We start from the raw sequence: 72,089 nt of genomic DNA, 5'->3' as shown, positions 1-72,089 counted from the left end.
CACCACCGTATAATAAATACTCACGCATAGACTACTTCTTTTTCGACTCGACTGGACTGGACATGGTCAATAGTTGCACAATAGACACAATTACCTGGTCTGATCACGCTCCAATAGTTTGTAATATCCAATGGCCTGACCTACCCCCCACGTCTTACATTTGGAGACTAGATGATCATTTGCTAGAGAGACAGGATGTAAAAACCGAAATCCAAAAAACACTGACTGACTACTTGACTCACAATGACCCTACACATACGTCGATCACGAACTTCTGGGAGGCACATAAATGTGTGGTCCGAGGAGAGTTTCTTAAGCATAAGGCCCGTTTAATAAAGCAGCAGAGATTAAAACACACACAACTTTTGGAGAGAGTATCAGAATTAGAAAGTTCTCACAAAAAAACCCCATCAGACAAGACTACTAGGGCGCTCCTGATTGAGGCTAAATCCCTTCTTAACCAACACCAACTTGAGGTACTACACTATAAGACGTTTTCTATCAAACAACAATACTACGAGGGGGGAAATAAGCCTGGTAAACTTCTAGCCAGAAATATACGTAGACAACAGCTCAAATCACATATCCACTCCCTGCAAAGGGAAGACGGTACCACACTACGGGGAACTAAACAAATCGCAGATTCATTCCACTCTTATTACACGAACCTCTATAACATCTCACAGCACCGTGAGAGAGAGCCACAGGGAACTAGTGATCTAGAGAGGCATGACATAATAGATAGATACCTGTCCTCCCTGAACATCCCGCGACTCGACGCTGTCAGTAGAGATTCACTTGATGCCCCTATCACCTTGGAAGAACTAGCTCAGGCCCTAACAGACCTCCCGGGGGGAAAATGCCCTGGTCCTGATGGGCTGACTCCCAAGTACTATCGCACTTTCCTTGAAATGCTAGGCCCTCCAATGCTTCATCTATTTAATAGTTTAATCACTAAACCTATACTGCCCAGTGCGACCCTAGAGGCCCACATCTCAGTCATTCCAAAACAGGGTAAACCCCCCACTTCCCCAGCCAATTTCCGCCCAATCTCATTGTTAAATTCAGACATTAAAGCCTATGCCAAGGTGCTTGCAAAGAGACTCAATAAGTTTCTCCCTTCCTTAATTTCTTCTGACCAGGCAGGTTTCATTCCCGGCAGGGAAGCACGGGATAATACCAACAAGGTAATTCAGTTGATATCCCATGCCCAGGTCGAGGGGAGGCCTTTGGCTCTTTTCTCGACCGATGCAGAAAAAGCTTTTGACCGGGTAGATTGGCTTTTTCTCCGGCGGGTCATGAAGGCAATGAATTTCGGAGATCCTTTCATCAATATGGCTTTTGCCTTATACTCTGCACCGAACGCTAGAATTCGGATAAATAATACACTCTCCGATACCTTTTATATCACGAATGGTACCAGGCAGGGTTGTCCCCTGTCCCCCCTTCTTTTCGCCCTCTCTATCGAGGCGTTAGCACAAAAAGTGAGAGAGAATCCGGGTATCAGCGGGTTGCGGGTGGGTGACACGGAATTTAAACAAGCACTCTACACGGACGATATCCTTTATATCCTTACCAATATTGAAACCTCGGTCCCAGAGTTGCTTGCCGAGTTAAAACAATATGGAGCACTCTCCAACTTTCACTTAAACTTATCTAAGTCAGAACTACTGAACATCAACTCTCCTCAGGAGCACATCCAGGCCCTATCCCGAAAACACCAAATACCCATAGCCTCCTCTAAAATAAAATATTTAGGGGTCTATCTGTCTGCAAACTCTTCTGACCTTTACAAGAATAACTATCTTACTCTACGGAGGGAAATCATTATTGATTTGTCCTCCTGGAAAAATAAATTACTGTCCTGGCTAGGGAAAATAGGCCTAATTAAAATGAATATCTTACCTCGCATCTTGTACATCCTGCAAACTGTGCCTATTGCTCTGCCCAAAGATTTCCTCCCGCACTTACAGCGCACTATTGAACAGTTCATCTGGACGGGCGTAAAGCCGAGGGTCCCTAGAAGGACGCTATACCTCCCGCGGGAAAGGGGTGGGCTGGGGTTCCCAGATTTGGTAATGTACAGGCGGGCTATCCTACTGCAGAGGCTTGTTGAATGGTCGCGCAATGACACACAAAAGCAATGGGTCAGATTGGATGGAGATATTTTTAAGCTGCACAATATTGGCACCCTGGCCTGGATCCTTCCGTCCAAGCGCCCTACTTTAATAAATAGATACCATCTGACACTAACAACTCTGCAGGAATGGGACAGATTGCTAGCCACCACTTCCCATATCTCCTCTGTTCCCTCCCCTATGATTCCAATAATTGAAAATCCTGATATCCCATATCATGTCCTTGGGACCCGCCTGGGCACATATTACAGCTTACGTGACGGGATCTTACACTTTGCTATGCATGGGGGCAAACTTCGTGCACAGCTGGATATGTCAGAGCGATATGGGGCTCTTTTCTCTTCGTGGCTCCGGTATCACCAGCTGTCACATTTCCTTGTACACCACAGACATAGGGAAAGATTTATTAGGGACCTAACTCCATTTGAGCAGCTTTGTACAAACGATACACCCCCTAGGAAATTGATATCAAAACTATATAAACTATTACTTATACCCCCGGACACTCAGCTCCCCTCATACACGCTAGCATGGCATAAGGATCTCAATGACACTATTGAGGAGGATGATTGGCTTAGATCATTTATTCTTGCGAAGCGTTCCTCGGTCTCCGCAACTGTCCAGGAAATACACCTAAAATTGCTTACCAGATGGTACTACACTCCGGTAAGACTACACAAATACTTCCCATCAGCAAGCCCCTATTGCTGGAGGGGTTGTGGCGAACAGGGCTCTCTTATCCACATATGGTGGTCCTGTCCCCTACTGAGGACTTTTTGGCTGGCGGTGATCGAAACCATGTCCCGTAAATTGAAAATCACGATCCCTGATACCCCTGAAACACTACTTTTACTGCGGCTTCCTAAGATCAAAAATGACCAAGACAGGGCTCTTCTCCTGATTATGATCACAGGCGCTAAGCGACTTATTCCACGAAAGTGGAAATCTAACCAGATCCCTTCTCTGGACGAATGGTCTGCCTCAGTGGATGATCTACTGAAATTAGAAAGGCTTCATTTCTCCAAAATCAATCAACTGACGATTCATGAGATGATGCTTGCGACATGGAGGGATGCTCCGCTGTGAGACCTTCCTCAACCCCTGACTGCCCTTTATATGACACTTCCAAATGTAGACTTTGGTTTCGGTGGTTGCTGACCATGTAGACCCCCCACCCATTCTTTTTTTTTTTTTTTTTCTCTCCCCCCTCCCAGCCCTTGGATGAAACGTCCCCCTTTCTGTTTCCCTTTCCTTATCCTTCTCCGAACTATGTTTCTGTCTTCCTTTCTTTTCTTCTAGTGTGAATCTTTACATACTTATAATCATCAAGCTTTATTACACCGAGGGGATACTGTACTAAACGTGAACTTTTGTTTTGTAATTTCTCTCTCTCGGCTTTATTGATGTTTAGAAGTATAACTTTACAGTTTTGCTCAAGTTATGAATATCATCTATAAGTACCCAAGGACAATCTTTATTATGTTTATGGTTCTACACTTTATTTTATTATACTGTGACCTTTATTTATTGAGCGACAAGACATGTCATGTGATTCCCTATTATTTTTCTTTTTGTATACTTCTTATTGTTTCTTAATAAAGCTGGTTTGAAAAAAAAAAAAAAAAAAAAAAAGATTTTCTTAAAATAATGGATGGCTACTAAAGCCTTCCACAATAGTTAAACACTGTCTAATCAGAAGGTTTCTGTTTCGCTAAAAACATCAAATCTGTGTTAAAAATATAGTTCGATAAATAAACACAATGTTGCGAACCTACTATGTATACTCATAAAATACAAATTTTAAGAAAACAAGTTTCATTTGTTTCAAAACTTATAACAGGTAATCAGTCCTGCAGTTTTCATGTAAGTCTGTGCGGATACTTATTCAAACAGCTGAGTTTAAGATTCTGATAGTTTAAGAAGACTGTGAAGAGTGCAGAAATCTCCAATCAAAGTGGATAACAGTAGTTTTCAAAATACATCTCTTTGTTCTAACACTTAAAAATTTGGTGTCCAGCAGACAAGGTAGACCCTCTAAGCAATATGCCAAATCTTGTCTGAAAACAACAAGGAGCCAAATCCCCAACAGAAGATTGATCATTGGGATGATCTGTTGTTTGAATAGAGCAGGTCAGTAATCATTTGACATCGGAGACAGAATTTGCCACAGAATATTGACTGGTGCCGGGATTCCTGTTCAGAGTACAGATGGGCGATTGGCGGGGCAGACGTTGGGGATTTGGCTCCTAACACCTAGATAACAAGTGGAGCGGTAATTACCACTCCCACTTTAGCTTTGATAATGCTATCAGTAATTTTTTTGCGGACTTCGGGTAGCGCTGGTATTACAAACCTGACAAACGCAAAAAGTTAACCAGATGATATCACATTCATAATATCACAGTAACCCATTGAATGCAATGGAGCATCGATGTTCAAAAAACCTAACACCTACACTCAAGCATTAACCCCATCACAATAAACCTAATATACTAATAACACCTAAACAACCACACACCCGATCACAAACAACCCTGCTACACTATTAACCTCTATACGGCCATTACCCCATTGCAAACTACCCCTAAATTATTGACCCCTAAAATGTCAGCCCTCCCCACACTTTTAACCCCTAAACCACCATTAACCCATCACAAACTACCTTCATAAGCTATAAACCCCTAATGGCTTAGGTAATCACCCTAGAAATATACAAAACACGGAACGGAACTGCACTCTCAGACCAGGATCAGCCCAGGTATCACGTCAAGGTCTCTTTAGGGACTCAGGTACCACGCCAAAGACTCTTCCAAAACCTGAGTCCCTAAACAGGAACACAATGCAAGCTCTCAATCCAACAAACTGGGAACAAGTGAAGGGTGCACAGGCTTATGTAATCACCCTAGATATTTACAAAACACGGAAGGGAACTGCACTCTCAGACCTGACTGGGTACACATCCCATGACCCTGCAACATGCACAGCCCTGGGTGCACAATAGCACTCTCAGGAAGATGCACTGTCCCCAGAGTCACAGACAGTTAACCCCAAACAGGTCTGGGTGCAAGGCCCATAGGGAAAATTACAAAACAAATTAATACAGCACACAGAGAAAGTCTAGCACTCACTTACAAGCTCTCAGCTAAGATAAAAAGAAAAAATGGAAAAGTTAGTTACCACATCTGGCCAAATGGGATAAGCCCAGGTACCACATCAAGGTCTCTTCCAAAACCTGAGTCCCTAAACAGCCAAACAATGCAAGCTCTCAATCCAACAAACTGGGAAGGGTGCACAGGCTTATGTAATCACCCTAGACATATACAAAACACTGTCCCCAGAGTCACAGGCAATTAACCCCAGACAGGTCTGGGTGCAAGGCCCATAGGGAAAATTACAAAACAAATTAATACAGCACACAGAGAAAGTCTAGCACTCACTTACAAGCTCTCAGCTAAGATTAAAAGCAAAAATGGAAGAGTTAGTTACCGCATCTGGCCAAATGGGACAAGCCCAGGTACCACGTCAAGGTCTCTTCCAAAACCTAAGTCCCTAAACAGCCACACAATGCAAGCTCTCAATCCAACAAACTGGGAACAAGTGAAGGGTGCACAAGCTCATGTAATCACCCTAGACATATATAAAATACGGAAGGGGACTGCACTCTCAGACCGGACTGGGTACACATCCCATGACCCTGCAACATGCACAGCCCTGGGTGCACAATAGCACTCACAGGAAGCTGTGCTGTCCCCAGAGTCACAGGCAGTTAACCCCAGACAGGTCTGGGTGCAAGGCCCATAGGGAACATTACTAAACAAATTAATACAACACACAGAGAAAGTCTAGCACTCACTTACAAGCTCTCAGCTAAGATTAAAAGCAAAAATGGAAGAGTTAGTTACCGCATCCGGCCAAATGGGATAAGCCCAGGTACCACGTCAAGGTCTCTTCCAAAGGTCTCTTTAGGGACTCAGGTCACTGCCTAGAATATATAAAGAAGGTGGATTAGTTCATAAGACTGGCTACTTGTACAAAGAATCCAAGCAGTGACTGTTCTATGGAGGTTCTTGGGGTGCTATGCACCTCCAAATGCAGGTTTTGTGGAAATACATTATTCCTGGGCTGCTGCTGCTGTCACTGGCAGGGAAGAAACAGGGAAAGGCTGATGAAGACTTACGTGGCACCATGAACCTGGAGGCTGTGGGATTTTCTAAGACCCCACAGTTGAAAGATATGCTTTCTGAGTGTAATGCTCGTGGGATATTCCTCTATCAAACCAAACTTGGCCAGTAGTCTTCTTATCCCGGCGTCAAGTGGAGTTATAGGAAATGTCACAGAGCAGAGAAAGTTTGTAAAATGAGATAAGCAGTACTCACAGTGGGCAGGGCAGTCCTTAGCGGCAATAGGAAGGAAATCTAGCAGAATAGCAGTTCAGGGGTAAACCAATAGAAGGACCAGGAAAAGACAGGAATCAGCAACAAAAGCAAATCCAAGTCACCACCGTCGCATCTATGGCAACTGCCATATTGAGCAGCGGCGGCGGCGTGACACTGAGCTGGATTCTAATACACGAAAAGGATACACGTTTATATGGAACAGATCTTTGCTGCAATTTTGTAATAGTCTATTTTGAGTTCTTATCTGCCCTTTTCTTTGACTATGCACAGAAAGTAATGATCAGAAAAACTGGAATGGGTTAATGCACTGACCATTTTGTTTACGTTCACAATCATAACCACAGGAATATTTGAAGTTGACTTGTATGAAGTACAGTCCAGTTTTTAACCCCTTGTTTGTCCTTGATATGTAGTCCTGTTAGACTTTTGTAAGTTTTTAGAACCCATCTATATATTTTGATCTATTTTATTTTTTTTGCATGGTCCTTTTAGCTTATGACTTAGGGGCTGTAAATGTATATTTGGGTTATTAAAATTAGGGAAACTGTAGTATGAAATGTTTTTCCCTTTATGTGTTCCAAATGACTTGTCATACTTGCTGCAGAGTATTACATGTATAGGGAATTGTTCATTCATCTTTATTTTTGTATCTGAAATAGCCGGTCGTGCTCATTGAACCCCCACAGCCATAATAAGCACTTCAATACCTAACTATTAGACTATGGGGGTGATTAATCAAGCTGAGGCAGACAGGGGCGCACATACACGTCCCTGTCCCCTAGTGGAATTCAGCATTGCACACAAGCTCTATTTTGTGCTTGTGTGCGATCCCACACCCTGCCCATGCACAGCCAATCATGTGCTGGCAGGAGCTGTCAATCCCTGGTCGGATTAGACCAGGGAGATTGAAATTCGGCACCTCTTAGGGAAGCAGCGGTCTAATGACCGCTGCCTATTAAATACGGCGTGCAGGTTTTCTTGTGAGAACCTGCAGTCGTAGGCAGGTGAAAGCGTGCCGAAGAGCTTGATAAATTGCCCCCTATGTGTATAGAGAGAGATAACATAAGTTTTCCTGCCGATTCAGACTATTTTTTTGTGCATGGTCTTAAGAACAACAGGTGATGGTTTTAAAGGGATGTTAAGGTCAGAAATGTTCTATTAACATATTTAAAATGTTCTTCAAATACCTTGCGCTGTGCTTTTTCTTCCATTCACAAGCTATTGCAGCTAAAAAAATGCAGATTTCCAGACCCATCGTGAGGCTAATTTGCATTAGCCAACCACAGTGGGCAACCTGAGTTCTCCCTTCACTGCATTTCCGGGTACTTGAATGAAGCTAACGCATGCGCTCTTATGAGCAAAATTGTAACACATGCACATTTTATCATCGGATACCATCGCCAACGTCAGTGGTCATGTGACCGCAGTCATTCCCGACTTGGAGCATGTGAAAATTATTGCAAATGCGCATGCATTGGGTGTGTAAATATGTAAATGTAGCAAGATAATATATGCGTGTATTAGAGAATGCAAGACTGCCCGTTGTAGAGGGCTGGAAATTATGACGTCAGAAATAAAAATAAAATATAGATTCAAAACATGACAGAAGCTTCGTTTTCAAAAAATTGTAAGTTCATCACATTTACTTGTATTACTTAAATGTTTGCAGTTAAGAAAAGTGATGTCTTAATGAGCGAAAACAGCTATTTTACCTGTCCCTTATCACCGCTACATTATAATTAATAGAGCAGCATATACAGTATCTTGTAACTGTTCACTTCTCTCCATATAGAATGAGCTCCACTGTGAAGAACCTTATAAATATATAAAACATATAAAACAGTCCATGCTATGGATAAATGATGATGATGATAATAATAATAATAACATAACATATGCATGATATAAAATTAGAACATGATCTCAACTTTACAATGAGGCCTCTCAGCAACTAAACAGGGACCTATGAATCTATTCCTCTACCTTCTGGATGTAGTGCTAAATTTTACCAGCAGATGGAGCCCAAAACCTATGAATAACTATATAATTAAACAAAACAACACCAAGTTACATCATATACATTCAGCTTTGAGATTTCTTGAGTTACACTGCTGATTTACCCAAGATATTTGAATATATTATAACAGAAAAGTGTGCATGAAATAAAATAAGCTGAATATTTTGCTTCCATACGGGAATATCTGAAACAGATTACAAAGTCCTTGTAGTAAATCAGATTACAATAACATTTATTTGCAATATTTGGTGTTATATTGGTGTCTCTAAATATCTGTAAATCATGTAACTACAGATAACACTATCAGAGCATAATAATGCAGCAGCACCCAAACTACTCTAAAAAAACTGTCATGCAACTGAAAAGTACTGCCGGTCCATTTTAGGTTCAGCACCCAGAATAGCGCTTGCTTATTGGTGACTACATTTAGCCAACTAATCAGCAAGTGCTACCCAGGTACTGAACCAAAAAATCAGCTGACTTCTAAACGTTACATTCCTGCTCTTCAAATGCAGATAGCAAGAGAGCGAAGAAAAATGGACTATAGGCTAAAAATTGCATGCTCTATCTGAATCATGAAAGAAAAAAATATGGGTTTAGTGTCCCTTTAACAAATTGCAAGGACTAAAAACTAACAACTGGCAGTACTCATCAGTGCATGACAATTTTCATATCAGCAAGTGCCAGGAAAAAAAATATTTATTCCCCCAGAGTAGTTTGGGTGCTGCTGTGCTATGCGCTAGAGAAACCAATATAACAGCAAATATTGCAAATAAAGAGTGTTGTTTACTTGCCTCATTATGAGGTCTTAGAATGCAATGCAGACAACTCAATAACAGCACTGTCATATTATCTCTGTAACAATTAAAGAAATCATTCTTAACGGATGGGCCAGGCTACATTTATTTGATAGAAATCACTAGGTTAACGGTCAGCTTGTGGCTAGTGACACTTTTTGAGTTCAGTTGTACTTTTTGACCTTTACAATATATTTATTTTCATACAGACATTTTTTATTGCTTTAAACTTAATAGATTTGCTTTTATACTGGAAAGTTTAAGAACTAGCAAACTCAACATTTTTGTGTACAAATGCATAATTAATATTTTATGAGCAGGGGCATTGCTAGGTTCCAGAGAAGTATGGGACTAGAGCCAAAGAAAAACTGAATGCTTGGATTTTCCCCTCCGCTGGATTACGGACAGCGCCACTTAAGTACATTGTCTATAAGATTCACAAATACTGAAATCAATTAAATATCAAACACCACACAGCCCTCAGTTATAAAGCCTGTACCCAACATGTAAGTACATACGTATTCACCTGCACATATGGGCACACATACTGTCATATATATACTAATACACAACACTTTCACACTGACACAGCCATACTTGCCCTGTACACTAGTAAATCTCTTGGACACCTTGTACAGACGTAACTCGAAGATATTGCGGGTTTGTTTCCAGACCACCACAATAAAGCGAATACAGCAATAAAGTGAGTCTCACTCATTTTTTTTGTTTCCCAGTGCATATAAAAGTTATATTTATATTTCTAAGATATTGCGGGTTTGTTTCCAGACTACGGCAATAAAGCGAATACGGCAATAAAGTGAATCTCACTCATTTTTTTTGTTTCCCAGTGCATATAAAAGTTGTATTTACACTATACTGTAGTCTATTAAGTGTGCAATAGTATTATCTCTAAAAAAAACTATGTACATACCTTAATTAAAAAATACTTTATTGCTAAAAAATGCTAACCATCATCTGAGCCTTCAGTGAGTCATAATCTGTTTGCTGGTGGTGTGTATATATAGGTGTGTATATATAAGTGTATTCATGTGTATATATGTGTTTATATGTGTATATATAGGTGTGTATATATAAGTGTATTCATGTGTATATATGTGTTTATATGTGTATATATAGGGGTGTATATATAAGTGTATTCATGTGTATATATGTGTTTATATGTGTATATATAGGTGTGTATATATAAGTGTATTCATGTGTATATATGTGTTTATATGTGTATATATAGGTGTGTGTATATATAAGTGTATTCATGTGTATATATGTGTTTATATGTGTATATATAAGTGTGTATATATAAGTGTATTCATGTGTATATATGTGTTTATATGTGTATATATAGGTGTGTATATATAAGTGTATTCATGTGTATATATGTGTTTATATGTGTATATATAGGTGTGTATATATAAGTGTATTCATGTGTATATATAGGTGTGTATATATAAGTGTATTCATGTGTATATATGTGTTTATATGTGTATATATAGGTGTGTATATATAAGTGTATTCATGTGTATATATGTGTTTATATGTGTATATATAGGTGTGTATATATAAGTGTATTCATGTGTATATATGTGTTTATATGTGTATATATAGGTGTGTATATATAAGTGTATTCATGTGTATATATGTGTTTATATGTGTATATATAGGTGTGTATATATAAGTGTATTCATGTGTATATATGTGTTTATATGTGTATATATAGGTGTGTATATATAAGTGTATTCATGTGTATATATGTGTTTATATGTGTATATATAGGTGTGTATATATAAGTGTATTCATGTGTATATATGTGTTTATATGTGTATATATAGGTGTGTATATATGTGTATTCATGTGTATATATGTGTTTATATGTGTATATATAGGTGTGTATATATGTGTATTCATGTGTTTATATGTGTTTATATGTGTATATATAGGTGTGTATATATAAGTGTATTCATGTGTATATATGTGTTTATATGTGTATATATAGGTGTGTATATATAAGTTTATTCATGTGTATATATGTGTTTATATGTGTATATATAGGTGTGTATATATAAGTGTATTCATGTGTATATATGTGTTTATATGTGTATATATAGGTGTGTATATATAAGTGCATTCATGTGTATATATGTGTTTATATGTGTATATATAGGTGTGTATATATAAGTGTATTCATGTGTATATATGTGTTTATATGTGTATATATAGGTGTGTATATATAAGTGTATTCATGTGTATATATGTGTTTATATGTGTATATATAGGTGTATATATATATATATATAAGTGTAATCATGTGTATATATGTGTTTATATGTGTATATATAGGTGTGTATATATAAGTGTATTCATGTGTATATATGTGTTTATATGTGTATATATAGGTGTGTATATATAAGTGTATTCATGTGTATATATGTGTATATATAGGTGTATATATATATAAGTGTATTCATGTGTATATATGTGTTTATATGTGCATATATAAGTGTATTCATGTGTATATATGTTTAAAAAATGGTGTTGATAGACTTGCTCAACACAGGGTTGCCACAAACCTTCAATTTGTAAAATGAGCAATATCTGCAAAGCACAATAATGCAAAGCGCAATAAAACAAGGTACGCCTGTAAATATAATAGAACACTCTGGGCTTCAGCCCCGTGTAGAGGCAATTTGATTGACATTCCCTTGTATTTATTGGGGTATATTTAACATAGTGCGAGCGGACATGATAAGATGTAGCGTATCATGTCCGCTGCACATCGATAAATGCAGACGGCGTACGCTGTCGGCATTTATCATTGCACCAGCGGGCAAGTTATGAAGCATCGGTCTTTAGACAAGGGGCATCAAGCTCCGAATGGAGCTTCATAAATCGGCACCATTATGTAAGATATAGCAGCATCTGTTTTTTTCAGTCGCTATAAGACACTGAAATAGCAGCAGTGTAATGAAATATGGAAATAATCCTGTGGGTGTCAGAGTAAGATAAATACATTTGCTTGCAGTGATAATTGGCTGAACGAGCCCCATCTGTCATTGCAAATGTAAATAAGTAGGTAACAGTTTGTTCATATCCCAGTTATAAAATGATTTGTTCATTTGTACATAGTTTCAAAACTATAGTTTATCCACAAGTTGCTTATCACAAAAAGCAAACAAGATCCAGTTCTATGTCACCATCAAATAATGGGCTGCAGCTAAATACTACCTCTCCCATTATTGCAACGTTTTCTTTTCTAAATCTTTATATTTTTACTAAAAACTTTATACTATTTTAAATCAAAATCAAGCAATTGTAATACAAATAAATCTTTATAGCAACATTGTTATATTTTTTGTTAATTAAACTAAGGTGGAATAAATTTTGAGTTGTATGTCCCTTTAAAGTAAATATATATATTTATTTATTTTGCTTAATGTAAAAGAACTCTTGTTTTCAATTTAAAAAAAAAAAAAGAAAAATGAGTGTAAAGAGAAACAATACATAAATAAAGAGCATTACGTATCACTTCTTCAGGACCCTTCTATAGTAATGTAGTATTTAGCTGAGATGTAAGGAGCACAGATATTAGTAGACTTATCAGTGTGATTAGGAAGGTGTGGTGGCATGTTCACCATAGTATACATAGAACTGAATGTGAACCTTGACCAATGAAACTGGAAGAGGCGGAGTTCTCCACTGCTTTCTTCTCCACATTTCCCTGGAGTTCATTTAAATGGTTATTCTGTTTAAAGGGACAGTGAACCCTATTTTTTTCTCCCCTTTAATTTGTTCCCAATGATCCATTTTACCTGCTGGAGTGTATTACATTGTTTATAAATAGTTCCTTTACTTTATTTCACTTTTGAAATAGCTGATTTTACTTCCAGTATACTTACTTATACTGAAATGTTCTATATTTTAAGCCTTAAAGGGACATTGTACACTGGATTTTTATTTGCATAAATGTTTTGTAGATGATCCATTTATATAGCTCATCTGGTAGTATTTTTGCAACAATGTATAGTTTGCTTATTTTTTAATAACATTGTGCTGATTTTCAGACTCCTAACCAAGCCTCACAGTGTCAGATGTATACGTGCGTTTACAGACTTCTGACATGTTCTGTTTATCTTATATTTTCAAATGCAGGAAGGGGAGGAGGGGGGAGTGTCTGCTTATTGTTTCCCCAGCCCATTTCACTGGATGTCCCGTTATTAACGGTGCTACATTGGGAGCTTCTAAGTAAGTTTTTAAAAGGTTTTATACTGGATTTTAGATCAGTATCTGTGCATATTCTTCTTTATAGTAGTGTCTATTACATGCAGTTATATGAAAATTGGTTTATATTGTGCCTTTAATTATAGATTAACTGTGTAAATATAGCCTGAAAAAAAAATTACATTCCAAGTGGGGATTAGGAGCTATAAGTAATAAAATGTTAATTGTTCTCTCATTGATCAATTGCATTAGCATATACATTAAAGAGATACTATACAATACAGTTTGTTTCCCCTTAAAGGGACAGTATACACTCATTTTCATATAACTGCATGTAATAGACACTACTATAAAGAATAAGATGCACAGATACTGATATAAAAATCCAGTATAAAACTGTTTAAAAACTTACTTAGAAGCTGTCAGTTTGGCTCTGTTGAAAAGGTAGCTGGAAAGCCCACTGCGAGTGGCAAATGAGACCCTCCCCCGCTCCCCCTTCTTTTGCATATGAAAAGACCCTTTACACAAACAGGAGCAAGCCGGAGAAGGTAGCTGACAGTATTCACATAAAACTTTGGGGCTTGGTTAGGAGTCTGAAAATCAGAGCAATGTTATTTAAAAATAAGCAAAACTATACATTTATTTTAAAATAAAACTTTATGGGCTATATAAATAGATCATCTACAAAACATTTATGAAAAGAAAAAATGAGTGTATAATGTCCCTTTAATGTGTTTTAAATTACGTGTTGCAGAGTATTACATGTATGGGAAGTGTTTCCCTCCGGTTTAGCTTTGTTTTTGAGATATCTGGGTTTGATCATTATAATTGTCACAAATTCTTCTCAAGGACATGACATGTATGTATAAATGGGCTGAGCCTGCAGGTAAAGCAGTCCTGCTAATGTTATCTATGTCTAAACACAGCCTTATAATTATGTATTAAAATGCAATTTTTTGCTGGGATTTCAATATATAACATTTGTATCAATCTATTTCTGGGCGATCAGCCATAGTTGTAGAAGTAATAACTATTTTATCAGGAGGTATTTTGTTACATTTAATAATGCAACTTGGGCTAACAGCCTGATATTGCAATAAAATGCTGATTAACATTTAACAGTATTGATTTATACACTGCCAACGCAGCATATTATGGTACTGGGTAATATCCCTTGTTGTAAATTAGATTAATTTAATTCCAACTCTGCATGATTTATTGAAGCAGTTTACTCCTCTGATTAAAGGGTCAGTAAATTCAGACATTGTAAAAGCTAACGCTAACCTCCTCTATATCCTTACATTAGAACCGTATTGTTCATTTTGAAAAAAAAAAAAATTCTAACATGTTTCATGAACTAATAATTATTGCAGCCTAATCGTTACTCGACGTCCAATCTCCAACCCCTCCACGGCATCTCAAATGTGGGCAGTATAGACTAACTCTGTACTTCCCACATGCAAATGATGTGATGCCCATTATTCCTCCCACTGAAGCTCGCTCACGCTTGGAAGCATCGAACGCTTCCAGTGAATTTATGAATTTGGGCATGCGCATAACTAGGAATAGAGGAAACCAGGAGCAGATGATGTCATTGTGCATGCGTTCGCATAGCAGGTACATAGTGCGACAGATATCACCACTATAGGTTGATTGCTAATTCTTGAAATATATGAAAAAAAAGCGGTGGTCATGGAGGCGGACAGTGAATACACAAGGGGTAAAAGTTTGACGATAAAATATATAGGATAAAAACTTTTGTTTTACACTTTGATGAATTAAACTTATGTTAAATACATGTTGCACATGTAATTTTGACGGTTCAATTTCAGAGTATACTGTCCCTTTAAGGTATATTGCTATAGTACGTTTTGATATTGTATGAGATTTCCCAAGGGCAGTATATATGCTATTTAACAGGTAGTCAGCAATGTCTTTATTTTTGAATAATCTGTGTTAATACTCTCCAACTAGACAGGATATTTATCAACATTAACTTAAAGGGATAGTCAACTCAAAAATATGTAATGTTTAAAAAAGATAGATAATCCCTTTACTACCCATTCCCCAGTTTTACACAGCCAACATAGTTATTTTAATATACTTTTAACCTCTGTGATTACCTTGTATTTAAAGGGACACTGAACCCAATTTTTTTCTTTTGTGATTCAGAGCATGCAATTTTAAGCAACTTTCTAATTGACTCCTATTATCAAATTGTCTTCATTCTCTTGGTATCTTTATTTGAAATGCAAGAATGTAAGTTTAGATGCCGGCCCATTTATGGTGAACAAACTGGGTTGTTCTTGCTGATTGGTGGATAAATTCACCCACTAATAAAAAGGTGCTTTCCATGGTACTGAACCAAAAAAATAGCTTAGATGCCATTCTTTTCAAATAAAGAAAGCAAGAGAACAAAGAAAAATTGATAATAGGAGTAAATTAGAAAGTTGCTTAAAATTGCATGCTCTATCTGAATCACGAAATAAAAAAATTGGGTTCAGTGTCCCTTTAAGCCTCTTTTGACAGCCCCCTGATCACATGACTTTTTATTTATTATCTATTGACTTGCATTTTAGCAGTGTTGTGCAGAACCCACGGACGTGAGCACAATGTTATCTTTATGGCCCACATGAACTAGCAGTCTCCTGTTGTGAAAAGCAAATAAAAAAGCATGTGATTAAGAGTCTGTCTATAGTGGCTTAGAAACAGGCAGACATTCAGAGGTTTAAATGTTATAAAGTATATTAATATAAGAATGTTGGTTGTGCAAAGCTGGGGAATGGGTAGTGAAGGCGTTATCTAACTTTTTAAACAATAACAATTTTAGTGTTGACTGTCCCTTTAAGGCATAGAGACAAGCCCACAAGTGTGTACCCCTGATATCTATAAGGGACCTCACTTAATATAAGGCAACCCCCTGAATCTTTAAGGCAACCCCCTGAATCTATTTCCACACCCCTTATTCAGAGGTTTATTGCACAAACATTCAAGAGACTGCAATATCCTACTCTGATTTCTTGATGTATAAGTGGCTGTTTTTAGGATGTTTCCCATTTTTAACCCAGTGCTAATAAAGGTTGTTTTAAGTCAAACAAAACACCACACATTTTGGTTGAACACAATTTATTTTTATTTTTAACACTCTTTTGTAAAACCATGAGTTCTGTACAGATGTATACTTTCTAGTGTATATATATATATATATTCCATTTATTTTAGAGCCAGCAATCTATAAAAAATACAGGATTAGCGCCTTGCTAGGTAAAACATTAATAAAGTTACAGAAAGTATACAAAAAAGTTATGAATACATTCAAGTTTAACAGAAAAAGTAAGACAGGCATATATTTTGTAGTTTTACATCACATTGCTGGAGTTTTATACTTCATCTTAAAAAAGAAAACAAAAAAATAAATTTAAAAAAAATAGATAAATAGTAGTAATCAGATTCAAGAGACAATAAAAAAACAAAACAAAAAAACACTCTTTGTACACATCCAGTGAATTCTGTACATAAAACTAGAAAACATCTCTTGCTTGTTTGCCACGAGTCAGCAGAAATCTGGGAATGTAAAAGAGTGTCCCACCTCGTCAGATGTGGGGCAGTTTCAGGTGGTAGTGTTCCGTCAAGCAATCTATAGTGAGCTGATAATAGGTTAACAAGACTGCGTCCCCCTCGCCAGACGGACTCCCAAGGGGTGAGGTGTCGAGATGTAGAAGGGAGGAAACCCCAGCTTATTAAGAAGCTTTTAACCCTGAGTGCTTCAAAGAAAAGGAATGGAGGAATATCCGCGTGAGGCTCCCTGTGCGCTAAGTCTATGAATCCATTTGGCTGTGAGGCAAACCAGAAGTCCGAGACCTACTTAACCCCTAATCGGGCCCAGATGTTGGGATGAGTGTCCGCCAACCCCGTGAGGAGGCCAGCTACCAAAGTAATAGGAGAGGGATGAGGGGTAATTAGTTGACGATGCCGAACCTTGTCTTAGACGGACAAGCATTCTAAGATTACCATATTACTGATGCCGAAAGTTCTGCGACTATGTGGTGGAGTCCAGATTACATCTTTTATAAGGACATTATGTGGCAATGAGGCCTGCTTAATTTCCCGCCATCTGTCCTGAGACTGGAGTACTCCCCATTGGGAAGAGTACTCCCCATTGGGAAATATGTGTAAGTATAGCACCCTCGTAGTATTTTACCACTGAGGGAGATGCTAAGCCTCCCAAATGAATGGGGAATTGTAGGGATTTTTGGGCAATTCGGGGAGTTTTGCCCTTCCAGATAAACTTCGTTATCTCGCTCTGAAATTGTGAAAAGAGATGCATGGGAACTCTGATTGGAAGGCAGCGGAAAAGGCAAGTAAGTTTAGGGAGAAAAGACATTTTGAGAGAGGCAATACGTCCCATTCAAGAAATAGATTTGTGATCCCAGGTATTTTTTAGGTTACATAGTTCTGCCAACAAGGGGAAATAATTGTCTTTTACCATTTGCATAGCACTATTGGATATCTTTAATGAGTGACCTGCTCATGCGTCCATTTGAAATTAAATCTATCCTTTAGGTTAAGGATGTAGTCTTGTGGGTATCCCCACCAATAAATCTCTGTCTTTAGAACATTGAGTTTATAGAATGAGAGGTCCCCAAAGGTCTTCAAGACCTCCAATAGTCTAGGAATAGCTATACCTGGATCGGCAGTGAAAATGGTAATATCATCCGCAAATAGCGAGATTTTTTGCAAAGTACCTGAGAGTCTGATCCCCGGCATTAACGCGTCTGCCTAATGTGAGCGGCCAAAGGCTCGAACGCTAGAGCAAACAACAGGGGGGGCAGAGGGCACCCCTGCCTCGTGCCATTCCAAATGTGAAATGGATTCGACTGGAAGCCAAATCTCCGGACGACAGCAGTCGGGGCAGAATACAAAGCTTGGATAGCTTTGCAGATAGCATAGGGAAAATTGAAAGCTCTAAGGGTTTCCCATAAGTAGGACCAGCGGACCCGGTCGAACGCCTTCTCGGCATCCAAGGAGATAACCGAGAAAGGCTTGTTCACCCTAGTATATTCGCAGACGATGTTAATGAGATGCCTCGTGTTATCTGGTCCCTCGCGATTGTGGATAAAACCCACCTGGTCAGGGCCAATTAAACTCTGCAAAAGCTTACCAATGCGGTTGGTCAAAATTTTAGAATAAATTTTAATGTCCACATTAATCAAGGAAATTGGCCTGTAGCTCGCACAGAGAGAGGGATTTTTATCAGGTTTGGGCAAAGTGATTATGGCTGCTTTCAGAAATTCCTCCCCTAAGGTGCCATCGCTACTCGCCAAATCGAAGAACCTTAGCAGGTATGGCGAAAGTTCATGAATGTATATCTTGTAGAACTGGGTAGGAAATCCATCCGACCCGGGGGCCTTAAAGGGTTTGAGTTTTTTTATTGTGCGTTTGATTTCTATTAGGGACAGTGGGGCTGTAAGTGATTCTTGCTGTTCTGTTGTGAGTGTGGGAAGGTTTAGAGTGGACAAAAATAGTTTGATATCTTGGAGGGAGGTGGAGGATGGTTTCTCAGTTCTTTCTATATTATATAATTTAGAATAGAAATCAGCAAAACATTCTCCTATTAGGGAGGGCTTCTTGTGTATTTTGTCATTGTGCCGAATTTGGGATATGCGGGAAGTACTATATTTATACCTAAGTCTGTTCGCAAGCATGGTGTCAGCTCTGTTCCCTTTGTGATAAAAGAGTTGCTTTAGTTTGCTAAGATTCTGCTGGGTGCGGCGTAGTTCTAAGATATTAATGTGTTCCTTGACTGTAGAAATTTGCACCAAGGTATCCTCACTAATGGAGGAGCGATTAGTGGATTCTAAAGACCTAAGCTTGGTGTGTGCCTGCACTAGAGTAAGACCCGCTAGCTTTCTCAAGTGACTCTGTTTGCGAATAATAAGGCCCCTGACCGTCGCTTTGATAGCGCCCCAAAGGATGTCATCCGAGGTCTGCCCATTATCATTTCGACCAAGCAGTTCAGTCAAGTTTCGTCTCAATTCTTCCCTAAATGGGATGTCTGCTAGTATATACCTTGGGAGGCACCAGTTGTTTGTAGGTGGCGGATTGTCAGATGGGTATAATTCTGCCGTGACTAAGTCATGGTCAGACCAGGAACTGAGTGAAATATCAGCTCGGGAGATTGAGTGTAGAGTCCCTACTTGGCAGAAGATGTAGTCCAACCAGGAGTATGTTCTATGTGGGTGTGAATAGTGAGTATAATCTCTTTCTCTAGAGTGCAGTAGTCTCCAAATGTCAAAGTAACCATAGTGTATCATTGTGGCCCGGAATTGAGCGAAAGTGTGGGTCGCTTGAGAGCACCTATTACCTACACTCGAAGTTTTACGGTCCAGCTTTGAGTGCCATGTCATGTTAAAGTCACCTGCAATCAGAACCCTCCCTTGTTTGTATTTGTCAATTATTTGGAGGATTCTACGGAGACATGAAGACTGCCGGGAATTAGGTAAGTATATGGAGACCAGTGTATGGAGTACATGGTCTAATCTGCAGACCAAGATGGTGTATCTAGCCTGAGGATCTATGAAGGTTTGTATCTGTTCATATACAACTCTACTATGTAGCAATATGGCCGTGCCTCTAGCCTTCTTAGAAAAGGGGGAGTGTTCTAAAACCCCGTATGAGCGAGAGTGAAAATATTGAGGGGAGCCCATCTGCCAGTGGGTCTCCTGCAAGAATACTACATCTGGATTGTGGAATGTGAGTTCACAAGTCAGGAGGCTCCTCTTGAAAGGAGAGTTAAGGCCTCGTACATTATGGGTGAGAACTCTCAGGCGGTTTGCCATCTTTAAAGGTTGGCGGGGTATAAGGAGATGGAGGGCGAAAGGGGAGGTAGAGATAGGGAAAAAGGGCTAAATTAGGTTTTAACTTCTAAGGTGTTGTATTAGGGAATGAGGTGAAAGTAGTCCACCTGGTTGGAACCCTGGCGTGGGCTACCTGTATGTGGGGGTGGAGCTAAAAGAGAAGTGTAAGGAGAGAGGGCCGAAACCTCCGGCCCCTCCCAATGTGCAGAGAGGACAAACCATGAAATTTTCTATTCAGAATAATGGACCTGAGAACTAAGTTAAATAAGGCTAGTGGACATAAATAACAACAGTGAATATTAACGCAATATATTTGCCCAGAGGGTAGAGGAAACAGCAACAATAACAGAAAGTAACAATGCAATATAACTACCCTCTAGGCAGTAGAATTAGAATCCCACCTTTACAATTAAAGACAATTGACCTGTACCGGAATGGTCCCATAATCAACTTTAAGCAAACGTAATCTTTAACAGTGTAAATGTAAACATAGACAGAATTAACAAAGATAGTGGGGATCCTACACGGTCATTCTTAATTTGGGTATCTCTAATTCTGCAAAACCTCCTTCCAAGGTCAACAATGAAGAAGAGGTATAATTGTGGGAAATCCAGTTGCCAGCTGTTGTTGCCTCACTTTCACAGAGAGGGAGCATGAGGGCCCTGAGAGTCCTGTCTCTTGGGTCGTTGGTCTTTGACGGACCATTCAGGTGCTGTGGCTCTCAGTTTTGCCTTGCCAGGAGTAGGTTCCAATGGGTTGCCATTTGTGAGACCCCACTGAGCAAGTAACGCGGTACCCTGGGCCAGCGAGGACACTGTATTGTCTTCTATATTGTAATGTGTGGGCCGACAGATCCGGTAGTAGTTGAATAGCTTGGAATTTCTCTGCCACTTGAGGTTTGCAAAAGGCAGCCTGCATCAATTTGTCTTTAAAGAGAAAGCTATGAAAACAGACTATGACGTCTCTTGGCTTCTCCTGCGAGACCGATCTTGGGCGTAAAGTTCTATGTGCTCTTTCCATAGTAGTGGGTAAACCCTCGGTAGAGCCCAATAAAGCATCAAAGAGCTCCAAAAGAAAACCCTGTAGGTCTGGAGGTGTGATGTCTTCCGGTATCCCCCAAAATCTGATGTTCCTTCGGGCCCGGTCCTCAACATCAGCAAGTTTAAACTCAAGTTGACTCAACTGGTCCGATAAAGCTTCCGAGTATGCCAAGAGGTTCGACTGGTCTGTAGTGATGTCATCATGCTGTCTCTCCAGGGGCTCCACCCTGTCTTCTATTTCTCATATATCTTTTTTGAGCTCAGCATGGCTTCTTTGGATTTCTTTTGTAATGGAGCGTGTTTGGCGAGCAAACATTTTTTTGAGAGTGTCCTCCGTAATAAAATGTTGGGATCTGGAAGCTGAAGCAGCTTCAGGATGGGGGCCCTCTCCCAAGGATTCAGACTCGCTCAGCCCATCATTTGAATCTTCTTCTGGCTCTTTGTGAGATTGGGTGAAATGGTCTAGGACTGTTTTTTTCACTGGCCCAGGGGTTCTGGCATGCCGCCTGGAAGTATGAGGCATTTTTCAACTGCGACAAGGGAAGACCCAAGTGAATGAATAAACATGCAGGTCAAATGACACTATAGAGGCACCAGCTAGTTGTATCTCAGGTGATTACAGAAATAAAAAATAAGAAATACATTGGCAAGAAATAATGGTCGTCCGCACACAGAGCGGGGCCAAGAGGTCCTCCCCGACCCCTACCCCTCCATGGCGACAGTCACACTAAAGACCAAGATTCCTACCGCACCTTGTGCAGGAGAGGAAGCCGCCACCAAGGAGCAAGGGCCAGAGAGATCTCCCCCCAGCACAGGTCAATAAGCAAATTACCCTTGTGTCCTATGTTAAAATAGACTTCGTCATTGAGGTAGATCCCCAACCAGCCCAGGGACAGAGGATACAATCTTTACGGAAGGGAAAAGGGGAGGAGGAAGTGACCAACCCAGACAGGCTGGGTCGGAAAGGGGGGGCCAGCTAGAGATCCCCTGCCCGCAATGTGTAGGCAAGAGAACAGGCTAAGCAGTATGGGTACCACTAAAGTGAATTATCATATACTGTAGCTCTATATACTGATCAGGGAGGGAAAAAATAAAACAGGTAACAAAGAAGCTTACATTGAAAACTGAACCTATAGCATATAATGTAAAGGTAAATTCTACTAGCACACACCCTACTGGAGTAAAAGGTTGGGTTAGACAGCATATATCACTACAATTGGGATGTTACCCAAGATACAGATAGGCTGGCGCAGCAGCCAACTATACAGACTAAGCCTAGTCTTGGAGGCCTGTAAAAATAAAATGTTAAAGCAAATATGAAATAACACTTCACCTTGGGCTACTGACCCAAGGACAGCAACGCTGATGCAGCAGCTATAGATAGGTAAAAACGTAAATTAATACAACCCAAATAATAATTAGAAAGTCCAGGGCAGCTCTTATGGGGGCTGTTAACGGCAACTCTGTGAGGGGGACACGGCCCCACGTGTCTCAATATGGGTAAGAATGTATGCAGTCACTCCTTATTATATTGCAAAAAAGAAAGACAAGCATCCCCTTACTGGCGATAAAGGTTGGAATAGGCCAGGGGCTAAAATGGATAAAGATATAGGCAGAAATTGCCGCTTTTAAAGGAGGATCAGAGTGTGCAGATATGGCTAGGGGGTAGGAGTACGCCTAGGCCTGTAAGTCTCACAGTAATCCAAAGATGCATTATAAACCCCAAAGTTAAGGTACACTGTTACTCCACACAGTGTGTGGCCCAGCTCTGTATCAGATGCCTGCTTGTGGGCTATGTGTTTAAGTAAGGTGCTGCGCAGTTGCCGGATTATAATGGCATCCACCCCTTCACTGTGAGTCTCTCACCCCAGGTACTGGAACCCGCTCTTGCCCGCTCTTTACTTACAGGACGAGTCCAGGAGGCTGGTTGTCCTTTGAGAACGTGTGCCCGGTGTTGTTGTGCAGGCCGTCCACAAAGGGGTACTCCGCTGAGTAATCTGCAGGCTCTGTCTCCAATTTCTCCTGCTGGTCACTACACGGCAACTCCGGATCGGAGCCCTGACCCTCCGAAGTTCTAGAAGGAGCGTGTTCAGGTGGGGAGCTTGTAAGCTGAATGTAGTGTTGTTCGCAGTGCCCAAGGAGCCATAAGAATCCAGACCTCCTCTTCTAGTAGAACCACCTTTCTTTAGTAGCTACCGATTCCGGAGCGGAGCCCCGACCCTCCGGATCGGCCTACAGCAGGTGTGAAGATGTTGCGGGTTTGGATAACCCCACGCTGTTAGACCACACTACCTCTGTGTCGCAGTTCCACTGAGGGCAATAAATCAAGCAGCCTTCGTATGCCGGGTGTAACTCTGGTGTTCCCGACTTCAGTCAGGCGATCTTAGCTCAAAATTATTCTAGATATTTAGTAATTAAAGCTCTTTTAATGCATTTAAGCTAGGGAGCTCCTCTAGAATGCAACCTCTCTTGCTAGCGGTTAGCTCCCCCAGAGCCCCCAGAGAATACAATTTTAAACAACATTCCAATTTACTTCTATTATGTAATTTCCTTAATTCTTTAGATATTTTTTGTTGAAGAAATAGCAATGCACATTGGTGAGCCAATCACACGAGTCATCTATCTGCAGTTACCAATCAGCAGCTTCTGAGCCTATCTAGATATGCTTTTCAGCAAAGGATATCAAGATAATGAAGCAAATTAGCTAATAGAAGTAAATAAGAAAGTTGTTTTAAATTGCATGTTCTTTCTTAATCATGAAAGAAAAAATTTGGGTTTAATGTCCCTTTAAACGGAAGGATATTCAACTAACATCATACTATTTCGTACTATGTTAAATATATATAACCAACACATTAATAATTGTATAAACCATGACATTCTCTCACTGGATTTATCCATAATCTATAAATAAACACTGATTCACAACACCTTGAATCGCTGTCTCCCCTTTAATAAAATAGCGTCTCAAATAATAAAATGAGGTCCCTGCTAACCTCTCACTCCTCTTGTGTCAATTAGCCCACTGAATTGGGAGATACCCCTCAAGAATTAATGTATAAAAAGAGCCAGATTTACGTAGAGGATAAATAATCTGAAGCTGTATTGCGAGAGAAAATTAATTTTAACCATTTCTCAAACAAAACTTTGAATTGTTTCTCATTATTTGGCTCCACTTGATATTGTTCTACTATCATTTGTAAGTACATTTTTTGGACCACTTCAGCAGTACTAGGGGGTTTATCTGCCTTCCAGTGTAACAATATTACATTTCTTGCCACCATTATGGCAGTATTAATAAAAGATTGATCCTTTTTTAAATCTTGAATTTTTGCGTGATACAAGAAAATAATAATTTTGGGAGTGTTAAGTAATGATGAATACATTTATTTATCCAAAAATTAACTCTACTCCAAAACCTTCTAATTTTTGGGCAGAACCAGAAACAGTGCATCATATCTGCATTCGGATATGTACAGTGAAAACATCTACCTAAACATTTTTTGTCCCATTTAGCAAGAGTTACTGGGGTAATATAGGAAAAATGTATTAATTTGCTATGGGACTCTTTCCACAGCGTGTTCTTGTGACCTACTAGTTGGATACACGCAAGAGTCACTAGAGAGGGAGGGAAAAAATAAAGACAGCCAATTCCGCTGAAAAATTAATCCACTACCCAAATCAAAAGTTTCACAAGTTTTTACAAAGAAAAAAACTGAAATTATAAGCAGAAGAATCAAACTGAATCAGCTGCCCGAAGTACTATTCTACCAAAAACTGCTTCTGAGGAAGAGAAAACATCAAAATGGTAGAATTTAGTAAAAGTATGCAAAGAAGACCAAGTTATTGCTTTGCAAATCTGATCAACAGAAGCTTCATTCTTAAAAGTCCAGGAAGTAGAACCTGACCTAGTAGAATGAGCCGTAATCCTCGCGGGGATTAACCCGACTCCAAATAAGCAAGATGAATCAAAAGCTTAAACCAAGATGCCAAAGAAATGACAGAAGCCTTCTGACCTTTCGTAAAACCAGAAAAGATAATAAATAGACTAGAAGTCTGTCTAAAATCTGAGTAGCTTCAACATAATATTTCAAAACTCTTACCACATCCAAAAAATGTAAGAATCTTACCAAAGAATTCTTAGGATTAGGACACAAGGTAGGGACAATAATTCCTCTACCAATGTTGTTAGAATTCAAAACTTTAGGTAAAAAAATTGAAATGAGGACAGCAAAAAACACCTTATCCTGATGAAAAATCAGAAAAAGGAGATTCACAAGAAAGAACAGATAATTCAAAAACTGTTCTAGCTGAAGAGATGTCTAAAAAGAACAATACTTTCAATGAAAGTAATTAATGTCCAAAGAAAGCATATGCTCAAACAGAAGAGCCTGTAAAACCTTCAGAACCAAATTAAGACTCCAAGGAGGAGAAATTGGCTTAATGACAGGCTTGATACGAACCAAAGCCTGAAAAAAACAATGAATATCAGAAAGATTTAGCAATTCTTACTGTAAAACAGCACAGGAAAAGCAGAGATTTGTCCTTTCAAGGAACATGCAGACAAAACCTTATGAAGAAACTATAAAAACCTAGGAATTCTAAAATAATGCCAAGAGAATTCATAAGAAGAGCATCATAAGATGTAAATCTTCCAAACTCGATAATAAATCCTACTAGACACAGATTTACGAGCCTGCAACATAGTATTAATCACTGAGTCAGAGATACTTCTATGACTAAATACTAAGCGTTAAATTTTCATACCATCAAAATAAATAATTTGAATTCCTGATGAAAAAAACAAATGTTAAGACATAAGGTCTGGCCTTAATGGAAGTAGCCAAGATCGGCAACTGGACATCCGAGCAAGAACCATATACCAAAACCTGAGTGGCCATGCTGGAGCCACCAGCCACACCAAAGATTGCTCTCTGATAATTGAAAATCACTCTAAAAAGAAGAACCAGAGATGAAAAAATATAGGCAGATTGATAATTCCAAGGAAGTGTCAATGTGTACACTACTTCCGCCTGAGGATCCCCGGACCTGAATAGGCCCCTGGGAAATTCCTTGTTTAGATGAGATGCCATCAGATCTATTTCTGGAAGCCCTCACATCTGAAAAATTGAAAAACATATCTGGGTAAAGAGACCATTCTCCCGGATGTAAAGCTTGATTAACAGAGATAATCTGCTTCCCAATTGTCTATACCTGGGAAAAAGACCACAGAAATTAGATAGGAGCTGGATTTAGCCCAAGCAAATATCCAAGATACTTCTGTCACAGCCTAAGGACTGATAGTCCCACCCTGATGATTGACATACGCCACAGTTGTGACATTGTCTGTCTGAAAAAACAATAAACGTCTCTTCTTCAGAAAGAAACCAACTGAAGAACTCTGAGAATGCACGGAGTTCCAAAATATCAAATGGTAATCTCGCCTCCTGAGATTTCCAAACCCCTTGTGCTGACAGAGATCCTCAGACAGCCTCCCAACCTAAAAAGACTTGCATCTGTAGAGATCATGGTCCAGGTTGAAAGAACCGAAGAGACCTGTAGAACTAAATGATGGTGATCTTAACCACCGAATCAAAATAGATAAACATTAGGATTCAAAGATGTAAAAAGTGATATCCTAGAATCCCTGCACCATTATTCAGCATAAAAAACTGGAAAGGTTTCCTATGAAATGAGCAAAGGGAATAGAATCCAATGCTGCAGCCATGAAACCTAAAACTTCCAAGCATATATAGCAACTTGAAGGAAATAATAGAGACTGAAGGTTCCGACAAACGGAACCTAATAAACTTGTCACTTGTCTGTTAGAGACAAAAACATTGACACCATCTATCTGGAAACCTAAAAAAGGTGACCCTTGTGTGAGGAATCAAGGAGCTTTTGATAAAAAGAACCTCTAACCATGTCTTGAAGAAACAACAAAGTTGAATCGTATGAGATTCCGCAGAATGAAAAGACTGAGCCAATACCATGATACCGTCCAAATAAGGAACACTGAGAACCTTGAAAAGATTCTTAGAGCTGTCACTAGACCAGAAGGAAAAGCAACAATTGGTAATGCTTGTCAAAAAAAGAGAATCTCAGAAAATAAAAATAATCTGAATGAAAACAGAAAATGAAGATATGCATCTATTGTATCTAATGTAAACAAATAATGCCATCACTGACCAAAAAGGCAGAATAGACCATATAAACACCATTCTAAAAGATGGGACACTTATATGACAATTCAAAAAGATTTTTTATCTTTGGAACAATGAATAGTCTTGAATAAAACCCCAAAACCCAGTTCCTAAAATGAAACTGGAATAAATACCCCAGAAAACTCCAGGTCTAAGCAGCGCTTGAACCCCAATGGGTGACCAGCCGCACTTCACCAGTACCCAAAACATATAGGTCTGAAACGCACTTCAGGAAAGTGTTAGTCTTACTGGAATAGCTGGAATATGATAGAGAAAAAAGATTTCTCACAGACGGTTTTACTCTGAATCCTATTCTGTACCCAAAGTCTAAAAAGTTTGGACCGAATTGAACCAAACAAATTTAAAAAAAAGTCTTAACCTGCCCCTTACCAGCCAAGCTGGAATAAGAACCGCACCTACATGCAAATTAGGGGAGCTGACTTTGAACTTAGGCTTAAATGAAGAAAAAACTTCCAATTATAAACATGTTACTTGGGGAAGAATTCAGGATTCCATTCCTTAGTAAGAACAGAAAACTAATATAAGCTTAAAATTTTAGTCTTAGAACTCAATCTTGAAGCCTAGAGTAACAGTTAAAGAATTGAATCCAATTATGAACCAAATAATTGATTATCTTGGAAAAAAATAAATATGGAATTAAGAAATCAAATTAGCATTCCAAGAATAAAATCACAAAGTTCTTCTAGCTAAAATAGCTAAAGACATAGATTAAACCTCATTTGCGAAAATATTTAATAAAATGACAACACAAATGAAATTATTAGCATGTTAATCAAGTTAAAGGACCAGTCAACACACTGGACTTGCGCAAACAACAAATGCAAGATAGCAAGACAATGCAATAGCACTTAGTCTGAACTTCAAACGAGTAGTAGATTTTGTCCTTTTAACAATGCTAAACAAATCATAATCCGATACTTGATCTTAAAGTATCCAACCAGAAAGATGAAGCAATTGTAACATCAGCAAAATAAATTACAGGACTAATAAAAGTACCTGAAAATAATTTTCCTTAAATAAGATACAACCATCTGAAGGAAAAAAATAAATACTATTTGCTATAAGAATAATAGTATATTAGGAGTAGAGATAGCCCCCTTCACTTGAGGAATCTTTCCTCAAAACTAACTGCCGGCAAAGAATACAATTTAAAAACCGAAAGAAGGACTAAAAGAAAAAAAAAAAAAAAAGTATATCTTGTACATAAGATGTAAAAAGAATAGCAATATATAAAGCAAGAATACTAATGGATTCTGCATGTAAAAGTTTATCATGATAACTTATTACAAACATAGCTAAAGATAAACATTCATAACATTTAAAATAAATGAACTTAGCTTTGGTAGGACTGATCTCAGTCAACAGGAATCCCTCAGTATGTTCTAATCCGGGAACAATGTATGGAAAATCTTGCAATATGTAATAGAAAAAAACAACATATAAAGCAAAATTTATCAAATTCCTTAAATGACAGTTTCAGGAATGGAAAAAAAAATGCAAAACAAACAAGCGTCTAGCAACCAGAAGCAACAAAAAAGTGAGACTTAAATAATGTGAGAAAAAGTGGAACAAGTATGACGCCCACATTTTTGGCGCCAAGTATGACACCCACATTATTGGCGCCAAACATCCTCTGACGCTGAAAACGACGCCCACATTTTTTGGCGCAAAAAAACATCTGAACACGCATGAGTCAAAAAATGACGTAACAGAACAAACTTCCGGCGTCAACTACGGCGCCGGAAATGACAAAATTTTACGCCAAAAAAAGTTTGCGCCAAGAATGACGCAATAAATTGAAGCATTTTCTGCCCCCGCGAGCCTAACAGCCCGCAGGGAAAAAAGTAAATTGAAAAATTTTCAAGGTAAGAAAAAAATATTTATTCATATGCATTATCCCAAATAATGAAACTGACAGTCTGAATGAAGGAATACTGATTATCCTGAATCATGGCAAATATAAGTTTAAAGACATATATTTAGAACTTTACATATAAAGTGCCCAACCATAGCTTAGAGTGTCACAAAAAATAAGACTTACTTACCCCAGGACACTCATCTACATATAGTAGATAGCCAAACCAGTACTGAAACGAGAATCAGTAGAGGTAATGGTATATAAGAGTATATCATCGATCTGAAAAGGGAGGTAAGAGATGAATCTCTGCGACCGATGACAGAGAACCTATGAAATAGATCCCGTAGAAGAAGACCATTGAATTCAAATAGGCAATACTCTCTTCACATCCCTCTGACATTCACTGCACTCTGAGAGGAAAACCGGGCTCCAGCCTGCTGCGAAGCGCATATCAACGTAGAATCTAGCACAAACTTACTTCACCACCTCCATGAGAGGCAAAGTTTGTAAAACTGAATTGTGGGTGTGGTGAGGGGTGTATTTATAGGCATTTTAAGGTTTGGGAAACTTTGCCCCTCCTGGTAGGAATGTATATCCCATACATCACTAGCTCATGGACTCTTGCTAATTACATGAAAGAAATATATATATATATCTATATCTATATATATATATATATATATATATATATATATATATATATATATATATATATATATATATATATATATATATATATATATATACTGTATATATATATAGCTAAAAAAAATGTATTGACAAATTCTATTTAGCTAGATAGGTACAGTTTATCAATCACACTGGCAAAATGTATGTTTAACTGGCATGAAAAAAATCCTTGCACAGGCACTAGCAGTTATTAACCAATGCCAAAAAGGGCCCAAAAAGATTTGCACAGAATACAGTACAGAACATAATTTTGAGCAAGGGGGCATAGGAAAGTAAGGTGCAAGACTCTCTAGGCCAGGGCAGGCAGCACACAAACAAGAACAAAGCAAAGGTCAAGATCAGAGAGAAGCTGTTATCCAAAGTCCAAAGTCAAAGCCAGAAGTAAACAGCATAATCACGTGTCATTACTATTATTATTGTTGCTGCATTTGTTATATTTTTAGATTTTTTGAGTTCTATTTTAAGAAAAGGTGGTATAAAAAGATCTACTATATATGTGGTTATACCACCTTATGAAAGCTGCATAATATGTTCTTTGCTGTTCCATTCTAAGTTACAGCTTAGTTGTGTTTTGTGTATTCGTTACCTATATGATCATAATAAAATGCTGCCCTAATATCTTCTGTAGTCTTAGTATAGAAAATTAAAGGGACACTCAGGTTAAATAAAATTTTCATGATTCAGATACAGCATGTAATTTTAAGCACCTTTCCAATTTACTTCCATTAAAAAAATGTGCACAGTCTTTTTATATTAACACTTTTTGAGTCACCAGCTCCTACTGAGCATGTGCAAGAATTCAGACTATACGTATATGCATTTGTGATTGGCTGATTGCTATCACATGGTACAAGGGGAGTGGAAATATACATTACTTTGAAATTTGTTATAAAAAAATCTACTACTCATTTGAAGTTCAGACTAAGTGCTATTGCATTGTCTTGTTATCTTGCATTTGTTGATTATGCAAATCTAATGTGTTGACTGGTCCTTTAAGTACTTTCTTCTATTACAGAACTAATGGTGCAGTACATCACCAGATACACCCAAGGATTAACACACCCATCTACTGATGCATTAGGAAGCTACCTACCTGTATGACTGGTATGTGTCTAGTAATCTGAGCTCACCTATAACCAATAATCATTAAAATAAAGAGGAATGTATTCAACATATTAACAACAGGTATAGGCAGAAAGCTCATACACAGAAAACAGCTTTAAAAGCAGTATTCCCTATTCTACAGCTGGTTATTAATGCTTAACCATGCTACAGAGGCAACGTGACAAAAAAGCATCTCAGTAGAAGATAAGAAAAAGATAAGAAGGTGATAAAGGAAAAGGTAGCTGACAGCATATACAGAGAACAACAGATTGGTAAAGAGAATAGTAAAACACTAGGGGACAGATTACGAGTGGAGCGCTAACAGTTATGCGCAAGCGATAAGGGGTTAATTGCGGGTGTTTGCGCACGTTGGGTTTACCGCTGGTTTTACAAATTGAAAGTAAACGCGATCGCTTGAGCACAATGGCGATTTACGCTAGAATGATTACCGTGTCACAAAACACATCAAAAATACATTATGAGGTACACTTACACTTATAATAACACGATCTATTAAATATTTTTAATAAAAAATATTGCACAAAAAAAGTTATGAGGGCTCAGGTGTTAGAAAAAAAAATGCTGCAAAGGTATTTAACATAGACATACATAGATATACATGTCTACAGATGTATACATATATTTATAGGTGTATACATATGTATTTATATGTGTATATATGTATTTACAGACATATGTACACATATATAGACACAAGTGCATTGGAGCCCTTTGCAGTTAAGTAGATGAAAACATGTAGAATCATATTTATGCAATTTTCATATTTAATAAAGTGTTATACTGTGTATTTACTGTAAATATTTCACATTCCAATGTTCTGCACATAGCAGAATGTTCTATGTATTTTTAAAAATTGATATTCCTATATATATATATATATATATATATATATATACCTATATCTAATCATGTATATATATATATATATATATATATATATATATATATATATATATATAGGTATAGATATATATTGCACCAAAATACCATAAGATTTATGTAGAAATATGTATATATGAATAAATAGAACATATTCTTCTATGTCAAGAACATTGGTATGTGAACTATACATATTTTCATGTCGGGTTAGGGCACATGAGAATATATATTCTAACTTCGGCTTTTTGCACTCGTCGGGTAAGCAAAAAACATTTACTTTCAACTCATAATACGAGTGCAACTTGACAAGCGCAAAAACCTTACTTCTAGTGCAGTTAATGCTTGAGCGTGAGTGTTAATAAATAGCGATCCACTTGTAATCTGGTCCTAGAAGGGCTCAGTGAGGAATTAAGTAATGAGAGATAGTGTAGCTGAAAATATCAGGGGGTTCTTAGGGAGAAGATGAGGCATTGCAACTGGTTGCTATACACATCTCTCTGGGTTATGTTTTGCCATATGGAATTACTGACTATAAACCTGCAGTATGTACTGTATGTGATTACTGACTATGCACATGCTCTTTGTATGTGGGTTTGGGAACTACCTCCCTACCTGCTTATGTGACACTACCTGTTACATATATTTCTTCTATGTGGATTTTACTTTGTAACTTTATATTAGTTTCTTTGCTGTTCTCTGAATTTAGGTTTAATGAAATAAGAAAGGAAGATGGGATTAGATAATTAGGTAAATTAATATCTTTGAGGGCAGAGATTGACTGTCCATGTATTGGATATCAGGGTAGGAGGTCTTGCCCAGGAAAACAAATATCCATTTAAAAGTAAACGTTATTACTGCTCACTAACTTTAAATCACCTGACATATTTCACTTCAGTGGGTGGTTTCTCAAAGGTGAAAAAAGTAGGACAGATATTTAAATAAGAGAGAGAAGTTGGGAAATAATTAAGAAGAATTAAGAAGAGGGGGTAAAGAATTAAAATCAGGACTCTTTGTTTTTGATATTTAGGCTTTTAAATATTATTTCTCAACTAGCTGCATAGATACATTTATACACCGCTATTTAAAATCAACCATGATATCAAATCTGCATGAAATACACTGGAAATATGAGCACCCACTATTCAAGATCATCCAAAAGGAAAAAAATAAAAGGAGTGTGTCTTCACATATGTCACCTATCGCCTGCCGCACATATTGCTGCTGTAAACAATATGGCCAGATTACAAAATTTGCACTCCACTGAGTAATACCAGTGCACACAAATGTGCGCTGGTATTACAAGTTGAGCGCAATGAGACATGGCATGAAAACTAGTGCAGCAAAGGGGGTAAGTCGCGCAGCGATGGCAGCAAATTGCAAATATATATGTATATGAATATATACATATATTGTTATGTGTTAATATGTGTATATACACTTATTAACACACATATATATATATATATATATATAAAACAAAGAATATGAGATGGCGCAAGAAATCAGCTAGTATATATACATTAATATAATAATGGATACTGTATCATAAAAGTGCCAGAAAAGACCTCTGACGAAGAAGGGAAATATTGTCTGAAACGCGTAAGGATTATTTCAAGATAAACTGTATCCTCTTGTATATTTTGGATCGAGTGGTGCTGCATATCCCCCGGATTGAACCGGGTATATTGGGGTGTTGTTGCTCTACTATTTTGTATGCTGTGGATCAATTTTAAATGCTGCTCATATATTGAGGATTCTAAATGTGAGTTGGAAATCGTATGCTGTGCTTTTTAACTTTTTCATTATTAAACGGTATCACACTATGCTCTGTTTTTCTGGTTTTTTTCATTCTTATGGTTACCGGAGCTGAGAGTCTTCTGCCCAGACATTAAGCATTGGACCTTGGAGTATCCACACGGAGCTTGGTTATAATTTCTGTGACAAGATTCAGCATATGACCAGTGATCTACTACACACCTGATCCATACTACAGGAGGCGCCTAGCCCATTTGTGAATTTTGCTACATCCTTACCTCATTTGATTGAGGGTCTTAGAAGTAAGTGCACATCTAATAGGGGAAACATCGATGAAGATCTACTGATTTTGTACACATATATATGTGGAATCTCATATATATATATATATTTAATCTGACTTTTATACATCTGGAACTGTGACACTTACTTGTTTTATTATTTACCTATATTATTTTATTTTGAAAATATTTTTTAATCTGTGATATTGAATCTATTTTCTTTATATCTCAGTGCCTTGAGTTACACTGTTCGGGGATTATTCCTCTCTTTTCTGGCACTTTTATGATACAGTATCCATTATTATATTAATGTATATATACTAGCTGATTTCTTGCGCCATCTCATATTCTTTGTTTTATGTGCTAAGTATTGGAAGTGTATAGGGACGCTTCTTTTTTTCTGGGACTAGGCTGCTAGGAACCCTCAGCTAGTGTGGAGTATATAGGGGTCCTGTAGTAATTTCAGGGCGGTATTATCTGTATAATTGCGCTATAGGGTGAATTGGGGACTGCTGTCCTCAACTCATATCTCCTTTTTATATATATATATATATATATATATATAAGCATATACATATATATTTACTGGAAACACACAGTTCCCATAGACCGCAATGTAAAGGCAATTTTCTGATACGCCAATCTTTAAACCCTCATAACTGATTTTTGCAGTTATTTTATTAAAAAAATAAAGATGCCACTCTCTTTATTATTTTTTTTTAATTATTTTTTTTTATTGAGGTTGAAAATAAGGCTTACAAAAAGCATGTAATAATTACATACAGCACAAATAAGTTGCATATAATACAATCAATACAAATCAGATAAAAGTAATAAAATATATGCAAATGATAAGTTCAAACAACAACAAGATGGATATCATCTGCCAAATAACCTATATACCCTTCAAATGATCTTTGAGGTCACTTTTGTACCCCCTAGTAATATGAAGTTGTCTAGCAGAGGGTAATCATGACTAAAGGGAGACCACTTGTGGATCTCCAATATTTAACCTCATTTTTCTTTTTTTTTTCTTTTTTTTTTTATATAGGTATAAAAAAATATATTGTAAACTTATATACACAGTTTCTGAACAAGTAAGCATGAGTTATTTAATCCCCAATTGCAGCCTTTGGGCCTCACATGTGCCCTCTAGATAGAGTTTGACTAAAGCCTGGGGAATGGTAAACATATAAAAGAAAGCAAGGGCCACTCTTGTGCCCTTAGAGGGAAGATCTATGATCTATAATCCAAACAGAGCAGATACATATGTGTGAGTGGTAGTGAGCACCAACTAATCATAGGGGTTCTAAGTCTCCGTGAAAAACCTGTGAGAAAGCTATCCGCTTTAGTATCTGTGGCAGCTACCATTATTTGGAGAGTATGTATGGGTCGGTGCTAACTAAATGGCAAGGTGGGTATGGAAGAACTATGATATAGCGGTGTGGGGTAAGCCTATATATAGCAGCCATAATTAAATTAAACTATAGTGGACTTTTGCCTTTGTAGGGGTTTAGTCAGTATAAGAAAAACATTGCCTTGGATCAGTACCTTCATAATCCCAATAACTTAAATAAGTATATACCTTTTTTTTTTCTAACCTAGAATTTAAGCTTCTAGTAAAGTCAGGGGAGATTGTGACATACTGTAATGTATAATTAGGTGAAAAACTGTTCCCAGAATTGGCCAAGCAGGTCCAGATATTTTACCTAAGGAGTCTCCAGGGAAGGTGAACTATAGTTTGTTCCTAGATGTTATAACGTTGGTATCCATATATTAAGCTAAGTTAATTTGGAGGGTATCAGTGCTTATAGGAACTAAACTAAGTTAAATCTAGAAAGCCCTTGTAGCTCCTGCTGTGAGTACATTCAAAGTGTCGTGCTGTCTCGGCCGCAGACAGCTCGACTATACAGGGAGTGCAGAATTATTAGGCAAATGAGTATTTTGACCACATCATCCTCTTTATGCATGTTGTCTTACTCCAAGCTGTATAGGCTCGAAAGCCTACTACCAATTAAGCATATTAGGTGATGTGCATCTCTGTAATGAGAAGGGGTGTGGTCTAATGACATCAACACCCTATATCAGGTGTGCATAATTATTAGGCAACTTCCTTTCCTTTGGCAAAATGGGTCAAAAGAAGGACTTGACAGGCTCAGAAAAGTCAAAAATAGTGAGATATCTTGCAGAGGGATGCAGCACTCTTAAAATTGCAAAGCTTCTGAAGCGTGATCATCGAACAATCAAGCGTTTCATTCAAAATAGTCAACAGGGTCGCAAGAAGCGTGTGGAAAAACCAAGGTGCAAAATAACTGCCCATGAACTGAGAAAAGTCAAGCGTGCAGCTGCCAAGATGCCACTTGCCACCAGTTTGGCCATATTTCAGAGCTGCAACATCACTGGAGTGCCCAAAAGCACAAGGTGTGCAATACTCAGAGACATGGCCAAGGTAAGAAAGGCTGAAAGACGACCACCACTGAACAAGACACACAAGCTGAAACGTCAAGACTGGGCCAAGAAATATCTCAAGACTGATTTTTCTAAGGTTTTATGGACTGATGAAATGAGAGTGAGTCTTGATGGGCCGTGGCTGGATTGGTAAAGGGCAGAGAGTTCCAGTCCGACTCAGACGCCAGCAAGGTGGAGGTGGAGTACTGGTTTGGGCTGGTATCATCAAAGATGAGCTTGTGGGGCCTTTTCGGGTTGAGGATGGAGTCAAGCTCAACTCCTAGTCCTACTGCCAGTTTCTGGAAGACACCTTCTTCAAGCAGTGGTACAGGAAGAAGTCTGCATCCTTCAAGAAAAACATGATTTTCATGCAGGACAATGCTCCATCACACGCGTCCAAGTACTCCACAGCGTGGCTAGCAAGAAAGGGTATAAAAGAAGAAAATCTAATGACATGGCCTCCTTGTTCACCTGATCTGAACCCCATTGAGAACCTGTGGTCCATTATCAAATGTGAGATTTACAAGGAGGGAAAACAGTACACCTCTCTGAACAGTGTCTGGGAGGCTGTGGTTGCTGCTGCACGCAATGTTGATGGTGAACAGATCAAAACACTGACAGAATCCATGGATGGCAGGCTTTTGAGTTTCCTTGCAAAGAAAGGTGGCTATATTGGTCACTGATTTGTTTTTGTTTTGTTTTTGAATGTCAGAAATGTATATTTGTGAATGTTGAGATGTTATATTGGTTTCACTGGTAAAAATAAATAATTGAAATGGGTATATATTTGTTTTTTGTTAAGTTGCCTAATAATTATGCACAGTAATAGTCACCTGCACACACAGATATCCCCCTAAAATAGCTATAACTAAAAACAAACTAAAAACTACTTCCAAAACTATTCAGCTTTGATATTAATGAGTTTTTTGGGTTCATTGAGAACATGGTTGTTATTCAATAATAAAATTAATCCTCAAAAATACAACTTGCCTAATAATTCTGCACTCCCTGTAGACAAACCGATAAGGAGCATAAAACATGTGTTATATTGCTAACAAAGTAGAGCATCTATAGCTATTATCTTTAAGTTCCCTCTGAAATACTCAGCCAGCATGTGACCTAAGAAACAGTTTCAAGCAGTATACACCAATAAAGTTGTGATATCAGGGCTAGGGTGACTCTAAAAAGGCATAACAGATAAAGTGGAACATGTAAGCATATACAGTATTGTCACATGAATAGAATGCAGGCAAAGAGGGAATAAGATGGAACAAGATGCTTCTAATCATGTCATTTAAACCCCTCAGTACTATGTTATACAGAGTTAGGCATAGCTCTATAACAAAGCTGCTGAAATAGGCATATACTCAAATTTTAGATGATCCAGGTACCTATCCCACTAAATAGGTACAATATAATAAGTGTGGGAGAAACTGTTTCTAATCATCATAAGTACTGAGAATTACAATTTAGGGTTCAAAGAGTATGCCAGTTAATTACATAAGTGGTAAACAATATATGTTTTGAACATTTTGCACATAATACCAATAGTGTCTAGCGAACCCCTTTGAGTTGGAGTGAAAGCAGGAACGGCAGGGATTTCCAAGATCTAACAGTTAATGTTGTCATGTAGGAATCCCAAAAAATATCCATAAGCTACTCACATATGCATCAAATATTTAATTGTTCTGCTTAACCCACTCCATTTCTGCGGAAAGACCGTGGGATAGAGACTCTTCTCCTGAGTTGGGGGTATTTGAAGACTATAGGCTCCATTTGCTCAGGTACCAGATCTAGGGTCTCCACTATTACAGAATCACTGACAGTTTGAGTCCTCAGTCCAGCACTGGGGGACAGAGGACCCCCGATGCACAAGTTTCTCTCCATCTTCAGTTTCCACGAGGGGGGCAAGACCGTTTTTTTCTCAACTGTCTCAGCAATCCGACATCACCTACCCGCTCGCAAGCAGCGCTCCTCGTGACCAGTAAGTGGCTCCGGTAGGAACAGTGCGGTCACAGATTTACCTCTTGTGTGTACCTCTTGTGTTGCTGTCAATGTCGGGCTTTGGTTTGAATAGGTCCCAGGGACCGTGCCAACTAGCGATCCATTGTCAGTGTTAGGTTGTAGGCTAGAAAATGTAATAAAGCGTTTTTGTCTATTTAACACAATTAAAACACCTTTTACTAAGTCTCCATTTTCAGTTTCTAACCTCTTGAGTCTAGATTAGAAGACCACTCTTAGACCTTATCACACAACATTTAAATGATCGGACAGGAGGAAATGATATAACTGAGTGAATGTAAACTACCCGTTATCCCACTGAGTCTCAAAGGAATCCCGTTATGTAGAATAGCAGCCTCTTTTTGGCCATATATTGAACAATAATGCAATAAGGGGGTAATTACAAGGGCAGGAAAACACAGGATACTTGTGGGTACTAAAGGTAAACTAAAGAAGCATATTATAAACAATAAAATAAAGTGATAATGGTTCAGCGTCAATAGTATTACTCACAATATTAAAGGGACAGTCAACTCCAAAATTTGTATTGTTTAAAAAGGATAGATAATCGCTTTATTACCCATTCCCCAATTTTGCACAGCCAACATGGTTATATAAATATACTTTTAACCTCTGTGATCACCTTGTATCTAAGCCCGTTCTAACAGCCCCCTTATCACATGACTTTTTATTTATTATCTATTGACTTGCATTTTAGCCAATTAGTGCAGTGTCAGCCACAACTACACGGGCAGCACAATAAGAGGCTGACTGTAGTGGCTTAGAAACAGGCAGAATTTAGAGGTTACAATGTTATAAAGTATATTAATATAACAATGCGTTGTGCAAAGCGGGGTGATGAGTAGTAAAGGCATTACTTATCTTTGTAAACAATAACAATTTTGGTGTTGACTGTCCCTTTAAAGAAGTACAAAACCATTCAGGAACTGCAACAATAAGCAAAAAACATATTAAGATATATAGCTGGGATTACTATTGCTAGCAATATAGAGCATAATATATTGTATAAACTATATAGATATGGGCTTCTGTTTTGAGGTGTAGAAAAAGAGCCATAGCCACATGTTTCACATAACTGAAGTATAAGATTGATGAGGGTACTCATTTAGGGCCAGATATTCAAAACTTCAGACGAGATATTCTAAGCAGACTTGTCGGTACAGAAACGCAAATTGTATCTTGAGAAATATTTATGTTGCTATTTTATGTTTTCTTTATGTAAAACAGAGACTTCTACATTACAATACAAGGTCTAAAAACATCCCTACGATTTTGTCTGATTTTTTTTTTGCCGATGATGTTTTGATTATCAGACTCTTAGGGGCCTATCTATCAAGCTCCGAAAGGAGCTTGATGGCCCGTGTTTCTGGCGAGTCTTCAGACTCGCCAGAAACAGCAGTTATGAAGCAGCGGTCATAAAGAGTGCTGCTCCATAACCTGTGCGCCTGCTCAGACAGGCGGACAGACATCGCCGGAAATCAACCCGATCGAGTACAATCGGGTTGATTGACACCCCCCTACTGGCGGCCCATTGGCTGCGAGTCTGCAGGGGGCGGCGTTGCACCAGCAGCTCTTGTGAGCTGCTGGTGCAATGCTGAATAGGGGGAGCGTATTGCTCTCCGTATTCAGCGAGGTCTGGCGGACCAGATCCGCACTGTCGGATCAGGTCCGCCAGACCTTGTTAAATAGAGGCTTTAGTCTCAAAATAATAGCTAACAACCTCTATTGAGGCTATTACCTCCTGGGTAGGCTTTCAAAAACAATATATATGCACAATAAGATCTTACATCAACAGTCTAGAGAAATCCCTTAAAGGGATATGAAACACAAAATTTTATTTTGTGATTCAGACAGAGCATACCGTTTTAAAATAGTTTTCAATTTACTTACTATTATTAAATTTTCTTTGTTCCCATGATATTCTGTGTTGAAGAGATACCTAGGTAGGTATCTGTGTCACTACATGGCAGGAAATAGTGCTGCCATCTAGTGCTCTTGCAAATGGATAACAATTTTTCAAAACTGATGCCATATAGTGCTCCAGAAATAGTCCAGCTCCCAAGCATATGTCCCTGCTTTTCAGCAAAAGAGTAAACAAAGAAAAATTGAAAATAGAAGTAAATTAGAAAGTAGTTTAAAATCACATGTGACGTCACAAGTGATTGCCGCAGAAGGAAACGGAGAACCCGGCAACAGTAAACCTGTCCTGCAAAACTACCAGCCCTAGAGGGGGCAGAGCCAGCCAGCTAGAGTGATGGCCGCACATTGACTGAGCTCCATGAGCCAGATCCCTAAAAAGCACCTAACCAAATGATTGGGCATCAGATTGAAGACCTAGTGAGCCGACTTAGGTCTTCATAACATGTGAGCAACTAGATCGAGCCCTGGCAGACGGCAAGCTACTGGCTTGCGACTGTTACAACAGGGGGCCACATTGAAGCATGTGACGCTGATCACGGAGCAAACACACCCGCAAAATCAGGTCACCAGCAAAACTTGAGTACACAGTGAGACCCGGTACATCTCAGCTAGGGGAAACTCCACAAGTTACAAAAATGCCTCTTATACCTCCGGTATGGTAAGACCTCTCTACATCTTCAATACGATGTAAACTAATACCGCAATCAAGAGGGAGCTTTAAGGGGTATACCAATAAACCTCCTAAACATGCCGCAGGGCAAATAATAATAATAGTGATATCCTCAGCCTGACACACAGGGGAATCTTACAACTAGAAGCCTCCAAGATGGCTTAAGACATCACTCTGTCCATTTCTACCTAGCAAAGCATTAAGGCTCCATCTTGGGAGCTTTATGTGGTGCAGCTGATATTATCATATACTGTGGATAAGAAAGCAACCTATAACAGCTCCTATAACCTCTTCCTTTCTACATTAACCTGTTGGGTGATAATATATAAGATAGAAAGGATTCTTTTATTTAATAAAAAAGAACTTATATAACTACTTGTGAGAACAAAGAGGACATAGCAGTTTGTGTGGCATAGCTGATATTATCATACTCCTTGTATAAGAGGGCAACTTATAACAGCTCCAGTAACCTCTTCTTATCTCTATTAAACTGTTGGGTTTTAATATATAATACAAAATACCACTACCTATTAAAATAGAGAGAAAATAGTCCCACAGAGAACCTTTTTAAATAATTCACTGTAAACCTACAGATCATGTTAGATAACAACAGAAAATGTATCCTGTCAATCTCTTTAACATGTCTCCAAAGAAACTGACTAAGGCAGATAAATTACTGAAAGCACTACCAAACACCACACCAATAAGAGATTCATTTTTCAAACTTGCAGAAACCAAGACTTCTAACACTATAGCAATACCACTATCAACCTCAAGACCAACCTCACCCACATCAGATCTAGAGGGATATGAAGATGAAGATTCAATCCAAGTCTCAAAAACTTTGCTAGAATCCTTACCCTTTAAAAAAGACCTATCATCTTTGATAACACAATTATGATTATGTATAAAGGAGAAATGGCTGAATTTCGTAAAGAAGTCACAGAACTTGGTAATAAAGTAAACTTCATAGAAGAGGAAGTGGAAAGGAATAAAATATCCACTATGCAACAAATGATAAGAGGCCAAGAAACTGCAATCATCCAACTACACGACAAACTTGAAGATTTCGAAAACAGGGAACGCAGATGTAATTTAAGAATACGAGGAATACCGGAGATAGTTCTCACTGCTTCCCTGGAAACATATCTATCATATCTTTTCTTACATCTTAAAGGATCAGAGTTCAATCCACCAATCTCACTAGATAGAGCTCATAGGGCTTTAAGGCCTAGACCTCCAGACACCGAAAATCAGCGACATGTAATTATTTGCTTTAAAGACTACAAACAAAAAAGAAGAAATATTGCAGTTTTCACGGAAACACAAATCTAACAGATTCCAAGATAGATGTATCCAAATATTTCCTGACCAGGTGCTATGTACGCTAATGAGAAGAAAAGAATTTCAGTTCCTGACCACATATCTCAGATCGAAAAACATAGCATACAGATGGGGATTCCCATGCTCCATAACAGTGGTCTGAGATGGACAAAAAATAACATGCAAAGACTCTGAAGATGCAGAAGACTTCTGCAGCACTTTAGAGATTGATTCTCCTCCAAACAAGCCTCCTTCATCAGATCAAACAAAACTACTTCCAGACAACCACAAACCACAAAGAGAAAAATGGCAAGTCATACCATCAAAGAGACACAAATCGCTGCAAACTCTTCCAACTTAACTTTCCACATCACCACAATGCTGGGATACCACTAAACAAAGGAAATTTTGTTTTCATGACAAGGTAACAGGATAACCCTGGAACTTTGCTAACTAAAAGAGAGACGATAACAGACTGAACATATGTAGAAGCTGAATACCATTACACTGGACTACATCACAACCAGGTTCTATACAGGTTTTATTTTTTTCTTGAAGCAAAATTTCCACGCAGAAAGCAATAAACCAGGCAAACTTTTAGCAAGAGCCCTTAAAAAAAATGCCAATTACATATACCATCTAATCCAGTCAAATGGCCTACATATTGAAGATTATATGTCAATTGGAGAGACATTTAGAAAGTATTATACCAATCTATATCACCTCTTCCCCCATAGACCCATAATGAAACACAAAGAAAAATGCCAGAAATATCTTAATGCATTACAAACCCCACATTTTACTCCAGAAATGGAAGATACCCTTAATCAACCAATTATGTCAAATGAACTCAAAGCCTCAATCAAGTCACTACCTCCTGGGAAAAGTCCCGGCCCAGATGGCTTTAGTGAGTCATATTACAAGACATTTAAAGAAATACTCAGCCCACATCTAATAGAATTATTACAAAATACAGATTCAGACAACTCATTCCCATCAAACATGATTGTAGCACACATAAGTGTTCTCCCAAAGCCTGGAAAAAGCCCAGAAAAACCAGCACATTTCAGACCCATATCCCTACTCAATGTAGATCTTAAATTATATGCTAAAATACTGGCAAATAGATTTAACCCCATATTACCTCATATCATACACCAGGACCAGTCGGGATTTGTACAAGGGAGGGAAGCAAGGGATAATACGGTTAAAAGTCTCCATATAATCCATCATGTCACACAGAATCATACCCCTTCAGTCCTCCTGTCGATGGATGCCGAAAAGGTCTTCAACAGGTTGGACTGGACCTTTCTATTCCTCACACTACAAAAATTTGGGCTCCCAGGCAGTTTATCTCTAAAATGTTCACACTTTACTCCCAACCAACAGCTAGAGTATGAGTTAATGGAACTCACTCTGACCCTTTTCACATCTCGAATGGGACAAGACAAGGCTGCCCACTCTCTCCATTACTTTTTGTCTTGTCTATAGAGATCCTAGCTATTCAAATAAGACAACATCCCCAAGTAAAAGGCATTCCCCTAGAAACAAGAACACACAAATTGGCCTTATTTGCTGAAGACCTTCTTCTTTTTCTGTCAGCACCAAAGACATCTCTTTTACCTACTATGTCGATCTTGGAAATATATGGAAAACTATCCAACTATTCAATAAATTTTAATAAATCTGAACTCCTACCTTTACAGATGACCCAACAAGAAATATCACACATATTCCGAACTACCCCTTTTATAATAGCTACACAAGCATTAAAATACTAGGACTCCCAGACCTCTAAGCTTATAGATTTGCTACTATTCTAACTAGAATCATAGATCGGTGCCATATCGGCACTCCCATTATCAAAGAGTGGATCTCGATTGAACAAGATTTAATTAATTTCCTGCAATTTGGTAATCTATATCGGTTGCCCAAACACTTCAGACGCCAAACAATTGGTCTATTCCCGATCATTAAAGAAACTCTTGGCGTATGGGATGAAGTAATAAATACCAAAATATGTCAATATATCAAACATTCCCTCACCCCTTACCCCCATCTTACATAACCCAGAATTACCTATAGGAACAAGACATATGAATGCAGAAATCACTGATATAAACAAATTAATACCTATATATCTAACAACGGAAGCTACTAAGCTTCTATCATTGTTATTTCTATTTAATATATTTCCTAAACCACAATTAAAATGACACGCTAAATTATACTATATTATTTTAAACAGTACAAAACAACTCATACCAAGACTTTGGAAACAAGACAAAATCCCTAATAAACATAACTGGCATCAACAAATAACGACAAATCTCTCTCTTGAGAGATACTTTTACATGACTACTAACAGACTAAACGTTTTTCATGACAATTTTTCTGTGGAAAACAAAACCTCAGATACTCCCAATTATATCTTAAGGTTTAGCCAAACAAACCACTAGGAACCCAATGTAATAATGAGTCCTCATGTTAATTCAATCAATAACACTTGTGAAAGTTTAATAATGACAACATTACTGTTTTATATACTTTGTGTACCAGCAAATATTCTGTTAATTTCTGAAATATTGTAGTTTGCACAGTATTTTTTTCTTTCCTTTTTCTAAAGTAATGCAACTTTTTTATGAATAAAGAGTTAATTTTAAAAAAAATATACCAGCCCCAGACTGCAGTGCGGTGCGTCAGGTGAGTGGTGGGAACCAATCCACCAAAGAGCATAGAGAAACGAAATCCTGAGCACTGAGGGGAAGTAAAAAAAACTATCTTTATTAGGTAAAGATTAAAAATGCATAATACATGCCATATACATGCAGGGGTCAAGGAAAAGAGCTGTCCTTACGTGTTTTGCGCCTTTGGTGGTCATAGGATACACAGGAAACAAGCCAACTTATATTTAAGAGGGACCCAGCCAATCAGGTACCAAAAACCGGACCATAGTTGGATACACCATCCAAAACATAAGGTGGTATTGCAAGTAAAATAAAGGGTAAAAACATTAATAGTAAATAAAACCAATAGTACATTATCCTTGAAAGTTGCTTACAGGATTTGAAGAAAATATTAGATTAGATTTAAACTCATTATCCCGAACAATAATATTTTAAACAAGTGTTTTTCTAAGCTTAATTAATTTTTCATTTCAGTTCAAGACAAAGTGATAATAATAAAAAAAGACATGACACAGAAAAGTATATTTAAGGATATGGAATGCAACAATAGTTTCTATTGCATTTAAAAAGTTAATAAAATTGATTGAGGGACCAAGCAAGGGATCTAACTTTTGGAGATTAAAAAATGAGTGAATAGATTACAAGGTTAGTTTGTAAACTATGAGATATCCCATTCTAGGTTCACACTTTTAGGGTGTTTCATGTCTAACTGTGATGTCTCAGGCTATGTCTGTAAAGAGACAAAGTTTAAGTTGAACCACAGCTACTGATAGCAAAGATATATGTGTTTGTAGCAGAGTATGTAGCAGGAGGTTACATTGATATTACCCCTAAGTAATATGCAAGAGCCTAGCATACACACAGGGAGCAGTTGATATATGAAAATAAAGCACCAAGTATAACTATTGCTGGCGCAGCACGTAATTTGACATGGTTTCAGCAGTGTAACAAGAGAGCTTAGTTTCAGTTAAACTAATCAAAGTATATAATATAAAAGATGCGCATGAAATAAACAATGGCCAAAACAGCAGTATATAGCAAAGAAAAACCCCTTGTTAAAAGGTACCTGAGGCAGATTAGAAAGCTGAGTAGTCCGGTACACAGTTTACTCTGAGATTGAGCTGAGAGCGGTAGCGTTGCAGCGAGGTTTGGCGGCACTGCTGAGATGCGGCCGGTTTGAGTGTGTGACGTCACAGGGGCCGTAGATCCCTGAACAGGGAGGCAGGTTTGGTTTCAGACGTTAGAGTTGTGAGAGAGCTCTCTGAGGTAAGCAGGTCAGGGAGGAGCTTAGGACTGAACGTTAGGCAATACCAAGCACTGAATTGGAGCAAGATGCTGGTATTTATGGTTTGCTGAATAAAGCGTTTAAGGGCCAGTGAGAAGACAGATCATAGAGTTAGAGGTATAAAACATGACAGGACACCCCCTCCAAGGAGCAGCTCCGATGCTCAGGATCGAGGGCGATCTGGGTACCTTTGATGGAACTGGGATATAAGTCTGGGAGCTGAGATGTTAGAGGCAGGCTCCCAAGAGTTGTGTTCAACGGAGTAATCCTTCCATTTAATAAGATACTGAAGAACACGCCTTCTACGTCTAACCTCCAAGATGTCTTCAACCTCATACTCCATGTTGGGGTCTATAGAGATTGGGGGTAAAGTAGTACCAGTAGACTGGTCACGTACATGGGGATAGGGTTTAAGCAGTGAAACGTGGAATGTAGGGTGTATTCTCAGAGAGGAAGGTAGGGTGAGACGAACAGCGTTACAGTTGATAATTCATTGTATAGGAAATGGTCCTATGAAGAGAGGTGACAGTTTTCTTGATGGAGTGGATAACAGAAGATTTCTGGTGGAGAGCCAGACCAGATCTCCCACAGAGTAAGAGGGAGGAGGAGTACGCCTACGATCATAGTATCTTTTTTGTACTACCTTCGCGTCTTCAATGACTTGCTTGACAGTTGTGAAATTTGAGTTGATGGTGGTTGTTAGGTCTGAGATGTGGGGATGGTCCGGAACTAAATCAGGTAAGTATTGGAATGTAGGATGGAAACCATAGTTGACATAGAAGGGGGTCTGTTAAGTAGTAGAGTGAACTGTGTTATTAAAGACAAATTCAGCATAATGTAGCTGTTGAGACCAGGAATGTTGAGTGGTATGGCAATATGTTTGTAAGAACTGCTCTACCCATTGATTGCAGCGCTCCGTCTGTCCGTTGGTCTGCGGATGATAGGAGGATGATAAGGATTTATCAATGGAGAACTGTTTACAGAACGCGGACCATAGGGCACTGGTGAACTGGGATCCACGATCAGTTAGTATTCTTCTGGGTAACCCATGTAGCTTTATTACGTTGGTTAGTAAGAGTTGCATGGTTTCCGCAGCAGATGGAAGCTTGTGATAAGGTATCAAGTGGTGCATTTTACTAAATAGGTCAACTACTACAAGGATTGTGGTGTTGTTACCGGATTTTGGTAAATCAACAATGTAGTCTAAGGCGATCTCTTGCCAGGGTTTATCTGGGGTAGGAATGGAGAGTAACAATCCGAAGGGTGGTCTCTTATTCCTTTTGGATATAGTACAAATGGGGCAGGTGTTTACGAACTGTGTAACATCTGATGTCATGGTAGGCCACCAGTAGGATCTGTGCAATAGCTCCTTGGTTTTAGTTAAACCACAATGTCCACCGAGAGGTGAGTCATGAGCGGATTTAAGTAGTTGATCTCTTAGAGATGGAGGGACGTAGATTTTCCTTTGATGGCAATAGAGACCATCTGTATTCTTCTGTAATAAATCTAAAGGTTTTGTGGAATCCTTGATTTGTTCTGTACGTAATATCGGAAGAGAATCTATGAGAAAAAGGAGGAAATTTTCTTCTGGAATAACTTCTTGGGTGGCGGTTTGTGCTACAGATGGTTGTGGTAGTCGAGATAGAGCATCTGCCTTCCCATTCTTGCTTGCTGGTCTGTATGTAATGAGGAAATTGAATCTGGAGAAGAAGAGATTCCATCGGACTTGGCGTGCAGAGAGGGTTCTGGTGGACTTTAGAAATTGTAGGTTCCTATGATCTGTGTAGACTATAGTTGGTGTTGTAGCCCCTTCCAGTAGATGTCTCCATTGTTCGAATGCTGCCTTTATGGCCAGGAGTTCTTTTTCGCCAACAGGGTAATGTCTCTCGGCTGTGGTCAAAGTCCGGGAAAAGTAGGCTACTGGGTGTAGTGCATCTCTTTGGGAGAGGATGGCCCCAAGGGCAAAGTCAGAAGCGTCCACTTCCAGAGTGAAAGGCAGGTCTGTGTTAGGATATCTCAAAATAGGTGCTGAGGTAAAACTTCCTTTCAGCATATCAAAAGCTTTTTGGGTGGCTGTGGACCAGGTGAATTTTATGTTTTGTTTTGTAAGGTTAATGAGGGGTTTAGCAAAAAAAGAATAGTTTTTAATAAACTTTCTGTAAAAGTTGGCGAATCCTAAAAAACTCTGTACTTGTTTCCTAGAGGTGGGGATAGGCCAATCTAATACTGTTTTAATTTTATTGTCATCCATACGTATGCCCTTATTGGATATGATGTAACCAAGAAAAGGAATACTATTTGCGTGAAAAGTGCACTTTTCGGCTTTGACGTATAAGGAATTGCTTCTAAGTCGTGTAAGAACCTGTCTGACATGAGTTTTATGTTCGGTGAGGGTTTTCGAGAAAATGAGGATGTCGTCCAGATAAATTACCACATAGGAGTCAAGTATGTCTTTGAAAATATCATTTATCAGGTGCTGGAAAGTGGCAGGAGCATTGCAGAGACCGAATGGCATGATGACATATTCGTATAAACCGTAGCGAGTACGGAATGCCGTCAGCCATTTGTCTCCTGCCCGCATCCTGATCAAGTTAGAAGCCCCCCTAAGATCTAACTTAGTGAATACCTTAGATCCCACTAGGCGCTCAATTAATTCTGGGATAAGGGGTAGGGGGTAGTGTTTTTTTTATTGTTATTTTATTTAACTGCCTATAGTCCACTATAGGTCTTAGGGATCCCTCCTTATTTTTCACAAAGAAGATTCCTGCAGCTGCAGGAGAATTTGATGGCCTGATGAAGCCTTTTTTGAGATTTTCATCGATGTAGGATCTCAAGTGTAATAATTCTGGCTTAGACAGAGGAAAGATATGCCCACAGGGTATGACTGCTCCAGGTAATAGATCAATTGGGCAGTCATACGGTCTGTGTGGGGGAAGATTCTCGGATTCAGTTTTACTGAAGACATCGATAAAATCTTCATAATCATTAGGTATGTTTGACTCGAGGCTTTCTGCAGAAGGCTGAAGGAGTAAATGGGGAAAACAAGTTGTTTTGCAATACTCTGAACTGAATTGGAGAGAGAGAGAAGACCAGGAGATCAAAGGGTCATGTTGTCGAAGCCACTGTATCCCTAAGATTAAAGGGAACTCTGGTGAAGTAATAACATCAAATTTTATATACTCCCTATGGTGACACTCAGTTGACATCAGGATAGGAATGGTTTCAAACAGAACAGGACCTGTGGACAAAACATTACCATCAATTCCCCTCAAAGGAATAGGAGACAATTTCTTATGCAGGGGAATTTTATTAATTTCACAAAAGGTTACATCAATATAGGAAAGAGAGGCTCAGGAGTCAATAATCCCTTGGACGGTCACCCGTGATTGGTCCCACTGTAAGACAGGAGGAGTTTTGCAGTAATGAGTGCATTTGAGATCAGTTTTTATTGATGAAGAGGAAGTAATCAGCTTACCCTTTCTTTGGCGGGTGAGGATAGGACAGTCTTTGACCCCATGTTCTTCAGAGGCGCAGTACATGCACAAGTTACGAATGCAGCGTCTTATCTTTTCCTGAGAGCTTAGGGGTCCTCTTAGGAAAGCAATGTCCATAGGTTCTGGTGGGGTCTTTGAATGTGTAGTGGGTAAGTTAGATGTGATTTTCAGCCTAAGCCTCCTATCTATACAAATACTGAGATCTATAAGCTGTTCCATTGTAGGTGGTATTTGGGTGCGTGATAACTCATCCTTGATGGCTTCTGACAACCCTAAGCGAAATTGATTTCGGAGGGACAAGTTGTTCCATTGGGTGTCAGGAGCCCACCTTTTAAATTCAGCAATATATTCCTCAACCTCTCTTTTTCTCTGCTTTAAGGACCTCATAGCATTTTCGGCAGTTTGTTGTTTAAAGGGGTCCTCATAGATTTGTGCTAAGGCAGAGAAAAAGGAGTCCAAGGAATTAAGAATCTCATCATTATGCTCTAAAAATGTGTTTGCCCATGCCCTGGGCTCAGCTCTTAGGTAAGAAATAGTTGTCATGACTTTTACCCTGTCATTAGGATAGGTATACGGTTTGAGGGTAAATAATAAGTAGCATGAATTTTTAAATTCCCTAAAAAATCTTTCTATCACCAAAGAAAGGTTCAGGGGCACTAATCTGAGGTTCCTGTGGAGGGGGTTTCCTTTCCACTACATCTTTTATATAAGTTTTTAAGTTATCATTTTCTAACTTAAGTGCAGTAAGACCTTCAGTTAACATTTCTACTTTATTAGTTAGTGTTTGAATATGTGTTGCCATTTCAGTTGGGTCCATGTTTATAATAGGGCTTGGTATTTCTGTGATGTCTCAGGCTATGTCTGTAAAGAGACAAAGTTTAAGTTGAACCACAGCTACTGATAGCAAAGATATATGTGTTTGTAGCAGAGTATGTAGCAGGAGGTTACATTGATATTACCCCTAAGTAATATGCAAGAGCCTAGCATACACACAGGGAGCAGTTGATATATGAAAATAAAGCACCAAGTATAACTATTGCTGGCGCAGCACGTAATTTGACATGGTTTCAGCAGTGTAACAAGAGAGCTTAGTTTCAGTTAAACTAATCAAAGTATATAATATAAAAGATGCGCATGAAATAAACAATGGCCAAAACAGCAGTATATAGCAAAGAAAAACCCCTTGTTAAAAGGTACCTGAGGCAGATTAGAAAGCTGAGTAGTCCGGTACACAGTTTACTCTGAGATTGAGCTGAGAGCAGTAGCGTTGCAGCGAGGTTTGGCAGCACTGCTGAGATGCGGCCGGTTTGAGCGTGTGACGTCACAGGGGCCGTAGATCCGGGTAATGCAGCAGATCCCTGAACAGGGAGGCAGGTTTGGTTTCAGACGTTAGAGTTGCGAGAGAGCTCTCTGAGGTAAGCAGGTCAGGGAGGAGCTTAGGACTGAACGTTAGGCAATACCAAGCACTGAATTGGAGCAAGATGCTGGTATTTATGGTTTGCTGAATAAAGCCTTAAATGGCCAGTGAGAAGACAGATCATAGAGTTAGAGGTATAAAACATGACACTAACTTCAAGATCCAAAATAGCTCTCTTTTTGTTCGAAACTTGTCTGTCACCTGCTCCCCCCCCCGTGTCTTTTTTACTATTTCTATTATCTGCACTCCGAAGTCTAGAATACTCGTGAGGTGCAGGCTATTTAAATGTTTAGCTATGGCAGAGTCTTTGTTGAAGTTTTTAACATCCCTAATGTGCTCTCTGACTCTGTTCCGGAATTCACAAGAGGTTTAGCCAACATACTGTAATTTGCAATGGTTGCAGGTTATTAAGTATACAACCCATCTAGTTCTACGTGTTGCATAAAATTGATGTGAAATAATCTATTTGTGGCAAAGCAGAAAAAATTATTACCTACTATTACCGTTTGGCAAGACATACAATTAAAGTTGTTACATTTAAAATTCCCCATGCGGTGTATCCAAGTTGTAGTGGCGTTTTTTTTTGTCTGAACCATGCTTGGAGAAAGCTTTAAACCCAGAGTTTCTGGTTTTCTGTGAACAAATTTACATTTGTTGACAAATGGTGCCAAGGCATTATCATTCTTTAAAAGTTTAATATGATTTTTCAAAATGCCAACAACCTTATCTTAATGCAAAGAATATAGGGGACTAAAAACAATTGATCCTTGTGGAAATTAGTTCCTTGACTTTTTATTTGGTTGTTAGCCTTCTCTCGCTTCTTCCTGGGCAGAGCTGAGTGATTTATGATTATTGCCCCTATTAAGGAGCCTACTCTTTAATTCCTCAGATTGATAGTTATAAGTTTGATCACAATTAGTATTCCTTCTTATTCTGAGGAATTGACTCTTAGGTTAAGGGGCCGAATTATCAAGTTCCGAAGCTTGATGCCCTTGTTTCCGCGCAAGCCTTCAGGCTCGCCGGAAACAGTAGTTATGAAGCAGCGGTCTAAAGACCGCTGCTCCATAACTTGTCCGCTGCCTCTGAGGCTGCGGTCTTTAACCCCTTAACGACCGAGGACGTGCAGGGTACGTCCTCAAAAAAAAGGCAGTTAACGCCTGAGGACGTACCCTGCACGTCCTCGGTGTGGAAAGCAGCTGGAAGCGATCCTGCTCGCTTCCAGCTGCTTTCCGGTTATTGCAGTGATGCCTCGATATGGAGGCATCCTGCAATAACCTTAAATGGCCATCCGGTACAGAGAGGGCGGGAGCGACGGGGGCGCGCATGTGAGCGCGCGCGTGCACGGGGGGCGGCGGGTGGGCGCGTGCACGGGGCGGGAGCGGGAGGGAACCGCTGCACTACAGAAAAAAAAAATCTGAAATAGCTATAATAAATAAGAAAAGAATAATGTTTCTAAGTGATCTGCAACTGGTGGGAGGTTGGGGGTGGGACAGCTACACTACAGAAAAGGGGATTTTTAAAAAAAAAAAGATTTCTTTTTTTACTAAACTGGGTACTGGCAGACAGCTGCCAGTACCCAAGATGGCGCCCGCTAAGGCAGAGGGGGAGGGTTAGAGAGCTGTTTGGTGTGGGATCAGTGAGGTTGGGGGCTAAGGGGGATACTACAAAGCAGCATATGTAAATATGCTAAAAAAAAACCTAAAAACCCCCACAATTATACCTTTTATTTTAGTACTGGCAGAGTTTCTGCCAGTACTTAAGATGGCGGGGACAATTGTGAGGTGGGGGAGGGAAGAGAGCTGTTTGGGAGGGATCAGGGGGTCTGATGTTTCAGGTGGGAGGCTGAGCTCTACACTAAAGCTAAAATTAACCCTGCAAGCTCCCTACAAGCTACATAATTAACCCCTTCACTGCTAGCCATAATACACGTGTGATGCGCATCGGCATTTAGTGGCCTTCTAATTAACAAAAAGCAACGCCAAAGCCATATATGTCTGCTATTTCTGAACAAAGGGGATCCCAGAGAAGCATTTACAACCATTTGTGCCATAATTGCACAAGCTGTTTGTAAATGATTTCAGTGAGAAACCTAAAATTGTGAAAAATTTTACATTTTTTTTAATTTGATCGCATCTGGCGGTGAAATGGTGGCATGAAATATACCAAAATGGGCCTAGATCAATACTTTGGGTTGTCTACTAGACTACACTAAAGCTAAAATTAACCCTAGAAGCTCCCTACATGCTCCCTAATTAACCCCTTCACTGCGGGGCATAATACACGTGTGGTGCGCAGTGGCATTTAGCGCCCTTCTAATTACCAAAAAGCAACAACAAAAGCCATACATGTCTGCTATTTCTGAACAAAGGGGATCCCAGAGAAGAATTTACAACCATTTATGCCATAATTGCACAAGTTGTTTGTAAATAATTTCAGTGAGAAACCTAAAGTTTGTGAACAAAATTGTGAAAAAGTGAACAATTTTTTTTATTTGATTGCATTTGGCAGTGAAATGGTGGCATGAAATATACCAAAATGGGCCTAGATCAATACTTTGGGGTGTCTTCTAAAAAAAAATATATACATGTCAAGGGATATTCAGGGATTCCTGAAAGATATTAGTGTTCCAATGTAACTAGCGCTAATTTTGAAAAAAAGGGGTTTGGAAATAGCAAAGTGCTACTTGTACTTATGGCCCTATAACTTGCAAAAAAAGCAAAGAACATGTAAACATTGGGTATTTCTTAACTCAGGACAAAATTTAGAAACTATTTAGCATGGGTGTTTTTTGGTGGTTGTAGATGTGTAACAGATTTTGGGGGTCAAAGTTAGAAAAAGTGGGTTTTTTCCATTTTTTCCTCATATTATATAATTTTTTTTATAGTTAATTATAAGATATGATGAAAATAATGGTATCTTTAGAAAGTCCACTTAATGGCGAGAAAAACGGTATATAATATGTGTGGGTACAGTAAATGAGTAAGAGGAGAATTACAGCTAAACACAAACACTGCAGAAATGTAAAAATAGCCTTGGTCCCAAACGGACAGAAAATGGAAAAATGCTGCGGTCATTAAGGGGTTAATCCGGGCTGATTGATACCCAATGCAAGCGGCCGATTGGCCGTGAATCTGCAGGGGACGGCATTGCACAAGCAGTTCACCAGAACTGCTTGTGCAATGATAAATGCAGACAGCGTATGCTATCGGAATTTATCGATTTGTGGCGGACAAGATACACTACATTGTATCATGTCCGTTCGCACTTTAGTAAATCAACCCCATAGAATTCAATAAGTGTAGTGGATGTGCAGATTGAATATGCAGGATGGTATTGCCTGCTGGGGGTTTAGGATAAGTGCTGGAAATAATGTGATGAGAATCCACCACACTTTCAAGTGTGAGATCCAAAAAAATTAATTTTGATACAATTTGTTTCACCGGTAAATCGAAGTTTGTCATCATTATCATTAAGATAATTTAAAAATTCTGTGATGGTGAAACTTCCACCATCCTTGGTATCTATTATGAATATCATATCAATGATGAACCAGTTGTAGAAAACAATATCATCAATGTACAAATTGCTATGAGAGAAGATGTGATGGAGTTCCCACCACCCCACAAATTAGCATAGGAGGGGGCAAATTTCACCCCCATGGCTGTGCCACATAGTTGAAGTAAAAAGTGTGGTCAAACAGAAAATATTTGTGGGTTAGCAGGAATTCCAAACATTCACACAGTAAGATTTTCTCTTCTTCCGGATAGGAAGTATATCCCTGTCCAGGAACCACCTAACAGCTCTTATGCCTAAGTTGTGAGGGATACAGGAATAAAGGGACTCTATGTCAATGACGGCACAACAAAAAGTATCTTTCCATTTTATTTTCTTCAGATTTTCCAGTAGGTGACTGGAGTCTCTCAGATAACTATATAAGTTGGTAACTAGGGGCTGGAGGACAGAGTCCATCCACTTTGACACAGGCTCCAAAAGGGAGCCTATGCCCGAGACGATTGGCCTACCCAGGGGGGATTTCAGGTCTTTGTGGATCTTGGGTACATGGTGGAAGATGGGAGTTACTGGAGATTAGGGAACTAAAAGTTTGGCCTTTATTTTTTGTAGAATACCCAAGGCTATTCCATCATCCAGCAAGATCCTTTTTAAATGTATTAGTGTGGTTGGTTGGAAGGGTGCGATAGGTGACATTGTCTGATAGCTGTCTCTTGGCTTCTGCAACATAACTAGCTTTATCTAGAAGCACAATTGAGCCTCCCTATCTGCATTTATTATAACAAGGTTGTCATTACTTTTTAATCTAGTTAACGCAGTTAATTCCCTACATGATAGATTTCTTTTTTGCATGAGAATGTGGATTTCTTTTAATTTCTGGGGCTAGTTTAATTAGATCCCTTTCAACGCTGCTCTGAAAAGCATTAATATATGGCCCTCTAACTTGTATGGGATAAAAATCCCTGTTTTTTATTATAAGAGGAATGAAAGATTGCGTTCCGAGACCATTGTTTGGATCCCCACTGCCAGAAAGTTCTCTCATAACCTCCAGAGCACAATAGTCCTTGAAATCTTTCAGATCTTCTTGATCAATCCTTTGTGGGATGTGTGTCTTCATTGAGGTCCTGTTGTTCTGTAGATGGCTGGTCAGTGTCAAAAAACGTTTTCAGTGTAAGCTTGCGAACAAACTTATTCACATCTATTATGGTTTCAAACACCGAAAACTTGTTGGTTGGAGCAAAACCTAGTCCTCTAGATAGAAGTGAAATGTCTTCATTGGTCAAATTGTAATCAGAAAGATTTACAATGCTAAGACTTTTGTCCGTTATTTCTTGCTCTTCCTGTTGTGAAATGCGTCAGGACAATCCTTTTCTTTGACCTCTGCATGTATATGGCATATATTATGCATTTTTAATCTTTACTTAATAAAGATCGTTTTTTTACTTTCCCTCTAAGTGCTCAGGATTCAGTTTCTCTTTAAAATCGCATGCTCTATCTGAATCGTGAAAGAAAAATGTTGGGTTTCATATCCCTTTAAAACAAAGTAAATACAAGGTTTTTGAGATAGTGAGGAAGAGGGCCCGTTTTGGGATAAGTAAAAGTTGAGAACCACAGGGGCTTCTCAAATATATCATCTAATTGCTCATACTTCAAATGTATAAATGTAACAGAGTATTCACAATCACGTCAGTATAATGGAAATACAAGATATTAACCACTGTACATCCCTTTTAATATGTCCACACTGATAGCAGGCTGCCCCAAACACCTTCAGTCATCAAGATACCATAAGTCTGGGTCAGCCGCAACTTAAAGGGACACTCAAGTCAAAATTAAATATTCATGATTCAGATAGAGCATGCAATTTTAAACGACATTCCAATTTACTTCCATTAACAAAATGTACAGTCTTTTTATATTTACACTTTTTGAGTCACCAGCTCCTACTGAGCATGTGCAAGAATTCATAGAATATACGTATATGCATTTGTGATTGGCTGAGGGCTGTCACATGATACAGGAGGAGTAGAAATAGACATAACTGAAAATTAAAAAAAAATCTACTACTCATTTGAATTTCAGGCTAAGTATTATTGCATTGTATTTGTATCATGCATTTGTTGATTATGCAAATCTACTGTATTTACTGATCCTGTAAGAAAGTGTAAAACTAAAATACTGTTAAAGTCCAGGTATGCCACTGGATCTAATCAGAACTGATAACACGAGGGTAATAGTACTAACCGTCCGATTGTCTATTACAGCCGACTGCTGCTTAAGCTGACTCCAATCTGTATAGGTGTCCTAACCCAACGCCAGCTCTGTTAGGGGCCTCAAGGTCCCTCATAGTGTTCAGACATTTTCTGCCAAGCAAAGGAAGGGGTAAAAAGAAACAGAGACCTCAGTATTATAAAAAGGAGTCGCAGAATCAATGAAGCGTTCACAGTTATTACTGCCCTACAAAAATCCTATAGGTGTATGGTACCGCTTGCCAGTTGTGGGCCAACTTTCACCAGAAGGCAATTGTAGAAGCAGATCTAAGGGGGAGAGTTGTTCATAAGTTGTAGTTTGTAGCACTGGAACTCTAGCTTTCTTAGCGAGAAACACCTCCTCAATTGCCCCAAACTCTGCAACCAGTAAGGTTAACTGAAACTGGCTCTGGAGTTTCCATAAGCTTAAAGTGAAAGTAAATCCTAGCGCTTTACAAACGCTAGAATTGACTTTTGAAACAAATAAAGGGGACTTTCATTCATGAAGTATAAGATACTACATGTAGAAAGCTCCTTTATTTGTTTTAACCAATCGCCGTTTTTAGCTGCTACAGCAGCCTACGGTTAAAAAAATGTTTTGCTAAGAGGTGACGTTTTCACCTCTTAGCCAATAGCCGTGCGGGAAATCCGGCTTGGTGCCCATGGGAGCCGGATTCACCGCACGGCTATTGGCTAAGAGGTGAAAATGTCACCTCTTAGCAAATAAATCTTTTAGCCGTGTGCTGCTGTAGCAGCTAAGAACGCGATCAGTAAAAACAAATAAAGGAGCTTTCTACATGAAGGACAACGCTAGGATATACTTTCACTTTAAGTGAGACCATCGCCATGGAGTCAGGAGAAATCTGAAGAAATGCTTGCTTCATGTCTTCCAGAATCTCCGCCATATCTCCCAGATCCTTGGTATCAAGTTCTTGCATTGTATGGTTACAAATGCAGTGACAAGCAAGATAGCACTGCTAACAGTGTAGCCCAAGGTGATACCACTGAGGGGGTTTTAAGTGAGGCAACGTCCACCTCCACTTAGGCCTCTATATGTCTCCAGAATACTTGGGCTGGTGTGCAAATGGATATATAATCTGACTATATAAGCTGTTTGAAACAGGAAATATCTTCAGAAAAAATTATATAGCGTGTATAGCTAAAGATATTTAACTAGATGTCTCCAATAGTTCACCAGCTCCATGTATTAAGACCAGCATGGCCGTTGGCCGGAAGTCCTAACCCTGTTTCTGTGTAACTTTAACAAATTAGGATCATTGTATATTATTACTGTGTATCTTTTACAAATTACATTATACTTTGTTTTTGTTCTATGTAAAATAAAACTGACAGTTTCATAAAGTGGATTTAACAAGGGGAGTTCCCAGGTAGTGTGTCTGAATCTCTCACTTAAAGGGACATTATACACTCATTTTTTCTTTGCATAAATGTTTTGTAGATGATCTATTTATATAGCCCATAAAGTTTTTTTTTTTTTTAAATGTACAGTTTTGCTTATTTTTAAATAACATTGCTCTGATTTTCAGACTCCTAACCAAGCCCCAAAGTTTTATGAGAATACCGTAAGCTTCCTACTCCAGCTTGCTCCTGTTTGTGTAAAGGGTCTTTTCAAATGCAAAAGAAGGGGGAGGGGGAGTGTCTTATTTCCCACTTGCAGTGGGCTTTCCAACTACCTTTTCAACAGAGCTAAACTGAGAGCTTCTAAGTAAGTTTTAAACTGTTTTATACTGGATTTTTATATCAGTATCTGTGCATCTTATTCTTTATAGTAGTGTCTATTAGATGCAGTTATATGAAAATGCGTGTATACCGTCCCTTTAATTCTCATGATAGTATTGTATTCTCGCATTTTACACCAGCACGTCTCACTGATTTATCTCACTAGCTGTATGCAGGTGAAGTTTACTGAAAATTCACAGTACACTTATTTTACTGAAAGAAAGGTAATGCATACTAAACTAGAACAAAATGCAAGTTAAAATGTATTGAAAACATTTCAGTTTAATATGTATTTGCTGTAAGTAGAGACTCTATATCAGTGTAAGGAGCACACCTGTTAAAGTCACTCTCCCCTGTGGATTCTGTATCCCAGAGAGCTTTATTATTTTCTGTGGGAGGCATTTCTCATTTTCCTGGGACTTCTAGGTTCCACCCTTTCTTCTTAGACAATTCAGTGAGTTCAGTACCTGTGAAGTCTGTATCTTCAACCTTTGATCCTCAGGCCCTTTCTCTTTTGTTTATCTCTCTCTCTCTCTGTATCTCGTTCCCACTTTCTTCTCTATCCCTTTTCTCTCTCTTTTTTTTCAATCAATATCTCTCATTCCCCTTTATCACTTTATTTCTTTCTCTCCTCCTTATCTTCCCTTTTTTATCTTTCTCATAATATCTCTTGGTATATGGCATTTTCACTTTATTACTCTCTTTATCTCTCTCTTTTGACACCACCCTTACTTTGAAAAACTGTATCCGAGAATGATTTACACCTATGATTACAGCTGGTAATATAGCATAATATAGTGGAAAATGTATGCGACGTATACCCCGGGTCCTTCCTTTGCCTGGAACAGGCTCCTATGTAGCCCAGGAAAGTGATTTTAGCTGGAGCTCACCCAAATTACTAGACAGACTAGCATTCAGGTGAAATAAGAACTGATTTTAATGTACAACATACACTCCTTTTATACACACAGCTCATCTTGATAAAACAGGGAGACAATGCCACAGTTTTCACGCCATTCCCGCCCCTCCAGACTGACCGGTGCCTCCATAGCAACCATAGTCTCACAGAATCCCAGGACACAGTTGGAGAGAGACCAACTGTCTCCTCACCCAGAAAGGGATTTGGCCGCTGGGGAGAGATACCCTACAAGGTCTTTTCTGTAAGGGGAGGGAGTACGACTACCTCCGCTCACAATGGATGAATCTGCCGCTGGGGAGAGAGACCGACTGTCTCTTCTCCCGGGAAGGGGTTCTGTTTATGGGGAGGGCGACTACCTCCGCTCCCAGGGGATGGCTCTGCCGCTGGGGAGAGAGACTGACTGTCTCTTCTCCCGGCTCCTGGCTCTGCCGCTGGGGAGAGAGACTGACTGTCTCCTCTCCCAGGAAGGGGTTCTGTTTACGGGGAGGGAGGACGACTACCTCCGCTCCCAGGGGATGGCTCTGCCGCTGGGGAGAGAGACCGACTGTCTCCTCTCCCGGGAAGGGGTTCTGCTGCTGGGGAGTTATTGACATCCATCTCTACCTGCAAGGGGTTCTCTGTAAGGGGAGGGAGGATGACTACCTCCGCTGCCAGGTTTCCTGGAGCTGTTACAGGTGCTGGGCAGAGGCCGGCGGCTCTCTGCTCTGTTGTCAGCACTTCTGCTGGGGTGGCTCCCTTGTCTAAGTCTATAAGCTCAAAGCCAGACTGCTGATCAGGATCCAGCAGCCCTGGTTCCCTTTTTCTTTGCTGCCACTCCTCCACGGGCGAGCTCCATGAATCCCAGAGGGCTGCAACCCAGATCTGTATGCCCCTGGCACGCTGCTTAGCGAGATCCAGCAGCCTCTTGTATTCCTTGACCAGTGCCTCTTCCTGGTCAATTATAAAATCCAGATCGTCCAGTAGCCAGGTCTCCTCCAAGAGATCCAGCAGTTCCTCTTTGAGCCCAGAGATATCCTCCAGACCCTGGTCTGTCTCGCTCCCAAACTGTGGGTCCTCTGTCCTTTTTTGTAAACAGCAATCCAGGACCACCGAAGCCAAAGCCCTCTGTGGGGGAGCCTTCCTCCAGCCATGGCTGCGCTTGCATAGCCGTCCTCCACCCACATCTCCTGCTGGATCAGTCTATGTAGAACAGCTAGCTATTCCTTCTTTGGCTGTTCTCCCAGGAAAGGCAGTCTCACGGTCCACCGAACCCGGAATCTCGTTTCATTTGTGGGGAGAACCTTTCCTTTTTCCTGCTCCTGTTGCAGAGCCTCCCACCAGAGGTCTTGGAGGGCAAGGTTCCTCCATGCCAGAACATCCTGTTCCGAACAAGGATCATTTGTTCTGGTCATCATCTTTTGTACTCTCCCTAGGAACTCTGCCTCCATATTTACCGGCTACTGTGGTGTGTCTCCTCTGTCAGCAGAAACTGTGTGAAAGAAGCAGATCCCACCACTGCCAACCAATGTGACGGATACCCCGGATACCCCAACTGGGTAGCTCCGCCAAACGGGTCCTGCTTCCTCCCTGCCGACTGCAGCTATGTAGCTGGCTAGTGACCACAGCCTGTAGCCCCCCCTGATGCCCAACAGCACCAGTACTCAGTGTCCCACCCTGTGGCAGACTCCAGCTACCCCGACTGGGTAGCTCTGCTAGAGGGTCCTTCCTTTGCCTGGAACGGGCTGCTATGTAGCCCAGGAAAGTGATTTTAGCTGGAGCTCACCCAAATAACTAGACAGACTAGCATTCAGGTGAAATAAGAACTGATTTTATTGTACAACATACACTCCTTTTATACACACAGCTCATCTTGATAAAACAGGGAGACAATGCCACAGTTTTCCCGCCATTCCCGCCCCTCCAGACTGACCGGCGCCTCCATAGTCTCACAGAATCCCAGGACAAAGTGGTGACGGTTTTGAGGTGATCATTTGAAAGCTCTCGGTCCCCAGATGCTGCAGTCCAAAAAGCGGCGTGATTCGTTATTGAGGATCGGAGATACAGCCGTTGAAGTTGTGGGGTAGGGGTGTCCAAAACCCCCGGTTCCCAAAGCAGCTCCCCTCCGGTAATTCTCCCACCTCTTGTCCTCCCTAGGGGCTACTAATCCCCAAAAGAGCGGAGCTCTGGGGCACATGGTTGCTGGAGCGACCAGGGGTAAAGTTAGTGGGTGTTCTGCTGTCCTGTGGCCGACCGGGAGTTCCAGGAGCCCGGACAGCCTGAGAGGGGTTAGGCGGGTGTCCATTATGAGGAGGCCGACCGGGAGTTCTAGGAGCCCATCCAGCCTAGGAGGGTTTTCCAGGTCAGAGACCAGCTCTTTTCTAAACAAGTATGGAACACAAAACCATTCAACCAAAAGCTTCCAGAGATTGTGGTTGCTCTGAGGAGCCCAAAACCACTGAGAAACAACAGGGGTGAGGTTGTAGGGGGTAGCCTTAGCCTTATGGTATACATGACATCTCCCCCCCCTCCAGTTTGGCAGACCCGGCTAGACCCTTAACGGGTCGGACTGGGGCTGTCCGACGGTGGCCCTCCACTTCTTGGTTGATGGGAGAGGTTATCCCATCTCATCTGAGCTTGGGGCATTCTGGTGGGTTCCTGCTGATGTTTATACCCTGCGCCCTGGGCGCAGGGATAGTCACATAAGGCAACGTCCCGAACAAGTTTTCTAAGGCCGGGTCCAAAACAATTGCTGTCCCACAAGTTCCAGTGTCCTTAAGTTCCATGGCCACACTGCCTCTCTCTGTGACACTCTGTTTAGTACCGGCTGACCCGCCCACAAACAAAGCTAGTGCCAGTTTCCCAGCTGTATTCCCACCCCAGACTGGAGGGGGAGGTTGCTCCTTGGTGGGGCAGGTAATGCTCGGGTGCCCAAACATGTGGCACCAACTGTATACACTTTTATCCTCCTTGCCCAATGCAACGCCTGCCCTCGGTGAGAAATACTCCGGGACAAGAAAAGGATAGAGACCCTGCCAAGCTACTGAGGGGAGAGTCCCTCTGTCTCTTCTCCCGAAAAGGAGATCTACCGCTGGGGAGGTCTGCTACCTCCGCTCGATGGGAAACTGTGCTGCCGCTGGGGAGAGAGACCAACTGTCTCCTCACCCAGAAAGGGATTTGGCCGCTGGGGAGAGATATCGATACCCGTCTCTCCCTACAAGGTCTTTTCTGTAAGGGGAGGGAGGACGACTACCTCCGCTCACGAAGGATGAATCTGCCGCTGGGGAGAGAGACCGACTGTCTCCTCTCCCGGGAAGGGGTTCTGTTTACGGGGAGGGCGACTACCTCCGCTCCCAGGGGATGTCTCTTCTCCGGGCTCCTGGCTCTGCCGCTGGGGAGAGAGACCGACTGTCTCCTCTCCCAGGAAGGGGTTCTGTTTACGGGGAGGGAGGACGACTACCTCCGCTCCCAGGGGATGGCTCTGCCGCTGGGGAGAGAGACCGACTGTCTCCTCTCCCGGGAAGGGGTTCTGCTGCTGGGGAGTTATTGACATCCATCTCTACCTGCAAGGGGTTCTCTGTAAGGGGAGGGAGGATGACTACCTCCGCTGCCAGGTTTCCTGGAGCTGTTACAGGTGCTGGGCAGAGGCCGGCGGCTCTCTGCTCTGTTGTCAGCACTTCTGCTGGGGTGGCTCCCTTGTCTAAGTCTATAAGCTCAGAGCCAGACTGCTGATCAGGATCCAGCAGCCCTGGTTCCCTTTTTCTTTGCTGCCACTCCTCCACGGGCGAGCTCCATGAATCCCAGAGGGCTGCAACCCAGATCTGTATGCCCCTGGCACGCTGCTTAGCGAGATCCAGCAGCCTCTTATATTCCTTGACCAGTGCCTCTTCCTGGTCAATTATAAAATCCAGATCGTCCAGCAGCCAGGTCTCCTCCAAGAGATCCAGCAGTTCCTCTTGGAGCCCAGAGATATCCTCCAGATCCTGGTCTGTCTCGCTCCCAAACTGTGGGTCCTCTGTCCTTTTTGTAAACAGCAATCCAGGGCCGCCGAAGCCAAAGCCCTCTGTGGGGGAGCCTTCCTCCAGCCATGGCTGCGCTTGCATAGAGAGCCATTGGAGGGCCCGATAGCCGTACTCCACCCACATCTCTTGCTGGATCAGTCTATGTAGAACAGCTAGCCATTCCTTCTTTGGCTGTTCTCCCAGGAAAGGCAGTCTCACGGTCCACCGAACCCGGAATCTCGTGTCATTCGTGGGGAGAACCTTTCCTTTTTCCTGCTCCTGTTGCAGAGCCTCCCACCAGAGGTCTTGGAGGGCAAGGTTCCTCCATGCCAGAACATCCTGTTCCGAACAAGGATCATTTGTTCTGGTCAGCATCTTTTGTACTCTCCCTAGGAACTCTGCCTCCATATTTACCGGCTACTGTGGTGTGTCTCCTCTGTCAGCAGAAACTGTGTGAAAGAAGCAGATCCGACCACTGCCAACCAATGTGATGGATACCCCGGATACCCCAACTGGGTAGCTCCGCCAAACGGGTCCTGCTTCCTCCCTGCCGACTGCAGCTATGTAGCTGGCTAGTGACCACAGCCTGTAGCCCCCCCTGATGCCCAACAGCACCAGTACTCAGTGTCCCACCCTGTGGCAGACTCCAGCTACCCCGACTGGGTAGCTCTGCTAGAGGGTCCTTCCTTTGCCTGGAACGGGCTGCTATGTAGCCCAGGAAAGTGATTTTAGCTGGAGCTCACCCAAATAACTAGACAGACTAGCATTCAGGTGAAATAAGAACTGATTTTATTGTACAACATACACTCCTTTAATACACACAGCTCATCTTGATAAAACAGGGATACAATGCCACAGTTTTCCCGCCATTCCCGCCCCTCCAGACTGACCGGTGCCTCCATAGTCTCACAGAATCCCAGGACACAGTGGTGACGGTTTTGAGGTGATCATTTGAAAGCTCTCGGTCCCCAGATGCTGCAGTGCAAAAAGCGGCGTGATTCGTTATTGAGGACCGGAGATACAGCCGTTGAAGTTATGGGGTAGGGGTGTCCAAAACCCCCGGTTCCCAAAGCAGCTCCCCTCCGGTAATTCTCCCACCTCTTGTCCTCCCTAGGGGCTACTAATCCCCAAAAGAGCGGAGCTCTGGGGCACATGGTTGCTGGGGCGACCAGGGGTAAAGTTAGCGGGTGTTCTGCTGTCCTATGGCCGACCGGGAGTTCCAGGAGCCCGGACAGCCTGAGAGGGATTAGGCGGGTGTCCGTTGTGAGGTGGCCGACCGGGAGTTCCAGGAGCCCAGCCAGCCTAGGGGGGTTTTCCAGGTCATAGACCAGCTCTTTTCTAAACAAGTTTGGAACACAAAACCATGCAACCAAAAGCTTCCAGAGATTGTGGTTGCTCTGAGGAGCCCAAAACCACTGAGAAACAACAGGGGTGAGGTTGTAGGGGGGTGACAATGTAGAACAAGAAGTTTCTTGTAATGTGGGCTTGGTTATTCATGCAATTTACTTTTAGTTTCACATCTATTAGTGCAGCCAATTCTGACAATGCTTTGGGAGGTCTCATTTGCTATACAAAGTGGCATTTAATTTGAATTACAGAAAACAGGAACATCTTTTCAGATAGCTCCATACCCTTCTCTGCCAGAGGAATTAGGGTTGTGCTATATGTACTGCTTTGCAGTCTTATAGTCTAGGGGCTATATTGAACATCTGCTGTTCGTTCAAGTTCTGTCAAAGAAAAAAAAAGTGTTTTCTTTAGAGTCTTCACTGTACCTTCCCAGTCCTAAGTAGAATGAAGCTGAAAAACTCTCTTTAAACAATCTATCACTTAGTGAGACATTCATCAAAAAGACTGCAGCAAAACATTGCAAATATTTTATAACAAGTTAGCATTACATACTGTTTTACTATCACACACACACTGCATCAACAGCTTGACATTTTGCTGCCCATAAAATAACAAAATTGTGAGTACAATTCTCATAAAATACTTGTTAAATAATAATGTGCATTCTTGTGATAGTGTTCAACTACTAATAAGTTTAGGGGAATTCAAAGGATTTGTGGCATTGAAGCCAAGTGCTGAATTAAACACTGTTTAGAATGACAAATTAGTGAATTAAAATGACACTTTATTAAACATGTATGTTAAGACGAATAATATATTAGGTGGTCAGTTCTAGGAATGGGTAATGATCTTCCATTCCTCTCAATTCAGGCGAACTGATCAAACTAACATTAAAAACAAAAATAAAAATAGAGGGCTATGTGACCTATCTGTGCTCACACAACACTGTCATTCAGGGTATAAATATACACAGCAAGATGGTGGATGTATAGGGGAACTCGTATATCAAACACTGCACACAGACTATGCGCTCAAAGGCATCCTCCTGCCTGCGTACTGCTGGGATTGAACCCAGTCAGACGATTTCTTGCTAGTGTCCCTGTATCTAATCACACCATACATGCAACGTGTATACTGATGATGAAGTATAATTCAACACTTCACTATAATGTCAAATGACTCGCCTATTTTAAAGTTGGTGCTTTAATTCTGCACCTCTTATGTGTCTCATAAGTCTTAAACTATTCGCTGTAAAGTTCAACACAATTCACACACTTGGATCCATAAGCGTATTTTGCTAAGTTAGATTCTGTTTGCCATTATCATTGCAAATCAGTTACCAATGTATCAGGTTAGAAACTATGTATCAAATGTTAAGTTAGAACTTCTGTGCAGCGAGAGCAAACAGGCTAAAGTCAAACAGTGAGGCATCGCAACTCTAGGACACGCCCACCGATGCGTTTCGTCACTAGTACGTGACTTCGTCAGCGCATAGGGGCCGCCCAGCCGTTCAGTCCGTCAGTTATACCCAGCGGTTACCTAGGCAACGGTAATTGTATGCGGAAGTGTCTAACCGCAATATGCAGCTGACTTTTAGATCTCAGCGGAGATCACGTATCAGATAATTCTCATCACATAGGTTTATACGTCCACTTATAATATTGTAATTGCATTGGTTTTTAGGGAGATTCTCAGATACAGATTTTATTGGTTTTTAAGTAGATTAATCTAATGTGCATATATGTATATATACTTTATTTTAAACCCCACTCTGGATAGGTGGCTATTTAACTGTATATCATGAAAGTAGCATCTTACATCAAAGTTACAAGGTCGATCTGTATGTAATAATTTATGACTGTCATTCTCAATATTCAGTATTTGTATATCACAAAATGTTATCACCATATCAGGGACGGTCCACATATTGTTATCGGATACTTGTTGTTACCCACTTGTTTGTCACAGTTATTACTGATCGATCTGCCATAGATTTATTCCGGGACAGTTTTAACTGAATCAGTATATTGATTATATTTGTTAAAGCTACCTACATGATGTAATGAAAATCAAATATATACATTATGTGCAAAAAGTTATCATTCACATATAACAGTTAGTCAATATGGTAACAATAAAACGTCACCAAAATTCATTCAGCATATTAGAGCGTTAGTCTCACCCACAACTGAACTTATTGGTTTGTCCAACAGTCAGTATGCGATGGTGTAATTGTAAGTTAAAGGTACAGATGATATTTCTCATCTTCATGTACAGTATTCATATGTTTGGCAACTGGCACATCGCGATTCCATTTTATGTCACCCATATGTTCTAAAACTCTCGTACGTAATTCCCTAGAGGTCTCCTCTACATAAATTAGGGGGCATTTGCACATAGCAATGTAAACAACTTTCTTCGTTCTGCAATTCATAAATTCATTTATAGGGTAACTTTTACCACTTTTCGGATGTATAAAGAGTTTCGTGGGGGACATGTTCTTGCATGCCTGACAACGGCCGCATTTGAAGAAACCTTTTGTAACCATGTTTTTTGATTATATGGGGAGAAATAACTTCTTGTCAATATATCCTTCATGTTCTGAGATCTCCTATTTGTTATATTTGGTTTTTCAGTAATCACTTCAATTAAATCATGAGGATGCTGATTTGCTTGTTAAATGACAACAGCCATGGAATGCACTATACTTCTACCATTGAAGAAACCAGTATTTCTTTTTTGGATTTAGAAATTAGGAAAGAAATAGATGGGTCCCTTAATACTAAACTTTTCCGGAAAAAAACAGCCACAAATAGTCTTCTAAAGTGGGAAAGTTATCATCCTAAAAGTCAAAGGATGGGTATCCCATATGGTCAATACCTGAGAGCAAGACGCAATTGCAGCACCATGGAAGACTTTGAGGCAGAAGCTAAGGAACTAAGGATAAGATTTAGAGAAAGGGGTTACCCAAACAGATGTCTTAAAAAAGCTTACCAAAGAGCAAAAGCATTAGAGAGGCCCACCCTACTACAAGACAAGAAAGAGGGGGGTGCAAGCACAGAAACTAATAAAATCAGAATTATAGGTACTTTTGATGAAAAGCACAGCATGATCCGTAACATTTTTGAGAAACATTGGCATGTTCTTCATGAGGATGCTGATTTAATTGAAGTGATTACTGAAAAACCAAATATAACAAATAGGAGATCTCAGAACATGAAGGATATATTGACAAGAAGTCATTTCTCCCCATATAAACAAAAAACATGGTTACAAGAGACAAAAGGTTTCTTCAAATGCGGCTGTTGTCAGGCATGCAAGAACATGTCCCCTACGAAACTCTTTATACATCCGAAAAGTGGTAAAAGTTACCCTATAAATGAATTTATGAATTGCAGAACGAAGAAAGTTGTTTACATTGCTATGTGCAAATGCCCCCTAATTTATGTAGGGGAGACCTCTAGGGAATTACGTACGAGAGTTTTAGAACATATGGGTGACATAAAATGGAATCGCGACGTGCCAGTTGCCAAACATATGAATACTGTACATAAAGATGAGAAATATCAAATACACTTCTTCGCTATTGAACAACTTAAGTTAAGAGGTAGAAGGGGTGATATCAATAAATTACTTCTACAAAAAGAATGCAGATGGATACATGAACTGCAATATGCATTTCCTAAGGGGCTGAATGAAGCAATCTCCTATAAGAGTTTTCTTTAAATATAAAATGATCTGCTGTTGAATCATTCATTACGAATGAATGTAATATACAATTATCTGTACCTTTAACTTACAATTACACCATCGCATACTGACTGTTGGACAAACCAATAAGTTCAGTTGTGGGTGAGACTAACGCTCTAATATGCTGAATGAATTTTGGTGACGTTTTATTGTTACCATATTGACTAACTGTTATATGTGAATGATAACTTTTTGCACATAATGTATATATTTGATTTTCATTACATCATGTAGGTAGCTTTAACAAATATAATCAATATACTGATTCAGTTAAAACTGTCCCGGAATAAATCTATGGCAGATCGATCAGTAATAACTGTGACAAACAAGTGGGTAACAACAAGTATCCGATAACAATATGTGGACCGTCCCTGATATGGTGATAACATTTTGTGATATACAAATACTGAATATTGAGAATGACAGTCACAAATTATTACATACAGATCGACCTTGTAACTTTGATGTAAGCTGCTACTTTCATGATATACAGTTAAATAGCCACCTATCCAGAGTGGGGTTTAAAATAAAGTATATATACATATATGCACATTAGATTAATCTACTTCAAAACCAATAAAATCTGTATCTGAGAATCTCCCTAAAAACCAATGCAATTACAATATTATAAGTGGACGTATAAACCTATGTGATGAGAATTATCTGATACGTGATCTCCGCTGAGATCTAAAAGTCAGCTGCATATTGCGGTTAGACACTTCCGCATACAATTACCGTTGCCTAGGTAACCGCTGGGTATAACTGACGGACTGAACGGCTGGGCGGCCCCTATGCCCTGACGAAGTCACGTACTAGTGACAAAACGCATCGGTGGGCGTGTCCTAGAGTTGCGATCACTCACTTTTTGACTTTAGCCTGTTTGCTCTCGCTGCACAGAAGCTCTAACTTAACATTTGATATATAGTTTCTAACCTGATACAGTGGTAACTGATTTGCAATGATAATGGCAAACAGAATCTAACTTAGCAAAATACGCTTATGGATCCAAGTGTGTGAATTGTGTTGAACTTTACAGCGAATAGTTTAAGACTTATGAAACACATAAGAGGTGCAGAATTAAAGCACCAACTTTAAAATAGGCGAGTCATTTGACATTATAGTGAAGTGTTGAATTATACTTCATCATCAGTATACACGTTGCATGTATGGTGTGATTAGATACAGGGACACTAGCAAGAAATGGGCTGACTGGGTTCAATCCCAGCAGTACGCAGGCAGGAGGACGCCTTTGAGCGCATAGTCTGTGTGCAGTGTTTGATATACGAGTTCCCCTATACATCAACCATCTTGCTGTGTATATTTATACCCTGAATGACAGTGTTGTGTGAGCACAGATAGGTCACATAGCCCTCTTTTTTTATTTTTGTTTTTAATGTTAGTTTGATCAGTTCACCTGAATTGAGAGGAATGGAAGATCATTACCCATTCCTAGAACTGACCACCTAATATATTGTTCGTCTTAACATACATGTTTAATAAAGTGTCATTTTAATTCACTAATTTGTGATAGTGTTCAACTATCTAAATACTTATTGAAATATCCTAAATCTAGAAAACAAAATCTGCACGTTAATGTAACTTGATATATTGTAAACATGTTGTCAAGATTGAGGGGCCGATATATCAAGGGCCGAATGGCCCCTGAAGGCTTGAGCAGAAACAGCAGTTATGACACAGTGGTCTTAATACCGTTGCTCTTTAACTGGTCCGCCGCCTTTGAGGTGGCGGACATCAATCCGCCTGATCCTATACGATCTGGTTGATTGACATCCCCAAATCTGCAGGGGGTGGTATTGCACAAGCAGTTCACTAGAACTTGTGTAATGTTAAATGGCGACAGCGTATGCTGTTGGCATTCTGCGATGTCTGGCGGACATGATACACTACAGCGTATCATGTCCACCAGACAATGATAATTCGGCCCCTGAGGCTGCGGACATCAATCCGCCCGATTGTTTACGAACGGGTTGATTTATACCCCCTGCTAGCAGTCGATTGGCCGGGAATCTGCAGGGGGCGGCATTGCACAAGCTGTCGGCATTCAGCAATGTCTGTAGCGTATCATGTAGGACAGACATTGATAAATCGGCCCCTCAGAGTTCAAGTCTGATCTTCTGGAGTCTATTCCAATCCATTTAAATTTACACAAAGGTTTTGGTAAGATTCTCAAATTTGAGGCTATTTCAAAACCTTAGAAAACATAAGAAGTGTAGTTTAACCTTCTATTATTGGTATTTAATTTCACAAACCAGCAACCTAAGATACCTTACATAAAGATTCCTCACCAACAGTATTCCAATCCATTAGAAAAACTCCTCATGACTGTTGGCAGTGCTTCTTTAGATTATCCAATTCCACAGACTCGAATTCTTAAAAAGCTGATTCTGGCCTCTTTTGAATAGCATATCTTGGCTATTTTCACAGTATTTTGTTTAGTGTTTTAGTTTTGGCATATGCATAAAATACAAATTTTTAGGAAACATTATGATGATAATCAGGATATTTATTTAATGTTGCAATTAGATTTTGGTATATTTTTATATACATTAAAGTGAATGTAAATTTTGATGCTAAAGTGCCTGTTTTTTAAAAATTCGATTAAAATCAGGAGCACTTTAATTCATCAAAATTTACATTTCACTCGTGTTGTGAAAAAATACTTACCTTTTAATCTTGACAGCAGCTCCAGCTTCCTCCGGTCGTCGCAAGCCATTTCTGATGTCAGAAATGATGGATAGGTCATCCTCCAATCATGGCCTCCCCCCCCCCGGGAAATCAGTGTCTGATTCAATGCCGTAATTGGAGGAAGCCGGATTCCTTATTTTAGACCCAGGAAGAGGCTTTGCAACGTTTTTTTCACAACAAGTGAAATGTACATTTTGATTAATTAAAGTGCCCCTGGTTACAGGATGTACACGAGCATTGAGATGGTGAAAAAAAGGTTTATTTTCAGTTTATGGTCAGATTGCAACTGGTTTATAATACAGCTAGTAAGTAGTATGTTGTAGATCTCATAGAA

The sequence above is a fragment of the Bombina bombina genome, chromosome 4 (genome assembly GCF_027579735.1).
Source record: "Bombina bombina isolate aBomBom1 chromosome 4, aBomBom1.pri, whole genome shotgun sequence".
Lineage (NCBI taxonomy): Eukaryota > Metazoa > Chordata > Amphibia > Anura > Bombinatoridae > Bombina > Bombina bombina.
This window is presented reverse-complemented; position numbering follows the sequence as displayed.